We start from the raw sequence: 72,089 nt of genomic DNA, 5'->3' as shown, positions 1-72,089 counted from the left end.
ATCTGTTAATGAAGGTTAAGAAAACCCATTTGAAAAGATTGTGAGAACTAAACAAGATGTGTATTCCAATTTAGCACAGTCTCTGGCGTGTGGGGTAAACGTAATATTTGTCAGTAGTTACATTACCCTGTGAATTAATGTGTTGAAAAGCAAAATTCCTGTGTTGGGCTCTTTTAGGAAAAGATAAGCATCACCCATTCAATTTCTTTAAGTAACATGGAGTTGTTTGTTTTTTAGGAGTAAACGTAGAAACAAAGACAAGGTCTCAAAAGAGTCCAGGGACCATCAGAGAACAGAAACCGTAGTCGACCTGGCTTTGCAGTGACCAGATCACCATACCTGAATGTGGTTCAGGCTCCAGGGCTCTGGGAAGACAACAGTTAAATGTGCTTCCGTCTTGTAACAACTTAATCACATCGTCTGATGAGTCTTTTTATGAAGATTCTCTACCTCTCTACTTCTGCTCCCACCTCCACTGAGCTGACTCATCTCACGTGGCCAGTCAAACCCTGAGAGAGGCTGGTTCAATAAGCTGTTCTTCGGGTAGAGCAGTCACCCCTTCACCTCTCCTGCTACAATCGCTGTAGACGGGCTATCTTTGGATCAGATGCCCATCTAGTCAGCAGTTACCAGATAATGGAGTAGAATTTGGAGAGAAAGTGATACGGAACCTGAAGTGAGTTCACTCACCAGTTGCACAGCAAGTCAATTTCTGACACTGGGGGTAGTGGAAGAAAGTAGGAATTTTATTCTTTCACAGTGCTGAGCAAGGAGAGAAGGCAGCTAATGCTGAAATCCCAAACTCCCCAAAAAGCTAAAAGGAAGGGTTTTTATTTGGGGTTTTAGGGAGGGGAGGGGGAGCATATGGCCTTGCTGGTCGGAGCTTTCCCATCAGCCTGTCTTTGGCCTTGAGATTACTTGCAGGGAGGAGGGAGCTCATGGCCTTGCTGGTCAGCGGCTTTCCCACCAGCCTGTATCTCTTTGTGGGGAGGGGAGAATGAGTCCAGGTGCTTGTCCTTGATGGTGTCTGTCTCCATGGAGGATAGTGGATTCTGGAGCCAGGAAGCCAGGGAGCAAGCAGGGAATGAGTGTTTTGGTTTTAACCCCATATATGCTGGGTTTAATGTAGGGAAACTGATATGAGGGTCGGTACCAACTGTAGTCATAACATGAAGTAATTTGCAGAAGGAATCCTGTAGATGGGGACTGCGCATAGAAATTGGGGTGGAAGAATTAGCAGATTTCTGTGAGGCTTGGCCTATCCAGGAGACAGCAATTAAAAAACATTAGCCAAGAAAATGATAATAAAAGTGATCATTTAAAACAATTACTCAGGCATCAATATGCTGAATGCATCGAAGAGAAGGATGCTTAGTAAGGCAGGACAGCAAGGAATTTGTTACATTTATCCCTGTGTGATGTATGAAGACCTGGTCCAGGACTACAAGAGTGGATATGGGGAGGACAAGTTGCCCTGAAATATCTAAACAACACTAATATGACTTGATAACTGACCAATTGAGTGGTAAAGGCCTTTTAGCAGAGTGGTTAAAAACATATACTTGGTGCTTTGAGAGTCTAAACAATAATGTTTAATGTTCATATTTTGCCATATACTAACTGTGTGACCCTAAGAGTTGAGTATCTACTCCAACCTTCAGTTTCTTCAGCTGTAAAATAGGGTTATTCGAACAGTAGCTGCCTAGTGTTAGTGTGTGCACAGTAGATGAGACCATACCTGTGAAAGGCTGAGCACGGAGCATCGTTTAGTACGTGCCCAACTCATGTTACCTATTTTCATTAACTCTATAAGAAGAAAGGAGTCTGAGGGCTCCAAGAGATTTAGGAGGGAAATTGATCTTAATGCGGCAGAGACTGAGTTCTGCTTTGGCTCTGTTGCATGGTTTTTGGTACAAAAGAAGCTCTAGCTGGAACGGCCACGAGGGCACTGAACACATGGAAGGTTATTAACTTGGAAGAAGACAAGAGGCAGAACGAGAGAATGGCATTGAGGAGGCAAAGATGATGATGTTGGAAGAGTACAGGTAAGCAACCTAGAGAAAAGAACAGGGAGCTCAGAGAAGAGGGCTGCCCCTTCCCTCAGCTAGAGGTTGAAGAGGAGACACACCAGGAAAGAGAACAGAGAAGGTTCTGCATGAAAGGGTCCCAAGAGTCATTTTTAGGAATGTGTAATTTGAATAATTTGAACTATGTTTAAAATTGTGCATTTGTTGTTGGCCTTTTATCTCACTGCAAGCATATAATACTCTGTAATTAACTGGAAAGTTCAATAAAAATGATTTTAATTTATATAAAGTGTTCTATGAACATTTTCTTTCAAAATAAATCTTGCAGAAGCAATGTTCTTTAAGCACTACATTGTGTATAAGAATATTTAGGGCATTATAATACAATGACACATATTTTGAATTTTCTTACTTCTGTCTGTTTTGTCATTCAGTATCACAACAGAAAATGGAATTCTTTCTCATTGGAAACTATCAGTAATTCTGTAATATTTACTAAAGAGCACTGCCTTCCACTTTCCTCAAGCCATAAACTTGGTAGAATTTCCCTCCTTTTTTCTCGGTGATGTACCCAACACACACACACTCAGAATCACCAAGACTCATTGCTTCTATAGCTTAACTATCTGTCAGAATTGTCCACCTTTCTCCATTCCCACTGCCACTGCCCTAATCTAAGCCAAGCTGCTGTCTCCCCTCGTCAGCATCGCTGCCATGGCCTATAAGCCAGTATTGCCGCTCCCATTCTTGCTCTTCCCCAGTCCTTCTCTAGCCTGCTATGTAGAGACATCTTGCAAAAACACAAATACGACTGCAAACTTCCATTACTTAAAATCCAACAATTGCTTCCCCTAGGCCTTAGATGAGATCAAATCTCTTTGACACAGCTTATATGGCCCTTCACATCTGGCTCCCAGCTACTTCTAAAGCTTCATTCCTCACCACTCTCTGATTGCCACTCTATGCCACAGTCACACTGGACTCTTACCAGTTTGTGGCTCATCCCTAATCATCTCCCTCCCCTCCTGGCCTCAGATATACCTAAGACAACTCTAACTATTCCATGTAGGCATTCTTCAAGTATAAGCTTAAATTTCCCTTTCTCCAGTAAGCCCTGATCCCCAAATTAGGGTGGGTCTGCAATGTTATCTGTTCTATTGTACTTTTGCCTCTCATGACACCCATCACACTCATAATTACTTATCATCTGTCTTTCTCATTAAGCTGCTTACTTATTGAAGGCTGGGACCACGCCAGTTTTGTTTGCAGCCAAAGCAACAGTAACAAATAGCAGAATCTATTGTATAGATAGAACACAATAAATATTTGTTGGCTAAGTTGAATTTTAGAAGAATGCTATCAAAACCAAATGGTAGTAAACACTTATATTATTGCTGAGTGATTCTTTCAGTTATTTGTCTGAGAGCCCATTTGTATCATACAATATGACATATTACAAAATATAAACTAAAGGATTTTTATATGTGCATACTTCAAATCAGATAAATATTTATATTCTTTAAAGTGGAGATATATCTTCTTCAGATTGTCGTTTTATGTGTACATTGGCTTCATAACCATTGAAATTATTTTAGAAATACACAAGACTGTTTTCTACAAACACATCCTCTTTGTTACTAATTTCTTGGCAAAATAGAAACTTGGTAGAATTTCCTCTGGATTCTTTCCCAAAAACTTCTCTATAACCCAAATACTGTCTTTGCACTAAATTAATATGATTTTTCCACTGTAGAAGTAATTTCTTAAGAGGAAGAATAAACCGTGTGACTTGGTGCTTGTATATTTCCACTGATGCTGGTAAAACAGAGAGGGTGGAGGATGTGAGAAATGAAAATGATACCTTATTGTCAAATATGAGCCAAATGGTATGGTAATGACAAATACGACTGTTTGAAGCTCAGAGATACAGGGATTTCCTAGGAAATACACACCCCAGATATTCAAAGGTCGTTTCAATTCAGTCCTAAAATAATGGAGCCTAAATTATTAAATAGAATCTGTCTCAGACACCCAGAATTAGACCAGAAGCCAATTAAGTGTTTAACGCTATTAGGTATCATGAACTAATTCTCCCAAACTCCAGAGATATGTTTCATTCTAACGAAGTCCTAAAAATAAGAAGCCAGAGACAGTCTTAGAATATTTTAGTTCATCTCGGGTTATTAATTGGCTCGATTCCTGCCCTTGTGTGGGGGTAAGGGCAGTGGGACACAGGCCATCACAGGGCAAAAAGCCACCTTAAAATTAAAATTATGTTTTTTACATGGCAATCAATGGGAGATGTTTCTTTCTAGAACACTTGCTTCAAAAATTAAAGCTCAGTATATTTTCATGGTTGGTGTTAAAAAATATAAATGAGACACCATTTGACTCCAGTTAATGACCACTGCCACCATGGGCCAGGAGCACGAGTCCAACAAGGCCCAAACTTCCTGGCCACCCAGGTCTTCAAGTCATGCAAGTCTTTCAGGTTGAGACTAGAATGCAATTTTCAAGCTTAATTCAAGTGTAAATGTAAACATCCAGGATAGTGGCAGAAGCAAGTCCACAACAGAGAATAGAGGACCTAGGTAATCTTTATCTCATAGTTTTGGACTCATGTAGGGGAAGAGATCAAAGTCTTACGTTTGCTCATTGGGGATAAGATAGACAAATGGAAAAGTGATTATTCCTGCTTATCCTTCCAGACACACTTCTCTGATGTACACAGATGTCACTTTTTCCTGTTATCAGCTTGACGCCTCAGCTGCCAAGCTTTCTCCCATTTCCTTGTTGTGACTCAAGGACCAGGGGGTTTTGATGTCTTAAGTTAACTCTGCTATAATGTTAGCTCTGCCGCCTGCTGAGGATGCAGGCCTCATTCATCCCTTCATCTCACTTTCCAGTTTCTTTCCACTATTTCCATTCCACTTTATTCTATCGAGAAATTACATCCTCTTTTCTCAAGAACAGAAGTCTTCTCCACTTGGTCCAACTGGCAACTTCACATGAATACTGAACATCGGCTTCACAACCACCTCAGTGATTTTACAAATATATAAAACTGTTACCTTCTTCTAAAATGGGGAGTCTGCTGTCCCTGTTGGACCAAAAATTCAAGGTAAAATATCCCCCCTACATTGGAGAAACTGTCCTCACTGAGGGTCCCAATGATCCTCTAAAATCAAAATGGAAAGCTTCTGGGCTTTCATCTTTGAAATGTTTCATCTTTGACTATGCTTCCAAATCATAGAAACATAATTTGACACTGATGACAAATACCTTCCTCCTGGAACTCTCTCCTCGTTTTGTCTCCAGGACCACACACATTCCTGGTTCTCCTCTACCCTCAGCAAATAGTGACCCATTTATTCTCATGTAACTGAGAATACATGTGAAGGTGCTTCCTTTTCTGTCTAGCCCGTAAATGGTTCTGAAGCATTACACTGGCTTATCCTATCTTTTTATCCTACACACTGTCCCTACCCATATGCTGTCAGTTACCTAGAATAGCTAAAGACTTCTCCATCTCTATTTTCAGCCCAGACCTCCTTCTCGAGCTCAGTGCTTACATACCCAACTGCCTATTCAATATTTCTGCTCAACTGTGCTGCAGGAAATTCAACATCAACATATTTAAAACAGAAGCGCTCTCCCTTCTGCACTCCCCATCTTATGAATGGCACCACTTTCCACCATAAAGTCATTAAAGGTTGAAGTATGGTAGCTATCAGGGTCTTCTCTTTTCTTTTAACCAAATATCGTTGATTCTACCTCCTTAAATGTTCTTAGAACTTCTCTTTCTTTCCTTCCTGGTATTTCATATGGGCATGTCTTCATGGTCTCTTGACCATGTACTCTACTCCCTCTAATCAAATCATCAGTAAAATACCCTTTTAAAACACAGATTTGAATATATTATCAACAGCTTAATGCCATTTTGGGGCTCCTCTTAGCCCAGTGGTTCTCAAACTTTAGCATGTACCAATCACCTAGAAGGCTTGTTGAAACACAGATTGCTAGGCCCAACCACCAGAATTTGTGAATTGGTAGGTTTGGAGTGTACCTGAGAATGGGCCTCTCCAGTGAGTTCCCAGGTGGTTGTGTTGCGGCTAGACTGAAACTACACTTTGAGAATCACTGTGTAGCTTATGGTATACACTTCAAACTCCACAGCATGGTGTACAGGGCTTAGTCAACCCATCCCTCCAGCCACACCTCCTTATGACCATCACCTAAATCTGATAAAGGGGCTCCAGATGTGTGAAAGTGCCTCACTGCTTCTGGCCTCTTTGCTTTTGCTTAGCTATTCCCTCTTCTTTTTCTTTTCCCTTTGCCGGTCTATTTAATATCCACTCATCTTTCAAGATCCAACTCGTGTCACCATCTCATTGAGATATTTCCCAAACCTGTCTCCGGTGCCCCACTACACACACACACACACACACACTCGTTGGTAGAACTGGCTACTCCATCCTACCCTTGTCGCAGAACGTGTATCACCTTGTCATACTTAATTGCCTGTCTTCCCCTTTGAACCCTAAGGTTTTATGGGCAGAAACTTTCTTGCTGGTATGTACACCTTTAGTATGTAGCAGAACATATATAATATTGTAGAAATGCAATCTTTGATTGTTGAATGAAAACAGGTGAATATATGAGTAAAACAATTTTAAAAGCCTGTGCATTGTCCCACATATATTACTCTGTAAGCTTGTGTAAGGAAAACTTATGAATTGAAAAAAAAATCCAAGGGTATTTCACTTTCTTAGTATAAGATGAAATGTGGAGAAGAGGAGCAGAGAAAGTTAAACCCTCTTCTTTCTTCTACTCAGTGAATATAGACACCAAGAATAATTTGGCTAATGGAATATTAGGCCATACAACTGACTACATGGCAGTTCCATAAGAATAAAGAGATTCCAATAATTTTATTGTATTCTTGGCTATAGTGAGTAAGACCAGCGTTAATTTATGATGCATGCACCATGCTTGAATAAAAAGGATCTAGGCCATCTTTACAATAAGGAGAATCAATTCACTTTAAATAGAGCGTGGAGTGGGTAGAAAGATTGGTTCTGACTGTAAAGTATTGAATGGCTAACCAAAATGAAATCTTTATATGCCTACTGGGTCAGAAATATAAATCTCTGCATGTTTTATAACACATTATCCAAATGTTTTGAATAGTTCATTTATTTATACTTTCATTATTTTAAAATATAACTCAAAATATAATAGCCATACTATAGTGTAAAATGTTGTGCTGCTAAGTACAGTAGAGAATTCAAAGAGGTCAATATCACCCCCACCCTCCATCTCAACAGAAGCCCTATTGATATTTGGATAGGACAATTCTTTATTGTGTGAGATCATCCAGTGCATACCAGGATGTGTAGGATTCTTGTTACTTCTTTACTAAACAAGTAGTAGCATCCCCTAGTTAATGTAATCAAAGGCCTCTACACATTCCCAAACACTTCCTAGGGGTAGTCACAGTTGAGATTTACTGGACTAGAGGTACCCTGACAAGGAGAGCCTTTGTGAAAAATTGTGACACTCTAGCTCTCTGTCTATCCTACTCCATTTGGAAGAGAATAAGAGAGAAATGAAGAAGAAATATTTTAAACCTTCAAAGTTTCTTTGTTATGGTTAACACTCACGTTACTCATGTAATTTACTAATTAACAAGCTTATATGTGAACGGTAATGGTAACATCTAGTAATTAGTTACCAGAGGAATAAGTATTCTTGCACTGATGTCAGCTATTATAAATTGGACTATTATTATTATCTGAGCTGGACTATCTTGTTAGACAACAGGCACATAACAGAATGCTTAATTTTCTATCAATGCATTAGATATTCATGTACCATGGTTTATGAAGAACTAGCTTAAATTTATTTATTGCAGTCAAAGTAGAAAAGGTGAATACTTACAGGCCATACCATCTGGCTTTGGTTCTTAATTGTATAATAGAACATTTGATTTTTGTCAGTTTACTTATATGTGATGAGAACTTAACGCTTAATTCCTGAAAATGTAAAACATGTTGATAAATCAGAATGTTGATTTGCTAATTTACAGTGGGGCCTAGACTTTCTTTGGGACTAGAATGTTTGTGTCCTCTCTGCTGGGCAGTTCAATGAGCCCGAGTTATATTAGAAGGTTGTGCGTCCATCTGTTCTAATTCCATTCTTGTCTTTGCCCAGCCTGCTGTAACTGCATCTTGACCTGGCTCCCTGCATCCCGTTGGCTCATCTCCAATCTGTGCTCAACTAGCTGTTTTTGTGATGAGTATCTTTAAAAAAATCAGATGGTGATTTGGTGACTTGACTCTCTTGATGAAATGCCTCCAATGGCATCTCTTAAGATAAAAGATCATAAGATATTTTTCAGAAAATAAAAGCTCAGAGACTTAGTAGCAAGCAGACAAGGACTCTAAAAACTTCCAAAGAAGTTCTTCAAACTGAATAGAAATGATAACAAATGGAAACCGGAAGTCACACAGAGAGATAATGAATACTGAAAATGGTAAGTATGTGAGTAAATACAAAAGCCTGACTGTTTTTTTCTCTATTTCTTTAAGAGACACTGAATTTTTCAAGCAAAAATATTATTACATTGTGGGTTTTATAACATTTAAAAGCAAATTATAGGATAAAAGAGTAAAAGGAATTGTATTTTTTTAATTCTTTTATTCTATATAATGTGGTACATGTTAACTCCAATTAAACTGTATTTTATTTCCTAGAGCAACCAATTAAAAAAAAGTACAAAGGGGCATAACTAAAAAACTTACATAGAAATTAAAATGAAATAATAAAACAATATTTGAGTAATGAAAAAGAAGGCAGAAAAAAGGGAAAAAATCAAAGAAACAAATGGAACAAAGAGAAACCAAATAGCAAGAACATAGACATAAATGAAATCATACCAATAGTTAAATTAAATACAAATGGGATAAATAATTAAAAGACAAAAATTGTCAGACTGGATAAAAAAGTAAGAGTCAAGCATATTACAGTCTATCAGATATAAAGTCATAGATAGATTGAAAGTAAAACGACAAAGATTATAAACCATCCAAACAGTAAGTATAAGAAAGACAGTGTGGCCATAGAAATATCAAACAACACAACTTCAAGAGAGAAGTATTACCAAAAATAATGATAAATTGGACCATTCATCATAAATACATAATCCTAAAGGTGATTCCCTTAACAATAGGACTTCAAAATACATAAAACAAAATGTGACCAAATTAAAGGGAGAAATAAACAATCCAAATAAACAAGAACAATCGTATATATAAAAACTCCTCTCTCTCATTAACTAATAGAACAAGTAGCCCCCCAGCCTCTGAAAAAATCAATAAGGCTATAGGAGTTACACAGTACTATCAAATGCATAGACATAGTTGACACCTATAGAATACAGTATCTGTTTACTGTAGAATAAATATTCTTTCAAGTGAACACGAAAAGTTCATCAGATGCATCAATATTCTGTGTAAAAAATATGACAATAAATTTCAAAAGGTAGAGATATTGGGTAGAATGTGCTCTGACCAAAATAAATAAGCAATCAATAACAATACATATCTGACAAATCAAATGCTGAAAGATTAAACAACACACTCATAAAAAGAAGAAATTAAAAAATTAGAAAATATTTTGAACTGAAAATAATAAAAACAAACATCAAAATTTATGGGATGTAGCTAAAGCCGAGGAAAATGTATGTAGCGTTAAATATCTATATTGAAAAAGTAGATTTAAAAATCAATGATCTAGTTTCTACCTTAAGAAGCTAATAAAAATAGAGAAAATTATGAAGAAAAAATAGCAAAAAAATGGAGCAGATATCAATGACATATAAAACTAGTAACAGAGAAAATTAACTATAGTAGGGAGAATGGCCCCCCAAAAGATGTCCTTTCCTTAATCCCTGACACCTGTAAATGTGTCACCGTAAGTAGCAAAAGGAACTTTGCAGATGTGATTAAGGTTATGGACGTCGAAACAGGGAGATTATCCTGGGTTACCCAGGTGGGCTCAACTTTATCACACAAGTTATTAAAAGTAGAGAACTTTCTCCAGATGGAGTCAGACAGATGTGTCAGAGGGGAAGTCAGAGAGACTGGAAGCCTGAGAAGGACTGGACAGATCATTGCTGATGTGAAACAAAGAGGGCAAGGTGCAGAGAACGCAGGCCCCCTTAGGGGCTGAGAGCGGTTCCCAGCAACAGCCGGCAAGGCAACAGAGGACCTCAGCTGTATGACCACAAGAACCCAATTCTGCCAACAACCTGAAGGAGCTTGGGAGCGGATTCTTCCCCCCGGCCTCCAGAAAGGAGCATGGTCCTGCCAACTCCTAGATTTTGTCCGTGTGAGACCAAGTTGAGAACCAGCTGAGCCACGCTGTGCCCAGAACCCTGACACACGGAAACTGTGAGAAAATAAACGAGTGTTGTTTAAGCCACTCTGTTTGTGATCATTTGTACAGCAGCACAGAAGACTAATACAGTTAACAAATATAAAAGTTGGTTTTTTTATTAGATTGATACAGTTGACAAACACCCAGCAAGACCTATCAAGATACAAAACAGAAAACACAAATTGCCAATAACAAAAATAAAAGAAGGGACAGTACTACAAATCTTATAAACATTAAAAGGATCAATAAGGTAATTTTATGTAAAACATTATGCCAAAATTTTAAACGTTAGGTAGAAAGGATAAATTTCTTGAATATAAAAAAATTATAGATGAATATATATGAATAAAGTATATATGAAAAATGAATAAAATGTATAAAAATATATTCATTTAAAAATACATATGAATATAAAATAATATATAATAATATATTATATATAAAATAATATATTCTACATATAATATATTATGTATTAAATATACAATGTATATATATAAATTTTATATATATTAATATACAATAAAATAAATATATATAAATATATTAATATACCTTTAAAATAATTAATATATAAATATTTTATATATAATATATTATATATATCCCTATATTCAGCAAAGAAATTGAATTTGTAGTGAGAAATATTCCAGTGAAGAAACTCTAAGCCCAGATAGTCTCACTGGTGAAGTATATTGAACATTTGAGAATGAAATATTAACAATCTTAAACTCCTTCCAAAAATAGAGAAGGAAGCAACATTCTCTAACTCATTTTGTGAGATAAGCATCCACCTAAAATGACAGACTGACAAAAGCAAATTCAAGAACAAAAAATTATTTACCTATAATTTTGTACATAGGTGGAAAAGAATTTTTAAAAAATATTAGTAAATGAAGCCCAGAAATATGAATAAATAATGTACACAATGACCATGTGGGATTTCTCCCAGGAAGACAAGGCAGTTTAACATTAAAAAATCAATAAGAAATTCACCACATTAACAGAGATTTAAGAAAAGAAAAGCCATGTTATCTTCATAGATGCAGGAAAAGCATTTTTTTAAAAAAAAACCTCAAAATTCATTCATAATAAAACTCACAAACAATTAGGAATAGACAAGAACTCCCTCAAACTGATAATGAGCGTCCTTGAATAACCTGCCTCTAACATCATACTTATTTGTTTAATAATTGAACGCTCTTTCCCTAAGATTGGGAACAAGGCAAGGATATCTACTCTCACCACTTCGATTTGACATTGTACTGTTTTTTTAGGCTCCAGCCTGTTTTTATTCGGAAACGACATGACTATGTAAAATACATCCCAAATAATCAAAGAAAAAGATATCAACACTAAGTGAATTTAGTAAGGTTATAGCATAAAAGTCAATATACAAAAACTAATAACATTTCTATATGCTAACATCAAATAGTTAGAAGTGAAATTATGCAAACAATACCATTTACAATAGCATTAAAAAACACAAATACTAGAAATAAATTTAACAAAGGACAAGTAAGATCTCTGCATAAAAACTATAAAACATTGCTTAGACAAATTTAAAACTATTTAAATGAATAGAAAGATCTACTATGTTCATAAATCAGAAGAGTCAATATTACTAAGATGTCATTTCTTTCCAAATGGATCTACAGATGTACTGCAACCCAAACAAAATTCTGATGAGCTTTTGGCTGAAATCTATAAGTTGACTATATGGAAGTCAAAGGATTTAAAATAGAAAAAAGCAAACAAAAAAAATCCTAAAAATAATGAAGTTGGAGATTTTTTCACTAGCTGACTTAAATACTTGGTACAAAACTACAGTGATAAAGACAGTACAATAGACAGACAAATAGATCAAATAGATCAATGGAATAGAAAAGAGGCCAGAGGTTGACTCACACATGTATGGTCAATTGTTATTCAACAAAGACACCAAGGTAATTCAACGAAATAAAGGAAGGGTCTTTTGTAAACAAGTGGTGTGAAGAACTAGATATCTACATGGGCAGGGACTTCCCCCAATGTTATGCCCTACCCCAAAATGACATCCAGATGACTACTGATATGACAAGCGATTTAAAAGCTAAAACTGTAAGGATTCCAGAAGCAAACCCAATATTTTCATAACCCTGAGGTAGGCAAAGATTTCTTAGTAAGGAGATCAAAAACACTAAAGATAAATGAAAAATATATATAATATGGATTTCACCAAATTAAGAACTTTTGCTTATTAAAAGACACTGTTACAAAGATAAAAATCAAAGCACAGACTGGGACAAAATATTCTCAGCACACGTGTCCTACAAAGTCCTTGCATCTAGAATGCAATAAGGTGCATTTACAAGTGAATAATAAAATAAAACACAATATAAAAACAGGTAAAAAAATTGAACAGACACTTCACAAAAATAAGAAACATAAATGTTTGATGGCACATGAAAAGATGTTGAATATCTTAAATCATTAGAAAAATAGAAATTAAATACAGTGATAAACCACTTTCCACACCATGAACACCAAATATTGGCAAAGACATGAAGCAAGTGGAGCTCTACAGCATCCCAGTGGGAGTGTAATATGATTCAACCATTCCGGAACAATACCAATTTCTTATAATGTTAAACATATACCTAACATATAACACAAATATTCCAATTCTAAGCATTTATACCAAAAGACTTGTAAAAGAATCTTCACAGTAGCTTTATTCATAATACTCAAAAACTGGAAACAATCTAAAAATCCTCAACAGGAGAATGGAGAAACAAATTATGGTGCATTTATTCAATAGGAAGTTACTCAGTAACAGGAAAGAATTAACTAGCGATACATGCAATAACACGCTTGAATCGCACAGATATTATACCAAAAAGTCAGACAAAATAAAGATTGCATATTTTATGGTTCCATTTATATGCAGTTCAAGAGCAAAAATAATTTACACCTGTAGAAATCATAAGTGTGGATGCCTATAGGAGCAAGGAATGACTAGAAGTCAGGGAAAAATTTTTCTGGAGTGATGGAAATGCTCTATATCCTGGTTGAGATGGTAGTTACATGGGTGTAGACATCTGTCAAAACTCCTTGAATACATACTTAAGATCTGTACATCATAAAAAATTTACCTCACTAAAAATAAATGTATTCCTTTTGAAAATCCTAAAAGGGAGAGGGAGGAGTTATCCGATGAAATGTGGTAGAATTGAGAGATAATGTTTAAAGTCTATTTGAAAATAAAGATCATAAACTTACACTGCAGCCCAAAGGGAAGAGTGAATCATTTCTTGATTCACCATATTTCTTATAGGTATAAGTTTCACTGTGCTTAATTAGTATATTAAATCTCAGCTGACTCTGCAAATAAAATATAGTAACCTATTCAAATGTTTAAATTCTTTCGATGGACATCCCATGACTTATAAATTCATATATAAATGAATAGTGTAGAGTATTCCCTTGAATTAATTTACTAGTCTATAAGAGTTTGGGATAAGAGATTACCATAACCCTCAAAACCTAAATGCCAAGGTCTATCGATGTTTTGTGAGTGTTTCTCCTATAACAAACATATTTCTGAAGTTTAAATCTACTACTGGTATTAGTGTTGTACGTCCATATAAATCTGGGCAAATGACCATGTCATGTACTAATCTATAACATGTAATCCATGTTTTAAGATGATATTGTGCAGCCCTGTTTGCAAAGCATTTCTCTGAGATGTTTTACAACATTCTGCTAGTGAAGCATGGATCACGAAGAATGAGCTGAACCGAGTTATTTATTTCAGTGCAGAAGAACTCGAGAGTTTCCATTTCTTCATATGGTAGGTTAGAAAAGCTAGAGGAATGTATGAAATAAGACCTGCCTCTTGATCTGTAAGAGAAACCTGTTAGGTGTTGATTTCTTTGACACATATAATAGAGTGAAAAGCAGCTGCACCTGAACTAGTTCACCATGCAAAAAGGACTATTTCAACATAGAAACGGGTAGCATCCGGCGTAGGGAGCCAAAAATCAAGTCCCAATGTTCAGAGCCAATGCGGTTGAAGCATCCGCAGTTGCCATGATTCATTCTGATCAAAGTCTTTGTTTCTTTCTCCTAATTTCTTTTTCTCTTAGCCTGAAACAGTAGTAGAGAACATATCTTCTCTACAAGTGTGTGCTAAATGAACAAGCACCTGAGGTAAAGGGGACGGTGGAGAGCGAAGAGGGAAAGCGGTGCCGCGGAGTGACTGGAGGAACGACGGTACCACAAACAGAAACCGCTGGAGAGGGTAACAAATCCTAGAAGAGTATCTTCTCAGAATCAAGCGGTAAGTACTGAAATTAGAGCCCTAACCCATGCCCTCAGGGATAATACTCAGTAGGATGTCCTTTCCTAGCGTAGTCAGGCTGAGGATATTAGGGAGAATTTTCATCTGTGTCATCAGATGTTCTAGAATCAGAGCCAGAAAATCAACTTAGCTGGCAGATCTTCCTCCCAGCTCCGTTTAGACAATGCTCCTGATGCAGAGGGCACTGATGCTGGGAAAATGAAATGGACACGCATGATCAACCAATGAGGGGAGGAAATAGGCGGGCAGGCTTGAGTTCTAGATTAAGGATATGTCTTATGTGTGCCCTGTGTTGTTGAAGCATCATCCAGACTGAGCATTCAGCTGTGAGGATGCTACTCGGACTGGAGGAGAGATGTGAGGGCAACATTGTCCCATAAATAAAAATAACATTTCCTGAAAATTCTGCTTTACGAAGTTTCTACTTATTAAAAAATCTAAACTAAATGTTTTCAAATGAACCAACTGCATCCTCCTCACTAACTTCCATCTCATCATATTACTGTTCTATTTGCTAAAGAAAGAAATCTTCCATTGTAAATTATCCAGGAACTCTGGAGTTCGCATGGTGTTTCATGATTACTTTTAGTCCACGAGAAAATAGGAGACTGTGAATAATAGAAAATAATAGAATGCAAAAGATTTGTAGGCTTCACCCCCCGGAATAAAACAAATATAACCTCTTTCTCTAAGTGTGAATGTAATGCCCCATCAATCAAGAAAATATTAAGAGGAAAAACAAGGAAAGCCGTTTTACTAGTGAACAGCAGTGTTCAAAACGGGGGCTTCGCTTGCAGACCTCTGGGGACCTGTCAGTATTACCCACTCATAAATGCATTCATCAGAAACCATGGCGGTGCTCACTTCACATTCCTTCACGACTCTGTTCGATATATAGTTAATCTCATTTTTATTGCATAGTATTATATGGTGGTAGAACTTTGGGAGAGCTATATAAAAATAAATTCTTTCCAGAATCCTCCGGAGACAAAGCTTTTCTTTTCCTGCTCAGAAATTTGTATTTGGGCAAATTTCAGTTTGATATTTGCAGCCTGTCAAAGACAATGATTTCATCCTTTGAACTTTAGGCTCACTTTCTCCTTTAAGTCACAGGGGTATTAATTTTCTTTTGGAAAAGAGCAAGCAAATTGAGGAGAGTTCTCATGGTCTCTCCAATGTGATAACTACTCTCCAGCAGAGGTGCCAGCTTCTGTCTTCCTCAAGCAAATAACTCACATGCTCTGGGTTTGATTTTTCTCATTTGAAAAGCAATATCATTGGAATCAAATGGCATTTCTCAAGGTAGGTCTGTGGATGCTCATCCTATGTGGTGTGGAAAAACCAACCGCATTGTCAGAGTTTTTAAAAAGATGTAGCTATTTATAAGACTTATATTACAGAGGTCAAAGGAGAGTGCTTTTCACAGTCCACACTCGAGTTCCTTACCACATCAGGACCAGGACTTCTTGTGTACCTGAGTCCAGCCTTAAACCTCCACCCGTGGCTGGCAGAGACGAGAGCACTCAACTCTCCGCAGCAGAGGGTAAGGTGGACTTTGTAGTCATAAGTCAGCAAATTATAAAAGGCTGTTTACAAAAGGTTCTGCTAAGACACACGTGAAAGAGGCCACAGTATTTATATAGTAAAATATTAATCAGTAAAGTTTTGTTATCAGTAAAGAGGTCACGGGGTGTTTCTAGGGGATAACAATCTCTTTGTTAGCTGAGATTTTAATGTTTTGAATATGTGACATGAAGTTCTGTTGATTTTGGAAGCTGCTTATCTCTTTAGTGATTCAAGTGTAAAGGGTCCAGGTTCAAAGAATTACGGTAAACAATGCCTCCTACCCTGGGAGAGTGTACATTAGCAAACTGAAGGTTCTCTGTAAACTGTTTAACTCTGTGCTTCCCAAACGCGTTTAACCATGCACCCCCATACATGTATTTGCATCCCATGGAAATAACCTCCTTAGAACAGTCTTTGGGAAACACTGACCTCAAATGATTTCCAAACTCTGATATATATACTGAAAAGAGGCTAAACCTGAGCAGATTTTGATTTGGAGCCTTCCCAACTAGTGCAAAACTAACTGAATAAAATTTCAATGGTTCCTTATTGTTTTCACATTTCTTCCCTTAAACGTGTTTTAATTGATCTTCACAGCTCCGTGAAATAGGTTTTATTTTAAAATTGAGTTTTACCATTTCAACTCAACATCAGGAAACCACAACACTCAGGGACTTCTGCAAATGATTTTGGTGGAAAATCATCTGACACAGTCATAAGGGCTCGGTTTGCAAGATCTTCTCTGGTTAGAGTCATGCCACCCTTCCATGTCCTCAAGATGTAAATTCCTTGAAAAATTGCTGTCCAAAATTCCACATGCTTCCCACATAGGCCTGTGCAGTAAATACCCTTTTGCTCCAAATGACCCCTGCTTCCCTCCCTCTCACAGATGTAGAGAAGTGCTGTATTATGGAAAGAATACTGGTTAGAATTAGACACTCCTGGGTTCCAGTCCTCACTCTCTAAATCATCAACCTGATGACCTTGCAAGCTACTTTTTGTCATTTCATTTACTCCTCTTGAAAAGAGGATGATGACGTCTGTGTCTCCCAGGGACAACAGCGTCTTGATAAAGAATAGAGACATTCAGTAGAACTGATTTTCCCTTCACCCTCCCCATTCTCATTTTCTTACACAATTACCGGAATTGCAAACAACTAAAAACGAAGATTACACTGATCTTTCTTGTTAGGAAGCTGTTAACTTGAGGAAACGCTGATGAATATCCCCAGCAGAAGAGCCATCATGTCAGCACCACCATCACCAGCAGTCCTTTCTACAGAATGCAAACTTCACTACTGGACAAGCAAGGTATTTTCCAAGATTCTGCAGGGGTTTTTGGCCCTAATGGTGTGGAGGGCTTTGCAGTGGACTCTCACTTCTCAGGCAGAGGGGCCTTAAGATTGTAGTTAAAAAGGAGTTGGTAAATGAACCGAGAGAAGGCCAAAAATTCGCACTACTTCTCCAGTGAAACCTGGTGCAATTGCATGGTGGTATTTTGAAAAATAAAGGATATTCATCCATTCATTCATAAAATATTTATTGACTGCTTACCAGGAATCAGAGGAATAAAGGAAATTGTGGTTTGTCCATCTTCATCTCTCAATTGCTGCCAGTGGAGGGGGTCATCCTCCTGTGTTCCATGGGGCAGTGGGGTGGCCAGTACCAACGTGAGCGGTGGCTTCTGGTGGCACCAAAACAGCAGAGGAACACGTGGACTGGAATGGATGTGAGACAACCTCCCTTTTTACTGAGTAAGCCAATGGGTTAATTACTCTCCCCAAAAGAGGGGCTTACTAACCCATCTGGATTATAAAGGATGAGTCTGGGGTGATGAATATTTTTATGAGAGATCCCAGGAAGACTTATACACTGTGCATTATTTAGCAAAGGATGGCCACATTTTAAAAATCTTATTGGATACATATTACATCTAGAAAATAAACTATTTCATAGGCAAATTATGTGACCTAGCGCTGAATATTGGGTGTCAGAAAAGTGGAACTATCCATACTATTTATCTCCAGCTCATTTGTCACCAAAGCCAATTCTGAAGAAAAAGATTTATCTTCTTTCTTTTGATGTTGCACAGAAAGAACCTTTGCTAAATTATGGGTGGCTTGGTGTGTAGGCAGTGCAGTCGTGAGTGTTTGAGTTAAAATATGATTTGTTTTGCAAAGACTTTTGAACATTTAAAAGGAATGTTCATGAATTTCCAAATGCTGTGTTTGCTGTAGCAAGACACTCAGAGTAATCATTACCTCCAGATGTGATTTCCATCTCCCCCACTGCCGCTCCACGTGCGCTCTTCTTTAATATTTGACAGACGTTCTGCATTTTCAGCCTCCCTGACAATAATTATGGAGTTGATGAGCAGCAACCATTAAGCTTAGGTGCATTTAGTTCCTACTTAGTTTCAATTATTTGATCATCAACACTTTAAGAGGTAACACAAAGTCAAGCATTATGACAATATAAAACCAAGAATTTAAATGCAAAAGGGAAAATAAATTATTTTGAGTGAAGTAGAAGATGAAACACATCTTTTTATGGAGGCTCTTTTTTAATATAACGTCACCTTAGAACAAATTGTTTGAAAATAATTTATGAAATTACCATTAGAACACATATATAAGCTATAGCAAAACTTTTGTGAGATTTTTAAATCTTGTGAATCTTTTTCTTTCTTAAATACTAGAACATTTTAATAGAGAATGCATATGATGTACACACACAAAGATTTTTCTTCCAAAAGCATTAGCTCTACCATTCAAGTGTTAAATGAGATGTCAGACCTAAATTATTTCTCATAACTTCCTAAGTTAATAATTTCGAATTTGATGGATTAAAAAATACTAGCTGTTGTTTTTCATATTAAGAGTTTCCATTAAGATAGTTCTACCAAAAAAAAAAAGCACTGAAAATTAAGGAAATAATCCTTAGTAGGATCAGCTATGTCTAGCTCCCAAAAATGTCAGCTCTAGAAAAGTCTGACTCCATTATATAGCTCCAGGTTACGTATAATTCAGATGTTAATCAGATAGAGTCAGAAAACATACATACATATTTTATTCTTTAGATAATAGGACTACAAAGACATAGCTTCAGAAAAAAGAGGATGGAAAATAGAAAATAATATCTTGCTAGTTTAAAATTGTTGAGAAATTTCATGAGAACAAATGTGATCTTGAATTGTATATTCCTATTAATGTAAAATATGTATTTTTTGAAGTTTGGCATTAGAAGACAGGTCAGAACACAAAACGAAGAGAAGCCTCATTCTTTGCCACATTAGCATTGTACAAGGAACACCTGAACTTGGCAATGATTCTGTAATTAAACAAAATAAGAAAATGTATTTTCTGGTCAAGACATTGCAACATATATGAGACATCTGGAGCTTCTGTACCAAAATTCCCATTATTTACCAGGCATCTTTCCAGTCATCACACAGTGGAATTTTCATCTTCTGAGCCCCTTCTCAGTGGCTACAGGGAAATGACCGAATAAAAATAATGAGAGAAGCTAAAGTGAGATCAGATCTGAGCAATCATTATTGACCCATTTTCTAATGGGAGCGAACATATTATGCATGATAACTCTATCTCTAATCCATAGTGATGATCTGTTTATATCAAGCATCTTTACCATCTTTTATTATATTTATATGTATTTATAACTTTTACAGAATTTAATTATGGTTGACTGTACTCCCTTCTGGTTATGAAGAGTTCCATTTTTTTTTATTAGTCCCATTGTCTTTCACTTGTGATCTCATATTTATGAGTAATTCCTTCATGGACAATAGTCATAATTCAAATAATTGTAAGTTACACTCTTATATCCTAGAGTTATAACGCTATGAGTTGGGGGATTCACTCTTGGAAACATACTTTACACCAAAAGATACCAAAACTTATTACCAACACAAATAGAGAGAAAATAGTTTAGAAATATAGGGTTTATAAATACTTTTTAAGTATGTAAAATCAACCATAGTACAATGAAATCCAGGCTCAGGATCTTTTTTTTTCCTCTTTTAAATCTCCCTACAGTAAATATTACATTTTCCCCTACCCCAACATATATTCAAATTTATAACCATCTATCTTAATATTTCTATTCCTGATCTACAAAAAAACTGCAGAAAACCTCTGAATGTAAAACTGCAGAATTAGATTCTCCAGTGTCCTTCGTGTTGGGAAGAGTAATTGTGTCCTCAGGAGTCACTGAGAGGTTGAACATAGACATTACGTAGGAGAGGGAGACAGTTACACGAATCGCCCTCAAAATAAAGATCCAGAAGTCAAACTGCCATAAGTCTCTAAATATGGTTTAAAAATATGCTTAATGGTCCATTGGGTCCTGTTCCTGAACTCCTCAAATGGTACCAATGGCCAGGACTTCAAAACTGGTTAAAATGTTAATTTTCTCCAAGATAGATGCATCGAGTCCAAGGGGAGCTCCACTCAATAGGTATGAGTTAGGAGTCTCTGTGTTTCTCACTGTGTTCCATAGGATTACCTCACCCAGCTATTCTAAGAGCATGGCCTTGAAAGGAACCATCACCAACTGGCCTGAAGGACAGCCTGATCTCTTCGGGCACACTAGCACCTAGGAAAAAGGAACCAAGAGGCAAGATTAGAACCATATACCCTGCTCTAGCCTGTTGGCATTCTCCTGAGACTTTGATATGCACAGATCAGGGCTGTATCCCTCATCCCTCATCTTGTAAATGAGCACACTGAGATTCACTGTGTGGAAGGGACCTTCTATTTGGGACCAAGCATTTAATCCTAGTCTAAGATTGAAATCACGCCCAACCCCTCTTTGGAAAATATGTGTTAGAGTTAGGGAGAGATGTGTACTCAATAATAAACTCAGTTCCCCTCAAATTTCTCTCTAGTCTAGCAGAAAAGTAGAAGTGAGGGTTGCAATGATTTTGTCACTTACACATTTTAGTTTTTCCTAACATTTTAATGAAGTTTTGGGGCCGGCACCATGGCCGAGTGGTTAAGTTCACACGCTCCACTGCAGGCGGCCCAGTGTTTCACGGGTTGGAATCCTGGGCGCGGACATGGCACTGCTCATCGAGCCATGCTGAGGCGGCATCCCACATGCTACAACTAGGAGGACCCACAACTAAGAATATACAACTATGTGCCGGGGGGCTTTGGAGAGAAAAAGGAAAAAAAATAAAATCTTAAAAAGAAAGAAAGAAATATGTTTTAAACTTTTCCTTTTTATGACAGAAAACAAGCAGCTATGTTGTTTAAATATAAACTTACACAAAACGTCTTTATTTAAAGCTGATTATTTAATAATCCAAACGGAGGGAGAGGGCACTAAAAACATATACCTGTGGGATATATATTTTGTTTCTTTCAATTTCAGAATGGAAGCTCTTACTTTCCATGAAGTACCAGAGACCATGTAGCAGTATCTTATACTTTAAATCTCTTAACCAGGCTTTTAGAGAAATAGTGGATCTGAATGCTGTGTCTTATCAGTAAAATACATTTCATGGTAAATTCAAAAAGAAAGCATTGAGTGGAACAGATGTATGCTTTTTAAAGACCATTTATTACACCAATCCTATTAAAAATAATAATGCAGCTTCTCTCTCTTTACAATATTTTGATCCTTCCTTTTGCTGCACATAATACCATAAGTTAATACTTTACATGAAAATCCATTTCCAGCACAATCTTATTGGGCTGCTGTACTACAGTAAATTCTCATCTCTGGAAGAGGGGAAATTGCCACGGGGGATAACAGTGGCTACCTTTTAAATATAGGTTGCTGTTTTCTTTTGCATTTAGTAGAGGAAAAGAAGGAATAAAGGGGGCACCTTTCAAAAGATTTATTGGGATACTAAAGGAAAGACCGAAAATAAGGATAATCCCCTCAAATAGGAAATCAAACCACGCAAGCCTGGGATGGGTAAAGTAGATGCCATTTTATTCAATTGAAGAAACGGATTCTAAACATGAATATCGCACATAATGAAAGATGACATTATAGTCTTAAAGAACCTTTCAATCTAAGGCAGACGGTTTATAAAAATAAGAGGATATACATTCATGCAATACAATATTTGTCAAAATTTTTACACATAATTTTAGAGCTTCCTCCTACACACACGTTCCTAGGGCGCAGATCGGTGAGGATCACGTTAATGGAAGAAAGGCCGTTACAAACAATGGGAAGAGTGGTTTTCTCCCTCCTTTCTGTCTTCTTCATCCCAACTCTTCTAAAAGGGGAAAACGGAGAGACAAAACCATTTCTAGAAAACAGGGCCCAGGGGGAAATCTCACACAGCATGCCTCCCTCTTTGTCTCAGTCATTCATTCAGTGAATACTTATTGATTGTACACTCTGCACCAGGCAAGCTGCTAGAGCTGGAGACAGAATAATGAGAATAATACAGTCCCTCCCTCCAAGGAATTATCATCTAGGGGAAGAGAAGTCCACAGGCCATTACATTACCTCACGCTAAACTCTCCCGTCTGAATGCTGTATTCTGTGAGAGCAAGTCAAGGTGCTGAGAGCCCCTGGAATGAGAAAAGATGCAAAAAGTCTGTGTGTGGAAGGGGAGATGGGGTCGGCATAAATGCTATAACTTTATGTTTTTTTAGATCAGGAAATGGAGCGAGATATTCTACAACCACCTGCCTCTCTGGGCCTTCTCCTCACTCCTGCATTTCTCACATTTATCCCCCATATTCCTCCAAACAGACCCCAAGACAGTTGCCCTAATTTTTTATGTCCTACAAATAGTTCTCCAAAAGTAAGCAGATAAAATCATTCTGGGAAAAATCCAATTGAATACAGCATGCCTGTAAGCCTGTGTCTCCCAGGGGCTCCTAGCCTCCTAAAACCAGTACCATGGGCTAGGGGAGCACAAGTTTTGTCTGAGACATTAGGATAAATAGATATGAGATACCAAGGCAAGATACAAGATCAAGAAATAAATTTTCAAAGGAAATTGGCAAATAAAATATGTTTAAAACTGTGTTTTACTTATATCCAAAATAAGAACATAAAAGAGTCAAGAGAGAATTTTGGGGGAAGATTTGTAAGAAAGATTGGTATGGTAGGAGTGATTCTGTAGGAACCATCTACCCCAAAGGGAGGGAGAGAAGACTCTTTCCTCTTCAACTCATATCAAGGGAGGAGGTTCAAAGGACTCACTCCCCGCAGTGAGGGCAACCCAGTAAACTAGAGTCTGCCTTCCATCCGGGAGGCATAGTAGGCAGGAGAGATGGGGGGGGGGGGAGCCGCTTTGATGGTACAGACAGTGAGAGTCACTGCTGTATTGAGATTGGTCTGTCTTCTCAGGATTTGTATGGGTAAAGTGCACTAGCGTTTCTTGGTAACCAGATGTGGGCCCTACAAAAGGGACAGCCAGCCAAAATTGCTGCAGAGGACCACCCCCAGAGAAAACCATCCTGGAAGCCACTCAAACTCCAACAGAGAGAATCTGGGTGGAGGACAGCTCTGAAACACTAGAACGCAGAGGGAGCCAAGAGGAAAGAGCCACATTCACAGCAGGGGATGTACCATCATAGGTACCCAGTGGGGGCCTCTAGAAACCAAGAAAAGCATCCTTCAGAGAGTCAACTTTAAACAGTGCCAAGCTCACAGTGTGAAATGCTAGTTTGTGTCACTATCAATCAAGAAAAACTTTCTTCCCCCTTCCTCATCTTCTTTCCTCAGCCTTCAGAGTCAGAAACCAAATAGAGCAAAAGAAGAAGGAGAGAAACAAATAAGACACTTGGAACAGAGATGCTGGGGAAAAACCGTGCAAAACTTGGGGCAAAGGAAGACTGCATGTCCTTTCAGTGTCACACTGGAGCACTGGCGATCGGGTTTCCCCAAGGGGAGTCATTATTTTACTTACTGTCTCTACTGATTAGGGCCCAGACTCTGGAATTTGACATTAAGTCATAGGTTTCTGTCCAGAAGAAAATAAAACCCCAAAGCGGACAGTTCTAGGACAACAACCTGTTAGGAATTTAGGCAACTTAATCCAGCGTTCTTTTCCTGAGTGCCTGTACCCATCCCTCAACTGCTCTTCGACTGGCTTGATCACTCTGCTGATCTCTTCATTAACGAGTTACATAAGTTTTTGACATGTCGTCACTTTATAATTGCATGAGAGTCGTGTCTCAAACTTCCTAAAAAATACTTAGCTAGAGATACAACCTTTTTCTGTCTCTCATTGCCAGCCACGAGTTTGTAGCAGAACTCCAGCCATAAAACAGGAGAAGATTTAACTATAATTCACCTCCAAAATTTTCGTTACTACATGCGACTGCCCCTTCTAATTTCTGCATTTAAGCCATATTAACAATACAAAATGAGTTTAAAAGTTTCAATAACCTGATGGCTATCATAATTGTCATGTACCTGTCAAAATTACCTTTCCAGGGATAGAGGAATATTTCGTTCAATAATTTTTTTTTAAAGTAAAGCAACAATAAGAAATAAAAATGATGTTGTCTGGGCCAGCCCCATGGTTGAATGGTTAAGTTCGTGTACTCCACTTTGGCGGCCCAGGGTTTCGTCAGTTTGGATCCTGGGCACAGACCTACACCGCTCATTAAGCCATGCTGAGGTGGCGTCCCGCATAACAGATCTAGAAGTACCTACAACCAGAGTATACAGCTATGTACTGGGGGGCTTTGGGGAGAAGAAGAAGGAAAAAGAGAGATTGGCAACAGATGATAGCTCAGGCCAAAACTTAAAAAAAAAATGATATTGTCTTTGATAAAAATCCCATGAATTCTATTTGTTCTGCTTACATTAACTTGTAGTCTTCTAAAACTACCGAAAGATGATAGAAAGTTTGACATGGTCCGCTAGGTACAAACCATAATATACATTTCTTTGTTCTTCTCTCTACCTATATGTCTTTTTATATATTTTTTATTATTTTTTTCATATTTTAATTCACAAGCACTATATATGCTGGAAAATATGTTGCATTGAATCAAATATTCACAAGAATATCAAAAGCAAGCTCCAAAAGTAATAATTTTCATCAGGACAATTTCATTTGAATTCCACTTCATCCAAATGATACCAATAATGTATTTTTCTTGAGCAATTATAAAAGCAGATGGGATCTTATTATAGATTTTTGCATAGCAACCGTAAGATTAACTATAACCAAAGTTGAGATGACCTATAAAACCTGGCACCGCTTGTGCTTTACAAGATATTAACATTTTAACATCCCAAACACAGAAATTCAAATAAAACAAAATGCAGAATTACAAAGAAATAAATGAATCTTGTTAAAACACACTTTCATTAAATATAACCTTTGAACATCCTACAAAATATTAAGGTAATTCAATAAAAGCAGTAATTGATACTTAATGCAATAAAAGTAGGAATGCATAATTACATGTTATGCAAGGTTTACAGTTCACACAGGAGCAAGTATAATTCCTGAAATCAAGTCTGAAATTTAGAGTCTGTCTGGATTCGGGATCTACATAGAGTCAAGTTCTAATCCACTTCTTACTGGCTGTGGAACTTGGGGGAAAAAACACTTAGATTATTTTAGCCTCCATTTCATCATAATGCCTGCTGCAAAGTATTTTGAGTGCTAAATATAACAAAACAATGTATGTGAAGTGCTGTGTACACTTCCAGATCCTGTGTTCATGTAAATTATTATTAAAGTTTCTGTTTATACGCATTTTCTTTTCTTGGGGAAGAAGTCTCACTGTAATATAGAACATTTTCCCAAAGATTAATAGATTATAGAGAGAAGACATAACGTACCATCTTTGAAACCTCCAATCTGATTAACTGAGAGTCTGAACTCAAGAAATGAGGACGGAATGGAGAACTTTAGAGGGAGACCTCTGGGCTGCAACTGCTCCTGTACACAGCTTCTGCTCATTTCGGGCCAGTGGAGTGAGAACAGAGATCACTCTCGAAACATGCGGGAAAGAGCCCAGGGCAGCAGCTCTTATCAACCACATCCATTGGCTGCCAGATAGAGCTCCCAGCAAGACTCCTGGATCCGAAGCCAGGCAAGCATTCAGAGTTCTGAACTACAAGGAAAGGCCTTCTCTTGTTTTTTACTGCCCTGAATCTACTGAAAACCAATGGCAGAAGAAGCAGAAATGTAAGAGCTGAAGAGCCACCACCCCATAGGACTTACAGAGGGTGACAGAGTAGCTTCTGTCAATATTTAGCCCTACAGTGAATGCTTGTTGTGTTAAACTAGAGTGTCCTGCACTTTCTTGCCCAGTTCTGAGAAAGGTAAATGCAAAGTAACGTATCAGGTGACGAGCACATTGCAGATTTATAACTACTGCTTAGAACTTTGAAAACCAGTGTATGTTGCTACTTACTCAAAGGTATCATAGTGTTCAAGGTGCCACCTCCATATACAGCTAGCTTTTCAGCTTTGGAGAATGACTACACAAATCATTTAAAGAGCAGATAATCAACAATTTAAGGAAAAATGTACACATAGTATCTAGCAGTTTCTATGTTTTTGCTATCAAACAAGGTCATATGAAAGCCTTAAATTCCAGCCTGCAGCTGCTGTGCTCATAAAGTCACCAGTGAGTCAAGTTCTATCTAAATATATGCACATGCATTTCTATTACAATTACATTTACTCGGACCACATCAATTCACTCAAGAGTTAAAGGGCATTTCTTCACACCCCTACAGAAAAATAAAAAATTACCCAGAGTAAATTACGCTTTCAACAAATTCCCAAATGTATTCAATATGCCCCAGGGTAACATTCAGCTTTCAGTCATTTAAAAGGACAGCGTCTGGACTCTGACTTGCCTGTGTCCTGCCATCACAACTGGGAAAACAAAGGCTTTCACTGTGCAATAACATTAGTGCAGGATTTTTCTCTCTCGTCATCTTGGTGATCAATATTGAAAGGAAAAGATATGTTTGACCCAACATTTGTTTATAGTTGTATCTGCAGACCTAAGGCAAACACAATCATTTTTCCTTAATATTTTTTCAAAATAGTGATACCACGTAGTCATAAGGCTATCTTCTTTTGTTTTTGTGTTGAGATCGCAATTCAGGATGAAAAATACAGAGCCTAGCAAATTCTTGATTACTTTAGTTTACCCTAGGGAAATCTTGAAGACAACCATAAAGAAAATAGCTACAGAATGGAGGAATTGAGATCCACTCTGCAGGCGTCTATGGTTAAAGCAACTACAAAACAAAGTAGCAAGAGCAACGAAGTGGGTCAGAGTGCCAGCCCTGCCAATAAGTGGCCCGACTCTCTTGTGTCACTTAGTGCTTGGGGCCTCCATGAACTGACCTGGAATCTGAGGAGGTTAAGGAAAGTCATTTCAAAATTCTTCCTAGTTCTAAAATCCTATATATTTGGGTAAAAAGGATGTTAAGTTACATTATAACTTAGAAAAGTAGCAACAACTATCTCCTCCAAAAATCACAACCTTTATGATTGATTTCCCATCAATCATAACTCAATCAATCATAACTGTCAGTAATTCACCTTCAAAAATAGAAAGGCTGTACATCTCAAAAAACAAAACCTTTCCTTGTGTACTAACATATACATGAGCACAATTTTAAAATCATGTTAATCCTATACAGTAATTTCACACATGCACAAATAATTTATTATTTACACTTATCTACACCAGACATAACCTTCCGATGCTGTTGGTGCATATGTTCATTTCTCCTAGATGTGAACCTGGAGTCAGATGTTGAATTGAATACATGTTGATATAATGAATAATAGATGCTGCCAGCCATATATTTCATGTAACAGAATATAGTCTCCAACATAGTGATCCACAACTAATTCAAAAACACTTTCTGTTCAGACAAGATACAAATACCTGCTCTTGTTCACAAGACCTACCATCTGATTATGAGTTATAAACTTAGAACTTTTAATGTCTAAGCTGCCTGCATTTAAATGTAAAGCACAATCAGAATAACTAAGTGCAACAACCATATTAATTTGCAGTCCTGGTAGGAACTATAAATTCAAAGGCAAGTAATCAATTCACCAAGGAAATAATGTTGATCTTAGCCTTATATCATATTCACCCTGGAATTATTCCACTGCCATTTATCAGAAAGAGAAATATAGCATATGAGACAGCAGAAACCATCAACCATTCTTAAATGGAAGCAATCTTTGCATACGATTTTCTAGAAATAATGTACTGAACAGGTTCTGAACAGTAAGGAAACACTGAGTCACCACACTTTGTGTTTCCCAGTTCAGGGAATGGAATGAAAGTTTCCTCTTGGGTTTCTGTTCCCCCAATTTATGACAAGGAAAAAAAAAGGTTAGTAGGACACTCCAAGTTACTACAAGAGAGAGTATTTCCTTTGTCCATGAAATGGTTTTGGGGACTTATCTGGTGACTACATCACTCTCTCCTCTATTGCTAAGACCATTGATGACCTGAAGCTTCTGTTTCATCATTTTCTAATTTAGACAGATACTGTGCCTAGTGCATGTGGGTAGGTGTGCTGCTGGAGGAAGTCAGGAGCATTGAGAAATCACAGAACCCACTGCGATAATCTATCACAAGGGTCTCACAGCCTTTCCATAAGAAGGAGGAGAGGAATCATCCTCATCTGCTCTTTAAGAACATGCCCTGTGCAGATTTCTTTGAAGGATGGCTCTCAAGATGTTCTGCATTTTTTTCAACATGCATCATCTTCAGTAGGAGTCTAGAAGCGTTATCCCTCGAAAAGTACTTATGGACTTTGAAAGATGTGAATTGATCTTTAAGAAAATCAAGATAACACTCCAAAGGAATTTAATGGTCAGTAAATCGGACTTTTGGGCAAGTCTAAGGTATAGACTATTGACTGAAAAGGAGTGAAGACCAAGAAATTATGAAGACACACTTTTGAACACTCGACTTATTTTAAGAAGATGAAGGTGAAAACCGGGTAACTTGGTATTTATACTTAGCTCTGTTATAAAGAAGACATAAAAGTGGTGGGACACTTCTGTAGCCAGCACAAAATTGGAGTCACTTTACCTTGAACTCATCAGGAGTAGGTCAAACAACCTCACAAAATGACGGTTGAGAATGGGATATGGGTGCATTGGATTGGATTTTTAGTAAGTCAACTACTCACCTGTTTTCACTTCACCCAATTCAGTTAATATGAGAGGAGAGAGAGAATCTTGACTTAACATTTTCCATTCAGTGGCTCAGTGAACCAGAAACTAGAAAGAGGTGCTCATTTTAAATTTATGGTTTATGAAAGATTAAGGAAGCCTGGATCAAAACTCACAGCCAACTGAAGAAATATCATTCCTCAGAATACATCTGAGAGGGAGACCCCAAAGAGACTGGTCCTTCACATAACTATCAGTACTATTGGTCCTTATCCAATCCTTTACTTGAAAAGGCTTCCTAGAAGCAATTAGGGAATGAAATCAATCTCCTTTGGCTTAAGACTCAGGCTGTTTTTTGTCTTTTCCCTGTGCCAGTTGCTTCTTGTCATCATTTATGGATGAAATTGGTACAAAAGTTAGAGTTGAGGCTAGAAGTTAAGGTTTCAGTTCAGATTCAGGATAGCATTAAGGAATTTGCCTTAAACTTACATTGATTCTGGTATGTACCAGTGCCTAGAGGATATTTCCATGTGGGTGTCCTTCCACTAGTCAGCATTCTCAAAACCTAATGATCATCCTAAAACACAGATCTTCTTCCCAACTGAACACAAGAGTTTTACCATTATGCTGTCTTCCAACCCAGAAACACTGGACTTTCCCTCTCCCCCTCTATAACTTGTGTATCTCTAAGCCCTGTTAATAATTTGCCAAGAATGCCTCTTAGTCATATCCCCACCACCAATCTTCATTATTTTTAAGGTCTTCCTTACCTCATCCCCAGGACAACCGAGTACAGACTCTCACTATCACAATGTGTGTTACATCAAAAGCTGCTAAATAAGCTTTTCTCTTCTTGTCCAATTTATACTACTCATGACCAACAGACAAAAGGTCTCATTGACATCACTGTTTTGCTTTTGAATCTATACTACCTCCTTGCTGGTTTTGAATCAAAGTTAAATCTCACTTGGTTTTGAAGGCCCTTTACAACGTGCATCTCCCTTATCCCAGATACAAGTGCTCTCACACATCCTTGAGCTCTGAACAGATCCTTGGCTCAAGGAGAGCAGTCTCATCATGGCACAACCATGTACGTGTTGATACTTGTGTGTCCACCCTTGCCACTCCCAACCCCGGAAGGCTCAATCTTCCCTACTCTTCCTAACTACACCCAATTCATCCCTCTAGCCTCCACTTAAGTCACTTTGCATCCATCACTTCTCCTGTGACTATACTAACTTCTCAGAGTCTCTCTCTTTACTAGGATCCTCCTGCAACTTAAAATCAATGGCTCGCCACTTAGCACTTGATAAGCTGTGTTCCTACTCTAATTGTTGCCTGTATGTGGACTTGCTCACAACAGCTAGTTCAATATGCGGAAGCTGTTAAATATATGCTTAAATCATTAACCTTCTAATACCACTAGTGTTCTAGTATACACTAATATGGAAGCACAAAGTAGAGATAGAAAGGAGATGAATGAGTGTTTACAAAAGTGAAGCTGTTTTGGAACTGAAACAAAGAAGATTGCCATTTTCCAATTATGCCTTGGCTGAGTACCTAGTGTGTGTAGGAAAAGCACTGCTAGATGGTTGTCTTTAAATGGTGTATCTTATTTAATCCTAACAACATCCTTGCTAGGCAGACAATTGATTATATTCATTTGATAGCAAAGAAACTGACTTAGGAAAGGTTATCTGACTTGCCCAAGACTGTCCACATGGTAGACGGTAGAAACAAGGTGCATCTCTGGGTTTGTCTCACCCTAAATCTAGTGTTATTTTCCCTGTCCAATAAAAGAGAGTTTAAAGATATAAAAACAAACTAGACTTAAAATAGAGAAGATATACAAAAATTAGAGCATGAAATACTCTCCTGTTATTCTTTTTGTGTGTGAAAGGAAGCCAGCCAGGATCTTTCCCAGGCACAGACTTTCACCTTGTCACCTCCCACTTCAAGATTTATGCCTAGACAAAAGGAAATGTGGTTCTCCAGCTGCCAGCCAATGAATATTCCTCTGGGACAGCAGCATCAGCTGCTTGGAGACCTACTTATATATTAAGATGGCATCTCTGATAATTTTAAATCAGTACCCCTTCCAAAGATGCACATGGACGAGACAGTTTTCTCTTTCTTATTGAGGATTCCTTATAATTTTTGATAGAAGAAGTCTACATATGAATTAAGAATACCCCATTCCTCACCTTCTGTATGGTTTATCCTGTGCAGAGTGGTTATGGGGATGGGAAAGCAATGTCACAGAGATGCTAGGGGACTAGCTAAATGGAATTTGAGAGGGGAGGACATGAAAGAATCTGTGACCTTTGAGTGTAGGCTGAGGAGTCTGGAATTTGTTTGATAGGCAACCAGGAGGCACTGAATTTATTGTGCAGGAGGGTGACGTTATCCTAAGGGGATGCCACAAAGTCTGCTAAGTAGTCATGAATAAAAATAAGTCATTTGTCCTTACTGCAAGCTCATATAACAGTTGAACAGCAACGTTGATCAAAATTTTTGATTTAAAAAGCATTAGATTTAATGCAATTTGACTTTGGGCAAGATACTTAAATAAGATGCTGAAGCTCAAGTTTCTTCATCTTAAACACATACACACACGAGAAATGATAAAGCCTATCTCCCATTCTCTAGGGGTATCCTGGAAAAAGTGAAATAAGGTCTGTGAAAATAGATATAAAACAAATTCATAGGCAGTGAGACTCTATAGAAAGGCAAGTATTTTGTACTACATTTTTATTGTGGGTGAAATGGAAAAACACATCATCAAACCAGGACAACAAAATCTCAGAGTTTTAGAAAGATTGTGACTCACTATTCTTGACACAGAAAGACGTTCAGAGAAAGTTCATTACTTCTCACAACTAGGAGGCTCGTCTTTATATCCAGCCAGATTCCTTAATTCTATAGTTTTTAACCACTTTCTCATGTTCTCACTTCTCTGGAGTTCCAAATGGTTATCGTCTGCTATATGAGAATCTCTCCCATTCCTGACTAATTTTTCTTTGTTTGTTTGTTTGTTTTTGGAAGAAGATTAGCCCTGAGCTAACATCTGCTGCCAATCCTCCTCTTTTTTGCTGAGGAAGACCGGCCCTAAGCTAACATCTGTGCCCATCTTCCTCTACTTTATATGAGGGATGCCCGCCACAGCATGGCTTGATAAGCAGTGTGTACATCTGCCCCGGGATCTGAACCCATGAACCCTGGGCCACCAGAGCAGAGCACATGAACTTAACCACTACACCATCAGGCCAGCCCCCTGAATAATGTTTTAATGAACTTGTGCTTTATAGTCTAAATTATTCTAGTTTCTTTAGCTTTTTCTCCTAATACAACACTCTACTGCCTTTATAATTTGCCTAATCCAAAGTTAGGAAAAGAAAATTTCTGGTTCCCTAACCATTATTCAAAAAGAGAAAGTTTGATGATCTCTCTAAAGCATGTATACTTTGATTAAATGAAGATGAAGCATATGTTGTTTATTCTGATTAATAATGAACAGAATTGATATATTCCATAGTGATTTTATATAACCACCAAACATTTTAATATTCCATGTGGACTCTTTAAAGACTTCCCTGATGAAAGGAGGACAGCAGCACTGACAAGACAAGGAGCAGTCCGTTGAATCCAGCGGTATTTTCTGCCAAAGTTGCATGCACTGTCAGAGCAACAGCCTCAGTCATAAGATGCAGCACAGAATCCGTAACGAGCTTCATCTACTGTTCAACCAAATTTTTAATTTGCTTGTGCCTGAGGGATAATGTGTCTGATTCTCTTCTAGGTTTGCTCTCTGTTATTCTGTCCCTCTGCCTCCCAATTCTGCCCTTAGCTTTAAATTTTAAATTACTTTCCTACAATGTGTCCATTATTTTGTCCTAAATTTCTATCTTCTGTGTGCTTCACATTGTAGTTCTTGTTGCTGTCCACTTTTAATATCAGTAACTGCTCTGAATTTTAAAATAAAACTGTCACTAATCCTTGTCCAGAGTCAGGGTGTCTGAGCTCGGTTGATGGATCTCTCCCCAACCAGTGTGGATGGATACTTCCTTACTACTCCAAATAAGAGGCCAGGTCTCCACTCCACTTTCCTTGGATTTCTTGATGCCCTAAAATCTGCTGAGGTAACCAGAGAGGGACTGGCAGAAGTCTAACGGCGTGTGTGGTGGAATATTTATGAAAATAGCCCAGATTCTGGAGGCCTTAGTCCAGCTCTTGATTTTGCAGCTCTCGCCACCAGGTGGCATCTATTTCCCCACCCAGTGAATCTGGGCCGGCCTTCTGAGTTTCTTGGGGCAATAGAATGTGGCAGAACTGACAGGGTGACAGCTAGGAGTTTGGCCTCAAGAGGCCTTGTGCACTTCCAATCTCTTTGATTCCTGCCACCACCAGGAGGACAAACATGGGTGATTCCCCCGGAACGTGAGAAACGACATGGAAGAGCGCTGACTTATCCCGGCTGAGGGCATTCTAAACCAGCCAGCCCTCAGCTGACCTACCAGCTTGCTGCAAGTGCATGAGGGAGCCCAGCAGAATATCAAAGCCTGGTCAACCCACAGACTCATGAGAAATAGCAAATGGCTATCGTTTTCAAATCACAAAGTTTTGGAGCGGTTTGTTAGGTAGCACTGTTGCAGCAATAGCTAAAAATATAGCATGGTAGGCATCCTTCCTGCTGAGAAGTCAGCAAGTGCAGTGCTGGATGCTGACAAAGTGAAGTACTTAATGAACAGTAATAGGAAGAAAATTGGCATGGCTTCGGGGCTCAAACTGTGGGTGGTATTCACCTTGGCGAGGGCTAGGAAATCCAAGGGGCAGGTCTCAGTCCCACTAAGCTGCAGGGAACTTGAACAATGCCCCTCCCGACCTTCCTTCCCAGAACTCATCCAACCAGTTCTTGGACCCTTTCCCATCTTATAAACTTTCTCAAAAACGTCTCCCAGGATCTCGACGCCCTCCTAGTTAGTCCCTCCTTCCTATGACCTCTGTTTAGAAAATTGTTTTCTTTTCCTGAGAAAGCAGTTCCTTGTTCTACTTTCTCAGGTCTATTCTTTGCTGGGTCTTTCACAGCGGGAATCAATGGATCAGTGCTCCCAGATCCCAGATCACTGGGAACTCCAAAGGGCAGGGAGGGTTGACCTTCAGAGGTTGGGGCTCTATCCAGTGCAGCAAAGCAAGAAAAAAAAAAGAAGGAAGATTTTATAGTAAAAGATTTAACATTCATATCCTGCCATTTTGTATTAAAAGTCGTCCCCGAGAGATTACACCTAAGATGTTAAATCTAAGAGTTAAATCTAAGATGATGTCACCAAAGCCAGCCTTCTTAACCTTGCTTGGTGCACACATGCCGTTAAGATTTAATATTGCTCATCACATTCCTTCAGGATGAAGCTGAACCACACAAAACACATTGAATTTTCGCTGTGATCCTGTGACACTTGGATTATATTTCTATTGCAATCTTCTCTTCCTGTGTCATAAATAGAAACTGAAGTTCATTTATTCCTTTCTAGTCTGAAAACAGGTCAGTTTTGATTTATTTGCGTGTCCTTGGTGTTTGGCATGTGGCCTAGAACACATAGGTGCACACTGCATGTTTGTTGAATGAGTGTGTAATTAAAGGAGTCTTTAGATTCTGGCCATGACCCTTGTCAAGTTTATTCATACTCTAATTAGCCCATTTTATGTTTCTTGCTTGTCCTCTTCTACTCCTGCCCAGCATGATACTGCTATTTTCTCCATAATTTCTCAGATCTTGATTTTTCTTTGTTCTTCCTATGTTCTTCCTTTCAATTAGACTTAACTTACCTTCCTTTCTCTCTCTCTCTCTTTTTTTTTTTTTTGAGGAAGATTAGCCCTGAGCTAACATCTGCTGCCAATCGTCCTCTTTTGGCTGAGGAAGACTGGCCCTGAGTTCACATCCGTACCCGTCTTCCTCTACTTTATATGTGGGACGCCTACCACAGCATGGCTTGCCAAGCGGTGCCATGTCTGCACCTGGGATCCAAACCGGCGAATCCTGGGCCGCCACAGCTGAACGTGTGCACTTAACTGCTGCACCAACAGGCCGGCCCCTTCCCTTCTCTTTTTGATTGTCTCTACCAGGTCATGAACAAAGTCAGGCTCACTGAAAGCATTTCGTATAGCATCTTATATACCTATTGGGTCCAAGAAATACCGATTTGGGGCAATTTTAATAAATATTGTTTTTTAGAAACATTGATTAAATGGTACCTTGTCATAAGACTTTGCCTATCCTTTAGTTAGATTCACACTGCAAATCTTCAAAAGGAGAACATAATATGTACAATTTCTCAAATATATTAAATAAGAGAACTTTTGTTATGGAACAGCTCATGAAACTTGTCTTCTTCAGATGCATTCTGAGTTGCCCTGCTCTGGGCTGTTTATTTTATCAGTTGTCTTAAAGTTGTATTCAGGACTCATGTAACAATGACTTCTTTTCCATAAATGCATGCCCAGCATATTTCTCTCCACCTCTGCCATGTCCTTACAGAACACTGAACTCTCCGGTTTCAGAGGTTGGGGAATGAGTGTCACTAAAGACAACAGTTCAGATAGTTAAAAAATAAAGTTTGGGAACAACTTTTTACTCTTATTCAAGACTTTTTATTCTCTTTAAAATTTTACTAAAAAAAAAATCAGAGACTGTAAAAGAAGGTTGATCATTGAACTACCAGAAAACTCCCAAACCTTGTACAGAAATGGAGTGACTTTGCATCCTTTCTTCCACAGTTTATGATGGTTAGTTCTTGGCATTTTTTCTCTCTTTATCCTTCCTTGAACAATGCTGTGGGATTTTGTGTGCCTGTTTTTTTGATTGAATGAATTAATGAATATTAATCTTATACTAATATCACGGATAAAGTAGAGATGCGTATTCACCCATACTTGCTGACGCAGCTATATAAATGTAAAAACTCTCACAGTGAAAGCAAAAAACAAATATCTCAGATTGTCTGAGATATATCATATCTGCGACAGCAAGTGTTATAGGCTGAATTGCATCCCCCAAAATTCATATGTTGAAGCTCATAACCATCAGCACATCTCAGAATGTGAATATTTGGAGATAAGGCCTTTAAAGAGAAAATTAAGGTCAAATGATGTCATAAGGTCAAATGACTAGTATCGTTATAAGAAAAAGTGACACCGGGTATGGACATGCACAGAGATAAGGCCACTCGAGGACCCAGAGAGAAGGTGGCCATCCTCAAGCCTGGGAGAAAGGGCTCAGGAGAAACCAAACCTTGACGCCTTGATCTTGGACTTCTAGCCTCTGGAATTGTGAGAAAATAAAGGTCTTGTTTAACTCGCCTAGTCTGTGGTATTTTGTAATGGAGCCCTAGCAAACTAATGCAGCAAGTAACCAACCAATTGCCCAAACATGCAGGTAATCACTTGGACTTGTTGCCTTGTCCTTAGATGCTTATAGGAATTAAGAACTAGAATGAGACCACAGCTTTTAAGGCTAGACTCTCTGACTAACTGCATAACCCTGAGCAAGCTATTTAAAATCCCTAAGACTCATCAGTACGAGGGCTGATGGCAACACTGCTTCTCAGTGCTGTTGTGAAGATGAAATGAGATAATAAATGTAAAAATGTTTATTAAGCACAGTTCCCGGAAGCATATAACAAGGACTCAGTACAAGTTACCCATCATCATTATTATTGTTATTATATTAGTATGACTTAATAAAACCAGAAAATTCAATTCCCCTATGCAGATTCCTATCTTTGAAAAGCTTTTAAAATACAAAGTGGCAGAAAGTCCCAGCCTCAGACTATTTGTTCCTTCTGTTATGAAATTGGAAGGACATTTATTAGAATCAATTTATAAAAGTTTGCAACCCTTCTGAGTTGGTGGGGGAGGTTTGGGCAATAGTGACATTTTCCAAGCCGTTTATTAAAGTTAGCCTATGATATTTGCAGTCATAAACCAATAAATAGAGTTAACAATTATTTGTAAGGTTCTCTGATCAAACAGCCTGGTAACATTTTATATATAGGCTCAGAATGCTCTCTTAAAATCTGCGACACCCTTCAGAAGAGAGCTCTGCAAGCTCACCTACACATTTCCTGTTTTGTCACCTACTTATCACTCTCACAGTGAAAGCAAAAGGGTCAATATCTGAACAACAGTCGGAACGTGAAATTTCAGAATTCTGGGAGCAAATGTGAGGCCATAGGAATACAAAATTGGAAACAGAGAGAAAGAAGCTGCTCTTAGCGAAGCTTTTCCCAGGCATCCTGGAATTCAGAGCAGGGCCTGTTTAGTGCTAGGTAAATTGGGTTTCAAATCAATGCCCTAATTTACATAAAAGAAATAAAGCAGAAAAACAAGAGCACATAAATTTAAAGGGTAAAATTGCACAGCATCTCATGTATTTAAATAAGACCACTTACTGGATTTATTTTGGAGACATTGATTTGCTCAATTTTCACCAATTGCTTAAGAATGTCTGTTTGCAATTATGTTTACTGCCATCCCTGCCCTGCCTTTGCTACATTCTGAAACCCGAATTTGAGAATTTGGGATTTGGATTCAGTCTGGGTTGAAATAGTCAATCACCATTTACTAGATGTGTGGCATTGGGCAAGTCATTTAACCCACTATCACTCAACGTACTCACCCATGAAATGGACAAAAATATCGTACTGTTACAACAAAAGTAACCTAACATTGTCTCATTCGTGTGAAGTATTGAGCACATTGACTATATGAAAAACATTTAGTAAACATTAGGGATTATTATTATCATCAAGATACTATCACACCCAATGTATCTTTGACCATATCGCTTCACTCTGTATACAGCTTACACACACAGGATCCTTTTCCTGAACGTATTTCACCCTGTCTATCCCCTTGATTGCAATATATGGTCTGATATTAGGAAGAAAATTTGGAATGAGCAGAGAGTTAGCCATTGATGATTAAGTAGCTAGGAACTAAAGGTTTTTTTTCCTTTTGGCAATTACTGACTATAGCTTTCAGCTGTTTACCCACCCATTGTTAACTGCTGTTTAGGAAATATGCTCTCTGACTCCTGCTAGGCTCCTATAGATAACATCTCCTTGGAGGCTGGGTCACCATGGTAATGGGGGTGTGAGCTGTTTTCCAGGAATTAGAACTCTTTGTCCTCTTCAGGCCAGTTGAGACCACCAACTCATAAACTGGGCCTTTGGAGCTATCCAATAGGCAACGTTTTGACATAAAGAGGCTAAAAACTCCACCGTCAGATCATGTTAATGCCGCCATTTTGTGAACATGGGTCCTATGAAGGGGCATGGAGTCAGACTACGCTTGCCCAGATCATCAGTTATCTCACCTCTCCTCATCTCCAATCACCTCTCTCCACATTTGAGAGCACCTTGGCTCCCCCCGCTCCCCCCCGGCCCATAAATATCCCTGAGTCCCTATTTTCAGGGAAGCGAATTTGAGGCTCCTGCTCTCGCTTTCTCGCATGGCTGCCTTGTGAGCAAACCCTCTGCTGCAATCTCATCGTCTCGGTGTTTGGCTTTCTGGGCAGTGGGCAAAAAGGAACCTGGTTCGGTAACAATTTCATATTGACATGTGGTCGTTGTGACTATCACCACCCATTGTCAGAAGTGCTTAAAGAATGAATTATTTTAGTTAACAAATTATTTGGTTAATCTAGAAGAAATACAGGTACCGCCTATATCTGAATGATTAGAATTTAGTTAAAACAAAAAGGACAACTCTAATTCCTGAATCCTGATTTGAGGATTTAGAAGATACTTCAGTATTTTAAAGTATTTGAGAGAGCATAGTAGGAAAAAAATCAATTCGTCGAATAATGTGCAAACAAAATGGAGCTTTGTGAAATTTAAGATTACTTGCAACTAAGGTCATTTGAATTTTTAATAAATTGTTTTTCGTCTCATCCTTCATTGTGTCTCTTTTCCTAAGGAAAATGCTTTTTTTCCATTGGTGCATGCTAAAACAGAGGTAAAACATCTGCCATCAGCTTTTTTGTCCCTGACACATTTTTCAGTCCTCCTACTAATGAATGTGGTATGGCACAATCTGCCTTGTCAGAATCCACAGGGACTGACAGCAGCTATTTCTGAAGACTATCATTAATTTTCAAGAAACTCATCACGAATGTGTAGAAAGAGTGGCATTTTGCAAATAACGTATTGTCTTCTTTAATATAGAAATGACCTCTCTATACCCGTGGGTCCCAGTTCTTCAGATAGCCTTCTTTCCGTCCTTGAGAGCTGGGCATTTCATCAAGTTAACCAAGAAACTGATGTATTCCATGTTTGAACTCACCAAAAATTTTTTATCTGCTGGCTTTGTTTATAGTTTTAAATGTTTGGAAGATAATTTTATTCCCTTTTTTCCTTAGACATGGACTGATGCTTCACAGTTCCTGTGCATTTGCAGGCAATTACTTTTACACAGCACCTCCATTTCCAAAAGCCCAGTAGGAAAATTCACTAGAGTCTAATAATTTAAAGAGTTATAATCGGTTATTTCAGATTGTATAATTTCATAAGATGTTTAAGTTTTTCAAATAGCTTGAGTGGTGCTATTAGATTCAATAAACAAAACCCTCCATACACTGAAAGTTGATTCTGATGTCCCTGTTTTGGCTTCAGTGCCTGCCATTAACGGTCTGAACGTTTGCCTCACGCCAATAACGCATGAACTGCTTTATGACGACTTACCAGACTTCAATGATTTCTGAGTCCCGACTTCATTTTGGTTTTATTACAGAAAAATACTTCCCTCTTGCTATAACATCCTTATTTTATTATTTTTTTTCTTTAAGTCACACCCTGTGGATGTTCTAATCAACTTTAAAATTCTTAAAAGTTACTTTCCAGAGTTAATAGCTTCAGGGGCAAGTACTCTTCAAAACCATTTAGTCTAAAGCAGCCAGCGGCAGCAGTTAACAAAAGGACAAAAGGGGCAACCTCAGAGACCTGGAGAAGCCAGAGACCACAGTCAGGGATACTTAGCCAAGGCAGCTGCCCTGCTACTCATGTTAGGAGAGCACAGGCTTGACCATGACGTGGAGAGAAAAGCCTAACACCCAGCCTCCTGCTCCTGGAAATTCCGTCAGATGCTTCAGAATCCTGGGAATTTGTGGTAAAATTTTAATAAAAGAAGAACTTCGTCAATCTAGTAGTTGCTAGGCCAATAAGATGAGTCATTCTGAACTGCATGGAAAGCAATTTAAGAAAGCCTTGCTGGTATCTCAGTAACAAAAGCAGTTTTCCTTGGGGCGGGGGGAGGGGTTCCGATCTCCATAAGTAGACTAATTTCATCAGGAAAGTTGAGAAGCTGAAAGTACTCTGATAAAAAACAACAACAAAATCCTACTGATTTGGAATCAGAGGCCGTCTTTCTGTGACAGGTTGTGTGTGGGGAGGGGAGGGCAAGGAGGAGTTGCCTAGGATACAGAACGTACAATGCAAAGGAAAGTAAGACTACCTTCTGTAAAGGGATGGAGAACAGAAAAAAAAAAAAGGACTCACTATTTTAGCATAACCACCCTTATAATGCTGAGGGAAACTGATAGAAATGTAGGATTGTCTTGGAGGCAGCTGGCTTTGAGTTTACACTCCTGAGGGGAGGTTGCCTCAAACTACCTTCGCCAAATGAGAGGATCAGGGGCACTCTCTAGAACAGCAGGAACGGGGAAAACAAGACTGACAGAATAGAATGAGTGCTAAGGGAGGAGAAGGGACAGGATCGCTGCCCTTTGCAAAGCCGGTGGAGCAAGCTGAATCCAGTGACGGAGACCTGAGCCCTGACCCACCCCAGGGGAACTCTCCATGCACAGAAATGACTGCGATGAGGAAGAAGCTCTCTGCACACCCTTCTGGCTTTTCTGTGTATTGATTGGTTAAAAGGAAGACAGACTTTTTAGGTAATAAACTAGCCCTACTCTCTCTTCAGTCCTAAGGGCACAATAGGGACATTCCTTGTAGAATCACGGCAAATGACCCCAGACTCACGATGAGAAACTAAGCAGCTTAGAGTTGAGAATGCCGAACTTCCCTCACACTCCCTGGTGCCCAGTGCCCTGGTGCCTCAGATCTCATCCTGGTTATCTGACCTCGGCCTAGTCTTTCCCTTTCCGCAGAATCACACGCTAACACCAGCCACATACTCTTATACATGTGGATTGAGTGGGTGTGTTTTGTGCTTTGCATGATATACATTAGGATGCTGCAAGGTCCAGAAGGCCGTATTCATACAGCAGGAAATTAGTGCTGACCACCAGCTGGGAGCTCAGTGGAGGCTCATAGCCAGAGTCCCCAGTTCTCCTCCATGTGGACTTGTCTGTATGGCTGCTAGGGCTTCCTCACAGCATTGCCACTGGGTTCCAAAAAGGCGGAAATAGGAAGGCCCCAGTCCTCTTAAAGCCTGGCCTCAGAAGACCTAGAATACCTCTTCTGCCATATTCTATTGGTCAGAGCAGTCACGGGGCCAGCCCAGAATTACAGGGAGAAGAATTACACTCCACCTTTGGATGGAGGAGCGGCACGTGTACAGAGACAGAGGGAATTGATGGCAGCCCTCTTTGGAGACCAGCACACAGACAGTTTCATTCCACTCCTGAACAGATTAAGAAAAAGCAAAAGAAAGCTTTCAAATTGCTCTATACTATAATAGTTCTGCAAATTCCAAATAAACACAACACAACTCTTTGCGTAACGTTCTTCTTTTATGCAAGTAGTCTTTCTAATTTAGTTCTTAGAACTAATAACATTGTACCGTTTCTTTGATTTAATTGTATTATTTTGAGACAAATAAAGCACTTAAAACATTACTAAGTAAAATGCTAGTTACTATTTTTTTAGTGTTACTATTCCCATCAATAATTTGTTAAACAGAAATAATTTAAGGATTTATGCCAAAAGTAAACTTAGAATCAAAAATGAATCTTTAAAGACAAAAGAAGTTGCCCGAAAAGCTGGCTTTAAAAGAGAAATATATATTATGAAATCCACTAAATGATTATCAAGAACAACAGCAAAACATTTAACATTTTAGTCACACTTTGAGACTGAAAAAAAAAATCCCTTTGAGCTAACATAATGCAACATAAATAGAAAAAAAAATGATGACAAAGAAAGAAATACCAAGGAAAAGCCTAACAGAAAAACAGTGAGTCCAAAATTGGTAAAATATGGCATTTCAGACAGAATCTTAGTGTCAAAAATAATTGAAGAATGTTTATCCATTAGAAGATCACTGTTTTATTTACCCCAAATGAAATATGGATATAACATATGTCAACTCCCAAATCTGTTGAATTAAATATGCCCAGAAATCTACTTAAGAAATTAAAAAGATTCTGAACTATTTGTCTTATTTATTAGTATTACAGTCTGACTCCGCACATCTCCAGTTGGAAGAAAACTAGAAACCCACGTACGAAGGTGCCAGACTGAGAAACACATGGCACTTTCCAATAAGCAAAGCCTGGGTATTTGCAGGCGGTGAAAATCTATTTGGGGGCCTCCCTATAGCATGATGAGAAAAAGCATCATGTATTTACTTTCAGGAGTTGCAGTGAGAAGAAATTTTAGGTTTATTTACAGCATAGACAAAAAAGTATTACCTTTATTCATGAAATGTGGGGATCTATGGAGACTGGGGGGAATTCTTTTAATCCATTTCCTTGGAAAAGGTTGGCAGCTCAGAGAAAAAACTTTGTGGGGTTTTTAAATATTTAATATCCCACTGCTGCTTTGCAACTTGAGAAAATACTTGTGGTTTTTTATTGGCAAATATTTCAGAGCTTATCTCAACTTGTATCGAATTAAAAAAAATGTTTAATGTTTCTAAACTGTAAAGCTAGATAAAAAAAGCAACAGCTTAGGGCAACAAGGTAATTCTTAGCAAAATTAGAAAACTAAATATTAAAATTTCGAAATCATAGATTTTCCAACGGTAGATAAAAGTGTTCTTATTATTGGGATTTTTAATTCATTACCTTTTAATTACCATTTGTTGGTTGTCCACTATACATGAACTATTTAAATGAAAAGAGTTTGGGTGAGTCAAATAATTATGTGGCCTCTGTTCTTAAGCGTGAATAATTTAGTAGATAGACACAGCTATTAGACAAAAGATAAAGTGATGGGCCTGGTTGTCTTGGGGGCACCCAGTATTATGAGGATGGAGACAGAACTAATTATAAAAGGTGATTGTAGAGATGTTTTTTAAAAACTGCTAGAAAGTCTCTCTTAATGGACTTACTTCAGATCTTGAACCACATATACTATTAACCTCATAAAGTTAGGTCACTAATAAAATTATGGGTATTGCCTGGATGAAGCAGCATATTATTTATTTATTTCTGATCCTTTATACATGTATATGCATGTTAAATTATTTATTATGTAACCCTCATCTACTGTCAGAAAGAGCTGTCAAGACAACTGGTGATAAAAGGCACAATATAAGGAAAATTTCTAAGTTATGATGCATTTTTTTACTTAAATAGGCAGTTCCAGAATTCAACAATAGCAGTGGTTAGTAGTAGGGGTTTTGCAGCCAGAGCATCTGGGCTCCAATCCTTCTTCTTTTATTTAACAGCTGTGTCCAAAAGGTCTTTGGAAACTTAAACTCACCATGGCTCAAATTCCTCATCTTTAAAGTAGAGAGATACCATACTTTATCTGAGATGTCTTTGATTGTAAGACACACCATTATTTTATGTACTACTACAAAAGCAATATCACCCAACATCTGGAGTTAAAAAGAAGACCTTATGTAAAGTGGATATACTGAAGGGTTATGACCTCAATGTGAAGAACGGGAGAAAAAGACAACACACAGAAAGGTACCAGAAAACTAACATGCCTCCACCTTGGCACAGAGTGCAGAGAGGGGAAAAAATATGTCGCTACAATATGAAAAGAAGCCATATCCAACAAGTTCAGTAGGCTGAAAGAACACCATTGGTATGGTCTGAAAAACCTCAAAAGAGAATTTAATTGAAAGTGGCCTTAGGTTGGTCCTACTCCAGATGACTGGCAGGAGCAAACACAAATTGTCTCTGGAAGAATTTGATGGAAATCCAAGCTGAAGCCACTCCAAGACAGTATTGATTAAAAGACCAATTTCAGAGATGTTATAAGGCAGGGAAAAAAAAGGGTGTGGGGGATTGACTGCAAGCATGGCCCCAATTCTTCCCTTCCCTGAATCCACATCCTTTGCTACATGACTTTGCAGCTCTTCCCATCAAGTCTATTTCCCCAACACTTGAATCTCTGCTTGCCTCTGTTTGGGCCAACACAATATGACAGACATAATGCTGTATCTGTTGCAAACCTAGGCGTAAGAGGCCTTGCACGCTTTCACTTGGTCCTTGAACTCTGCCATTTCCAGGAAAATAACCCACTGCTAAACTGCTGGGAAGCTGAGAGACCATTAGGCAGCAGAAGCAATTCATCCTAACCCAGGGCTTGCTAGATCACACAGCTCCCAGCCTACCCGCCAGCTGAACACAGATGCCTGAGGAAGCTTATGTGAGACCGCCTGAGCCCACCCAGATGATCAAAACCACCCTGTAGGCTCGCCAGCAAGAATATTTACTATTTTAAGTGATTATGTCTTGGCGAGTTTTGTTATACAGCAATAGCTAACTGAACAAGATATATCTTTTTTTTCAATCTACCCAAGTTATATTGATTAATTTCAAAGAAAAGAAATGGTAACTTTACAGTAGAGAAACCTGGTTGACACCACTTTTTTTAACTTTTAATTGAGATTATGATAGTTTACAACCTGTGAAATTTCAGATGTACATTATTGTTTGTCAGTCGTGTTGTAGGTGTACCACTTCACCCTTTGTGCCCACCCCCCACCACCCCTGTCCCCTAATAACCACTGATCTGTTCTCTTTGTCTACATGTTTAACTTCCTTCCACATGAGTGGAGTCGTACAGAGATTGTCTTTCTCTATCTGGCTTATTTCACTTAGCATAATACTCTCAAGGTCCATCCATGTTGTTGTAAATGGGATGATTTTATCATTTTTTATGGCTGAGTAGTATTCCATTGTATATAGATACCATATCTTCTTTATCCAGTCATCAGTTGATGGTCACTTAGGTTGCTTCCACGTCTTGGCTATTGTAAATAATGCTGCAATGAACATAGGGGTGCATGGGACTTTTGGAATTGCTGATTTCAGGTTCTTTGGATAGATACCCAGTAGTGGGATGGCTGGGTCATATGGTATTTCTATTCTTAATTTTTTGAGAAATCTTGATACTGTTTTCCATAGTGGCATTCCATAGTGGGAATGCACCAGTTTGCATTCCCACTAGCAGTGTATGAGGGTTCCCTTTTCTCCACAACCTCTCCACCATTTGTTACTTTTTGTTTTGGTTATTTTTGCCATTCTAATGGGTGTAACATGATATTTTAGTATAGTTTTGTTTTGCATTTCCCTGATAATCAGTGGTGATGAACATCTTTTCATGTGCCTATTGGCCATCCATATATCTTCTTTGGAGAAATGTCTGTTCATGTCCCCGGCCCATTTTTTGATTGTGTTGTTTGATTTTTTTGTTTTTGTGTTGTGTGAGTTCTTTAGATATTATGGAGATTAACTCTTCGTCAGATATATGACTTGCAAATATTTTTTCCCACTTGGTGGATTGTTTTTTTGTTTCAATCCTGTTTTCCCTTGCCTTGAAGAAGCTCTTTAGTCTGATGAAGTCCCATTTGTTTATTCTTTCTATAATTTCCCTTGTCTGAGAAGACATGGTGTCTGAAAAAATCCTTTAAATACTGATGTCAAAGAGTGTACTGCCTGTATTTTCTTCTAGAAGCCTTATGGTTTCAGGTCTTACCTTTAGGTCTTTGATCCATTTTGAGTTTATTTTGGTGAATGGTGAAAAAGAATGGTCAATTTTCATTCTTTTACATGTGGCTTTCCAGTTTTCCCAGCACCGTTTGTTGAAGAGACTTTCTTTTCTCTGTTGTATGCCCTCAGCTCCTTTGTCGAAGATTAGCTGTCCATAGATGTGTGGTTTTATTTCTGGGCTTTCAGTTCTGTTCCATTGATCTGTGCACCTGTTTTATACCAGTACAATGCTGTTTTGATTACTGTAGCTTTGTGGTAGGTTTTGAAGTCAGGGATTGTGATGCCTCCAGCTTTGTTCTTCTTTCTCAGGATTGCTTTAGCAATTCAGGGTCTTTTGTTGCCCCATATGAATTTTAGGATTCTTTGTTCTATTTCTGTAAAGAATGTCATTGGGATTCTGATTGGGATTGTGTTGAATCTGTAGATTGCTTTAGGTAGTATGGACATTTTAACTATGTTTATTCTTCCAATCCATGTACATGGAATGTCTTTCTATCTCTTTATGTTGTCATCCATTTCTTTTAGGAAAGTCTTATAGTTTTTGTTGCATAGGTCTTTCACTTCCTTTGTTAAATTCACTCCAAGGTATTTTATTCTTTTTGTTGAGATTATGAATGGTATTGTGTTCTTGAGTTCTTTTTCTGTTAGTTTGTTATTACAGTATAGAAATGCTTCTAATTTACGTAAGTTAATGTATGATGCAAGCAGGCAACTTTGCTGTAGTTGTTGATTATTTCTAATAGTTTTCCAATGGATTCTTTGGAGTTTTCTATATATAAGATAATGTCCTCTGCAAACAGCGAGAGTTTCACTTCTTCACTCCCTATTTGGATTCCTTTTATTCCTTTCTCTTGCCTAATTGCTCTGGCCAAAACCTCCAGTACTATTTTAAATAAGAGTGGTGATAGAGGGCATCCTTGTCTCATTCCTGTTCTCATGGGGATGGCACTCAGTGTTTGCCCATTGAGTATGATGTTGGCTGTGTGTTTGTCATATATGGCCTTTATTATGTTGAGATAACTTCCTTCTATCCCCATTTTGTTAAGAGTTTTTATCATAAATGGCTATTGGATCTTGTCAAATGCTTTCTCTGCATCTATTGAGATGATAATGTGGTTTTTATTCCTCAATTTGTTGATGTGGTGTATTACGTTGATTGATTTGTGGATGTTGAACCATCCCTGTGTCCCTGGTATGTATCCCACTTGATCATGATGTATGATCCTTTTGATGTATTCCTGAATTTCGGTTGCCAAAATTTTGTTGATAATTTTTATATCTATGTTCATCAGTGATATTGGCCTGTAGTTCTCCTTTTTTGTGCTGTCCTTGTCAGACTTTGGTATCGGAGTGATGTTGGCCTCGTCGAATGTGTTAGGAAGTGTTCCATCTGCCCTAATTTTTTAGAATAGCTTGAAAAGTATATGTATTAAATCCCCTCTGAAAGTTTGGTAGAATTCCCCAGGAAAGCAGTCTGGTCCTGGGATTTTATTCTTTGGGATGCTTTTGATTGCTGTTTCAATCTCTTTCCTTGTGATTGGTCTGTTCAGATTGTCTGTTTCTTCTTGACTTAGCTTTGGGAGGTTGTAAGAGTCTAAGAATTTATCCATTTTCTCTAGGTTATCCATTTTGTTGGCATATAGTTTTTCATAGTATTCTCTTCTAATCCGTTGTATTTCTGTGGAGTCTGTTGTTATTTCTCCTCTTTCATTTCTGATTTTGTTTATTTGAGCTTTCTCTCTTTTTTTCTTTGTAAGTCTGGCTATGGGTTTGTCAATTTTATTTATCTTCTCAAAGAACCAGCTCTTTGTTTCGTTGATCCTTTCTACTGCCTTTTTTGTTTCAATAGCATTTATTTCTGCTCTGATTTTTATTATTCCTCTCCTTCTGCTGACTTTGGGCTTTGTTTGTTCTTCTTTCTCTAATTCAGTTAGGTGTAATTTGAGATTGCTTATTTGGGATTTTTCTTGTTTGTTAAGATGTGCCTGTATTGTGAAGAATTTCCCTCTTAATACAGCTTTTGCTGTATCCCATATGAGTTGGTATGGCATGTTATCATTTTCATTTGTCTCCAGATATTTTTTGACTTCTTCTTTAATTTCTTCAATGATCCATTTCTTGTTCAATAGCATATTGTTTAATCTCCACATCTTTGTCCCTTTCTCAGCTTTTTTCTTGTAATTAATTTCTAGCTTTGTAGCATTATGATAGGAGAAGGTGCTTATTATTATTTCAATTTTATAAAATTTGTAGAGGCTTGCCTTGTTTCCCAACATAGGGTCTATGCTTGGGAATGTTCCACGCATACATGAGAGGAATGTGTATTCTGCTGTTTTTTGATAGAGTGTTCTATATATGTCTATTAAGTCCAATTGTTTTAGCTTTTCATTTAATTCCACTGTTCCCTTGTTGATTTTCCGTCTGGATGATCTGTCCAATGATATGAGTGTAGTGTTGAGGTCCCCTGCTATTATTGTGCTATTTTTGATATCTTCTTTTAGGTTTGCTAATAGTTGTTTTATGAACTTTGGTGCTCCTGTGTTGGGTGCATATTTATAAGCGTCATTTCTTCTTGATGGAGTGTCCCTTTGATCATTATATATTGCCCCTCTTTGTCTCTGAACAAGATATATCTTAAATCAATGAAATACAGTACTAGCACACACCTTATGGGGCTATGGTAAAGAATTAATTGATTTAATACCTATAAGGCACTTAGAATAATGCTTCATACATGGTAAGTCTAAAGAAATGCTATCTAAGTTTTTATTGAGGTGCTACCATATTCAACAGACTCTTTTGTTTCCAACTTTATTCATATATAAAATGGGAGTTATGATTTGCAGAATGATTGTGAAGATCAAATGCAAGTAGAAATATTTTATGACTGTACGATACAAAATAAAATGTTATTATAACTACAATTACACTCAAACAAATAGCTAAAATACAAGGATTTATATGTCCAAAGAGGTATGAATGTGCTAAGTCAATATGAAAAAGAAACAATGACTTCTGTCTGGGAGGCTCAGAGATGGCTTTAGAGAGGAGGCGGCATTTGGATCAAACACAGAATAAGAAGGATTTGGTAAAGTGTTATTATAAAGCAGAGAATAGAAGGCATTCTAGATTAAAGAAACTACACATGCCAAGATCCAAAGATATGAAAGCGACTGTTATATGGCAGCTTTGCCCGACTGTCGGATGTGACTAGAGTATACAACAGAAGAAGAAAAATGGGCAGATAATGAGCCAGGAAGATAAGTTGAAAATCTAGTCATGAATCTGGTTAAACAAAAATGGTTTTCTTCTTTAAGAGATAGAAGTCACCAGAGGTTTCTAAGAAGGACAGTAATACGACAAAATCTGGATTTTAGAAATTCTGGTAGCAATGTAGAGGAAAGACTGGAAGGAGGGAAGGAAACACAATCATCTAGGCAAAAAATGATCAGGGCTCTGTCTAAGGTCTGTTGAAAATAAGGAACTAGAGACACCTTTGACAGACACATTGGAGGACAACTAAAATTCTTAACTGCCCTCCCATGCGGCGAGTCCTGAGCTAATTGCTCTCACACACATTAAAGCATGTGATTCTTTCGAATGCCTTATAAAGCTTGAACAAGCACACTGTCCGTGACAACACAGCTGGCGATGAAAACTTAAGGCTGCCTGACTCCAAAGCCCACAACTATTTATTCTTATGTCTTAATCACTAATTTACAGAACGAGGAAAACAAAAACCAAATATACTAAAACCCCAATGTATTTGTGATAATTATTTATTGTTTACCTCTAGATATTAAAGGAAACCTCTACGAGGCATAAATAATTTAAGTTGAATTAATTCATCACATTATCATAGAAACGAGTCTTTAAGAATAGATCATGGTCAAGTAAGACTTTATTGGGTGAAGTTAAACAAAAAATCTCTAGTCAATTGGGATGTCACATTGAGGATTCCGAAATAGCACAAAAATTTGATGAGTAGGCTAAAGTCAGGGGAGGGAAATTTCTGAAAGGAAAATTCTGTCGATATGACAAGGTGCCTGGATGCCAGACTACAGAATAACTATTGAGAAATGCTCGGCCCTAAAAAAGAGAAAGAGTACACAATCGATCCTCAAAATATGTGAAGAGATGCCGCCAATTGAATGGGCTAGAGTTGTAAGGACTCCAGTGACTCCATTGCTGCAAAATTTGGAACTAGGAACAACTGGTAGAAATTAGAGGAGGTGCAGCTCTTGACTCACCAGAGGAAAATATTTCCTGTTATCTAGAGCTATCCAACTAGGAAATGAGTTTATTCATGGAGTTCTCATCCCTAACTCTGGATGTACTCAAGTACTGTTCATTCACAAATGTTAATCAAGCAACTAAAATTTGCCAAGCCCCTTGCAAGAGATTCAGGAACAACAGCGAACAGATGATCTACCAGAAATAGTTTAAGTGATTCTCAATTGTTTATTGTATTTAATAGCCCCTTATATGATGCTGACTATATTCTAGGCACTGCTTGAAATTCTTAAATATTAATTTACTTAATATTCAAAACAACCTTAAAATGGGGAAACTGAGCCAAATGAGGTAAGTTGCCCAAAAGCACACAGGTAGTAAGTGTCAGCAATGAGATTCAAATCCAGATGGTCTGGCTCCAGGGCCTGGCTCTTGGCCGCTATGACTGCTGCCTGAACCTGCCTCCCTGGGTGGAGCTGGGCTACCTACAGATAAGGTGCTCCCATTGCTTCGTTTCCAGAAGACTCTGAGCCACCCATAAGGGGGAAAAGATGCTGAAGCCAGTTTTGTTTTTTTTCCCCCAAATCAATGTGTTCCCAGTGATTAGACTTGATTAGGTTTTGTTTTGGTTTTCTTTGGGCACACACATCCACAAAACACATGCCCACCACTATTCCAGAATGTTTTTCTGTTTTACTCACCCCTTAGATATAAGGAAGTCTGAGTGTCAGAGAAACTTTGTAAATGGATTTTTTTGTGTAGAATTTATTTTAAAGAATCTATACAAATTTAAGAATTATTTTTTCTGGGGATGAGATGGGGAGGATGAGCATAGGGGTAGAAAGGGGATTTTTATGCTTTAGAATTTTGTACTATTTGCTTTTATATGAGCATGCTTTATATTCTTAATTAAAAACTTATAGACTTGTGTGAGTAAAAGTTTATTATGAAACAATAGTAAGAATGTCTCATCTTCTGCTCCTCTAGAAATGAAAGCAAGAATTTGGAATTGTGGAAAATATTCATAAAACTTCCTCTAATTCACATAATTAGGGAATGTTGGCACTGGTAACATGGAAATCACCTATCATCTCAACACCCTATTTTACAGATGAGGAAACTGAGGCCAAAGAAGTTTGTGAAACTCGGACAGGGTCAGAGAGTAAACTGATTACATTGAAATGCACATCAAAGTCATTAAAACTGGAAAGAACTATACAAATGCAAGCTTTGATGTGACTGGTGCCAGAGTCAGGCCCAGTTCTAAGCTCTTCTCAGGGGCGGGTCAGCACTTCTCGTACTTTCTCACAATGTGTGTTCAAAGTTGCTTGCCCTTGTGACTCAAATATTAGTCTAAGGGGACACGGAATCCTGAGGAAATTCATTTAATATTTCTGAGTCTCCCTTTCCACATCTGTGAAATGGGGATAATAAAAGTGCCTGCATTGGACTGTAGTTCGGAAGATTAAACGAGAAAAATCATGCAAAGCAAGTAGGCTGGAACATAGCTAGCACACAGAACATGTTATTGATATTTATTATTACTATTATTAGTTGCCAAATCACTTAACATTAGCTGCAGTTACCTTCCCACTGCAAAATTGTTTTTCCTTCTCAAAGTCATTCTATTTTTTAAAGTATCCTGGTGACCTGCACATGACAGAATTGAGAATGTGATGGACTTTGAAATGAGATGGATCTGAACACGAATGTCAGTGCTGCCAGTTACTAACTGAAGGATCTTGAGCAAACTAAATTTCTAACGTTCACTTTTCTCCGTGAAAAATATAGTGATACCTGCCTTGTGGAGTTGGGAGGTTTCGGGGAGAAAGCATGGGAAAACAGTAGTCTACTCCCGGCAGCTATTAAAACATTCAGTAAATTACAGCAATCATAATTATTTATCATATTATTATATGTTCTGCTATGTGGTGCATGCAAACTGCATAATGTGAGGAAAGAGCCCAGAGGTCCAGCAAGATTATTGCATCTGGGCAATAGCTAGCTTAATTTTTATTTCCCTAGGTTTGCTTTTCTATTCAAGTATTTGACTATGGCCACCTGTTTTTAAGTGCAGACCTAGGGGAAAAAAGAAACTAAAGAGATAAATCAAGAATTCAGTACCCCCCCCACCAATGGGAAAAAAGTAGGTGTAGACCCATCTGGGGCATCCAGCCTATTCGTTGATCAATTCCAATCCATGTGCTAGAGTCAAGATGAGGAAGTGGGAAATGACCAGGTGTCTCTTATCTCCTATTTTGTATAAGATAGAAGTGTGAAAACACTGGATTTTGACCTTAAGGAGAGTTCCTGAGGCAAGCCAAGATAGTTCTTCTGAAAGGAATCATCAAGAAGATGAGGGAGATAGTGGAAGCCCAAAGATGGAGACAAAAGGGGTATGAGAGTGCACACTGAGGAGATGGAGAAAGAACCTGTGAGGGGCTGAGGTGGCACCGGCTAAGGATATGTGGACTTTGATGTTTTCCTGACATGTGTCATCAAGGATGACACTACCTATTTAAAGAGAAAGGATTGAGTGGACACAAAAAGGTAAAAGCAAGGGATCAAGAGAAGAATTTCAACTCAACACTTCATTTGACTTCGAGCAGTGGTTCTCAAAATGTGTCTCCAGACCACAATTTCAGCTTACCTGGGAACTTGATAGAAATGCAAATTATCAGCCCCACTCCAGGCTATTGGATCAGAAACTTTGGGGGAGGGGAGAGATGCAATAATCCGTGTTTAAACAAGCCCTCCTGCTGCCTGTTGTATATAAATTTTAGAGGAAAGTTCTCATCATCCTTCTCACTTTTTATTCCATTTTACGATGTCTTCTTCCTTTTTTTTTTTTTTTAAAGAGTGGCACCGAAGCTAACGTCTGTTGCCAATCTTCATTGTTTCTTCTTCTTCTTCCCAAAGCCCCCTAGTAAATAGTTGTGTACTCTTGTTGTAGGTCCTTCTGGTTTTGCTATGTGGGATGCTGCCTCAGCATGGCTTGATGAGCAGTGCTAGGTCCGTGCTCAGGATCCGAACTGACGAAATCCTGGGCCCCAAAGTGGAGTGCATGAACTTAACCACTCAGCCACCGAGTGGCCAAGCCCCACAATGTCTTCTTCTTACATCCCTGTCTGAACCAAAAAGAAGGAAAGAGAGAGCGGTACAAAGGCTAGGAGACTGGGACAGACCTATTTAAATAATTTGCAAATCTACCATTTGCAAATTATTTATAGTAAATATACTAATTTATAGTAAAGGCGAAGGTTAACAATTTTTAATCACAGCCAAACATTTTCATGCCATGTATGACTTTCATGAAAGAATAGACATATTAGTCCAATGGAATAAATAGTAAGATTAGAACAATACAATTTGTTAAGTAGAGAGGAAATGGCACTTGATGGGTTGAACAATGAACTGGGAGTGAGGTGTCCCAGACAGAACATTCCCCATCACCATGGCTCCTGCCAGATCATTTCTGCCCACATCACTGAAGGACATTATTTGCTAAAGCCCGGTTGATCCTATGCAAACAAGACAATGCTATATAAAGACCACTGAAGTTTTACCATAGCCCTGATTACAGCAGAAGACTAGTATTATCAGAAAAAATTTGTAGTGGAAGTAAATAAAAGCAGGCAAATAAAAGACTTGGAATTTATTTTGGAAGAAAAGCTGTACACTACTGGAAGGGCCCTGGAGTGAATTTTCTGCGCATCTTGCCTCGTGCATTTCCTACTTGACAGATCTCGCATCATACCTTTCAGTGGGATGAAGCTGCTCTTTGTTCACCTTAACCAGGAGTATGCTCTTTCCCATTTCCCAATGCTAAGAAGATCTACATTAAACTTTATCAATTGAAAATGGGCATTTTTATCTTATTTCATGCATTAGTGAGCCTCCCATTTCATATAGCTACTAAAACCCTTGCTAAGGTGCTAATGAGAAACGGCAGCATGGGCACCAAAAACTTCAAACCAGGCTACATTTACCGTGTATTCCACAAAGCCCTACAAAATCATCAGATTCAAGGAGATCTGAAAATGTAGAGTAATACTGTTGTATTCTGATCTTATAGGACATTGTCTTTCGTTCACTGTTGTGGCACTTTTAAAAATTAATCTATAAAATTTCCATGGCAGCTTCAAAATATGAAAGTGTAGGTAATGGAATGAAATGGCTTAAAACAAAAAAAAATGCTATTGAGATTATGCCAGTGGCACAACTAAAATTTAGAGCAAAGAACCGAGAATCAAAGAAAAATGTTGGGGAAAATACTTTTTAAAAGTTGCTATGACCACCTCATAAAGAGGAAGTAGAGTGGCAGTGGTCGGATGTTCCATCACACGTCAGGCAGTCCTGGTACACGAGTCCATGTGTAGCTAGGAGAGGGGATAGAGTTTTTCTCTGGGTAGGAATAAGGAATCTTTGCAGGACCCCCTCTGTCTAGAAGTGACATGTTAACTTCTTGGTTAAGATCAGGGTTACGCGGTACAGGAGCTCCCACTATCTCTAGGGTAAGCTGGAGCCAAGAGCGGACAGGTAGGAAGCTGGTCACCAAGGGAACCAAGTGGTCAGTGCTGGGGTTGGGGAGATTTGGTGTTGAGTGGAAGAGGAATATAGGGGCTGTGAGGGAGGAGTCTGGAGAGGAAAGATTGAACAGAGTGAAGCCATCTGGCCACCAACAGTGCTAGAACAGAAAGAGTTAGGTTGCTTTGCTTGTAGACTCTCCCGACCCCCTACCTGAATGGGAACCACAGGAACCACAGCATCAAATGAAAGTGGTTTATTTGATAGGAAGTAGAATCAGCAAACCCCAGAGCCGCCGAGGCCTGTGTAGCTCCCAGATCCCACAGCAACGCCTGTGTTTGCTGCACGTGTGTTGACACTAGGGCAGTAAGTACGCAATTTGAAAGAGGATAGGTGGGGAGGCAGGTGAAAGGTCATGATACATTAGCATTGAAACTTCTTCCAGACTCTCATTTTTCTCACAGTTTCCTTTGATGCCAGGAAGACACTCAACTATAGAGTTTTCAGAGAAAAACCTTTGCTTGCTCAGAAGATTCCCACCCCCTTTGTTTCACAGACTCACTCCAGCTGTTTAATCCAAGAAAAACAGAACACACGTGACTGAGGGCCCAATCTGCCACATATGTTAAATTTACTTTGCTGAGTGAATTAACCTCTTTGGCTCAGCTGCCCGACTTTAAAAATAGAAATAATAATATCGAGCTCACAGCTCTGCAAATCTCTTTAAGCAGTAGACATACGTATTCAACCTTCTCTTAGACATCGCCACTTAAAGAGACTCAGGCAGCTCAAACCATATGTATTCCTCAGGGACCTCACCATCCCTCCCCAAACCTGCTGTCCTCCTCCATAGTTCGGCTACCACCACCCACCAGTTCTCCAAGCCAGAAGCTAGAAGTCTCTCTGGATTTCTTCTTGTCACTCGATTTAGACCTTCTGCTTAGCTGATATTTCTCAAAACGACTGCCTCCTATTCCTGCTGACCTTGCCTTCATTCAGATTCTCATCACCACTTACCCGGGTTAATGCAACCACCATCACTTCCTAATCGGCTGCCCTCGCTCCAGTCTTGCATTCTCCATTCCCTCTGCCCAGAAGGACAATTTTATCTTTTTATCCTCATTGGAGAGGAAGATTGGAAAGGGACGAGCAGAGAGGCAAGTGGAGATGCTTCGATAGTGGAGGCGGGGATTGAAAAGAATTAAAGTCGGTGTGGGAATTTATTCTTTCAGTTTAAATCCATTCTTTCATTCTAATGAATATCTCAAAAAGAATGTCAATACATGCCAGTAAAAGCAAAAGCAAACAACACTTTCTTCATTCTTCCCCCAATATCTATCTCTGTACCTGTTAGGAATCATCAAGAAGAACAGAGGAGTCATTCTTTTTTGTTTGATTTTTTTAAAACCCAGATATATTGCTGGTTGTGCATAAAACTCCTACCTCACAGTTGTATGCCAGACACAGAAAACTTTAAAAACAACGAAAGCACTTTCTGTTTTGCAGAGGCAGTGAAATGCAGTCTTACTCTCTTCATTTTGTATCCAGCTGGCAGACACAGTGATCGCATAAACAAGCATGTGACAATTCTGTTATGCATGCACTTATCTCAGTAAAGAAAGTTATGAACACTCTAAATCCACCTGGCTCTGAATGGAAGGCTCGCTTCTCACACCTAAAGTGCTGGAGATCTTCTGAGAACCTGCATGCTAGAATAAGGACACAGGACAAACAGGGGCCTTATTTGGCCTAATTCTCCAGGAAGAAAGTGACTAATAATAGACGGTTTCTCAGTTCAGCAAGGAATGAGTGGATCCTGTACAGATGAGTATCTGAAATACTGCAGACCTGTTTCCAAAAATAGAATCATAAACCTCTGGAGCTGGAAAAGACATTAGAAAAGCAACCTCCTGGTTGAGCAGAAGAGCATAGGAAGCTCAGAAAGCTGCAGTGACTTGCACTCAGCCGGCAGAGCTGGCCCTCAGCTAAGAGAGAGGCAAATCTGAGCCCAGAACTCTGGTCTCCTGATGTCCAGGACACCAGTTCTTTGCTTATTTCACATGTAGCAAATACTCAGAAATCAAGTTGTCTAAGTCATGCTAGGTACTGTGTTATCTTAGCTTCCCCAATGGGAGCCACTCGGGGGAGATTCCAAGCACAGCAGATAAAACATAAAGAAGATGACATCCCCCACTGCCATGTGCATCTTACCTCTAATGAAACGCTGTGCCCAGTGTTAGAGGCAGAAATGTCTCAGTTCACTGGTCCAAAACAGCGCCATGACCATATGACTGATGTTTCTCAAGTTCGATCATCAGCACACTGAAGAAATGAGGTTGTCTGTCCCCCACAGGGGCGTAGATGCTACTGTCAGATAGCAGCTGTTCTCCAGGCCACAGATGACTGACACTGAGTCGCTCCCTTGGGTAGTCATCTTATGACTCATCCAACAATCGTCTATTGAGCACAGACACCCAGGCAAACCTGATCCTAGTCTCGGCCTGTGGGGGAGTTCATCGCGGCAAACCTTTTTATGCTTTTCCTGCTGCTGTTCTCCAAGCTCTACTCAAGGGTTAAAAAATACCACACTGCTATAACAAAAACTAGTTATATACCTGAAAAGACTGGGAAAACTAGCAAGTTACTTTTTCTGGACAGTTACTTAATTACACCGAAGCGTGTGAAAATAAATTCTCCCCCAAAACAACATATATTTTCTTAGTCACCTGAACATGAAAGCTTTAAAAGAAAATTAAGTTAAAAGAGAACAAGTGCTTTTAGGTCACAGCACACGCATGGTTGGCGCTGGATAATGGGAAATCAAAGTGAAATACAACATTAGGAGTTTCTTCTCTACTCTAAATCAGAGCCCTGGCTTACAGGTGACCCAGCCACAGTGTTTCACATCTCTTGTTTCTTCCACGTTTCATGTTTTAAATTAATTAAATAGACAATCTATTACTCTGAGCCTTATTTCTTAACATTGAATTTCTCAGACCTCTGAGATCCGGTTCCCTTTTCGTTGATCCACTGACCCAGGAAAGTGGCCAAACCCCAGGGTCCCTGCTTGGTTCTTCATGTTTTTGGCTTCATGCAACACTTCTGAATGAGCCATTATTCCTATAATCACTTTCTTTCTCTCACTGTTTTCTCTTCTTAGTCTGTGATCAATCCAGGCCACCCACTCCAGACGCCTCTCTCTTCTCACATTCACTTTTTACTTTAGAATGTACACTCCATATCCTTCCAGAAGCATTTAAACTGTCTTACAAGGTAAACATAATATGAAATGGAGCAACTAGGAATAAAACAGCTTTAAACATACGCATGAACCAAAAAGCAAGTAGATATTGTCCTTTGGTTGAAGGAAGTGGCCTGAACTGAGCCCCACTTTTTCTGCCAGTTGTAACACAAAGGGGAGCATGTTGAACTGCATTCTTTTCATTATCTGACAAACAAAAGTACACACGTTTGTCTCTGTAGGCTGTGCTACTTCCTGGGACGAAACTCAAGCAGGATTTAAGACATGAATCCTTGCGGAAGACACACCAAATAACACATCACTTCAATTCTGTGGTTGTAAAATTGTGATTACAAAACTTCCGTTCAGACCATCCTTTGTGAGCACAGCAAGGATAAAGCTGAAGTAGAATTTCGTGAAAGCTTTTGGGAGGGAAGGTGTGACGAGGTAGGCGAGAGGCCCCCAGTCTCAGGGTCGACGCCAAGACAGGGCATAAGTTTCAATAGAGAAATAATATACATGTCTGCTAGATTCTCTCAAGTACCAGCTTCCTTAGGTCATGCTGGCTGAGGCTAGATTATTGTCAGTCCATGATTAAACTCTCGCAAAAACTGCGGTGTAAATATTCTGAGTTGTCAGGTACAATGAAAACTCCTTGCTTTAGTTATTAGTCAAGACTTGTCATTTTTGTCAACAACCACATTTGTTGTCATCACAAACAAGTAGTCCTACTACAGTAGGGATGACAGACTGAGAACAACGTTTTTTCTTATAATTGGCCTTGGACAGGTTCTCAGTAAAGACTGTATCTTCTGTATCTTCTAATGTGAGGAAAAGAATTTCCTTCTGAAGTTTTATTGTTAAGTCTAAAGGATTTGTTTGTTTTCTTTTATTTTGTGAGTGGTTAATCTCATCCATGGAGGAAGCTCAGTGTAACACCTCTTGGAGATTAAATGTTAATTTAGCTTATTAATTAAATTAATTTAACCCCAAATCCCCATTATTGTGAGTTGAAAAATCTATCCTAACTACCCAAAACCAATCTATTAGTTGGATTAATCTTGATTATTTAAATATTAGTGAGAGTCCAACATATTATTTCAATTTATATTTAATTGATGCTGAGGTCTTCCTTTGTGGAATAACTAGCTAACAGTCTGTATCTTAAGCTCCTTTCTGATTAAAGACAGTAAAATGATCAGTATAGAACTATGAGAAGCCTTCTGTCTTGTCTACCATATAGTAGAACACCCACTAGCTCTCGTAACCGTTGTCCAAATGGAATAGATATCAGCTACAATGGGACAAAAGGAATAGTACTGAGACATATAACTTGTCTGCATTTTGCCTTAAGATTGTATCTGTTAGATTTCCACCTCCGGCCGTAATGTAGTAATTTGAACTAACTTGCCTGCCCACCAAAAACAACTGAAAAATTAGACAAAATCTATAAAATAACTCTTTTTAGATATTGGACAACATACAAGACAGTGATCCCTGTGATCCCTGAGAGAAGCAAAACAAATGAGATGAGCCCCACCATCACTCCGGGTTTCTGCCTGGCAGGACTTTCTGGACCGCGGGGCAGGGAGGGAGGGAGATCCCAGACAAGGCACAGGAGGGGCTCGCCGGTTCATGGTAAACGTGAGTTCTAATCTCTGTACTCACTACTTTATCCCAGCAGTTAAATTTTTAACTTTTAACGGGATCTAGAGGGACGCTAAATTCTTCAGGTGATGTACTCTGGTAAAAGAATTTGAACTTAATAAGATTTTCAAATACAAGTAGGTTTAAAATTGAAAATAGAAACAACAGATAATTTTTAAAAATAAAACAAGTGACCAGTTCAACAGTTACAGAAACAATATTTTAAAATTCCTTCACTAAATCTTTTATTTTAACAAGCTAGACATCAAGAACTTAGGAAAATAGAAATAGGAAGTAATTATGGAGCATGGTAAAGAAAATCTAAAACCACTAGTCAATAACATACCAAATAATGGAGTTATTTCATTGTTCTCAGTGTCAATGAAGACTAGAGTTCTTCTCACCGAAAGCAGTAATGACACAAATGCTCCTATTATCTTTGTTACTTATTATTCTAGGATCAATAAACTGTTTACTTATTAATCTAGGATTGCTTAAAAAATATATATGTACATATAAAATAACCATTAAGAATGTTGCAGATAATTAAAAAGGAAATATAGACATGACTTTTTAATGGATTTATAGTATTCAATTTTGAAGGACCATCATTTGTGTTATTAATAGGTGATTTATTAGACATTTCTAGAACATAAAAAGTTAATGATAAATAAAATAAATGCAGCAACTTTAACAAGGATTATTTGAGTAGTATGGTACTTTACTCCTTACAAAGTTTTCTAAAATAAGCATAAATTACTTTCGCTATTATGATATGATTACATTTTATTTAAGAAAAAATGAAAAGCCACACCTACGTATGTGTCCCTATGCTTGTGCAAACAGAATATGTAGAAGACTACACATCGAGCTGTTAATATTGGTTATCTTTTGTGTTGGTGGCATGCGAGTGACCCGGGGGCTGAAATATGTATATTATTTGACTTGTTATAAGTATATGTATTACTTTTGTGACTTCAAAAGTCCAATAAAATAAATACATTCTCAGAACTACTGTAAATAAAAGAAAGATAATGATACACAGGGATAACTCGTTGCCAAAATGATATATTGGTATCTTTAAAGTATTACTAGCACAGATAACTTTAATAAATATAAAACACATCACTATAAAATGGCAAAATCCTATTAAAATGAATGCAGAAGATATAAGCAAGGCAAGGAATTTGAGGAAGAGACATATATCCCAACAAGCGTATAAAAATTGGTCTATTGCACATATTGCAAAAAATATAAAGCAAAAGAATTTGTCAACTTTTTGTCAAACTGACAAAAGTTCCAAAGGAGATACAAGTTGCTGAAATTATGGAGAATAACTCTCTTATAAACTACTATGAAAAGATAAATTGGGATCTTTTTCTTGAAAATAATTTGGCAATATACACAGAGAACCTTTAACATTTCTCACTATTAAAATGAGTAATTCCACACAAAGAAACCGACCCTAAAGAAATTATAAGAGATCAAAAGAAAAATGTGTGTTAAAAATAATTATCGTGGCACTGTTTATAAGGAAAATAATCTAAAATCCAACAATAGGAGGCTGGAATAGTAAGTATAATGTATTGATAATGTAAAATATTACAATATATGAGTGGCTTAAACTAATTTTCATTTCCACGGTCACTTGAAATCTTGACCCACAGAATGGCTTGCTACAAATCCTTTTTGGGGGTGGCGACCAGCTGATCAAATTTCTGCTTTTCTAGGCAAAGGCAATCATGCTTTTTTGCAGTTTATCTAATCTCTGCTTAACCTGGAAGTCTTTCTCAAACAGAAGACTGATTTCAGTTCCTCTGCTCTTCTGTGGTCTCCAGTCTTGTGTGTATCCAGTCAGGCTTGGCTTCCTAGCCTTTCTCCAGACTTCTCCCAGGGCTGTGGCATCCTCTGCAGGTGGGGACCGACACTGAGTCACCAGGAAGGGTCAGTAGTGTCTTCCTTTTGGACCAAAGCCCATGTAAGATTTAAACATCAGAATAAGATGCAAAACCATACAAATAAAATTTTTTGGCTGCTTAGAATAGAGGATACTGCAGAGTGCTATTCACAAAAAGAAATCAAGAAATTATTGTGTTGATATAGCACCATGCCTAAAATGTATTCCCTAAAAATGTTTTGGGTTTTACAGTCCAGACAAACATGGCTTTCAGATCTGGCAAGTGGACCAACATTGCGTTTGTCGTGATTCACAGATTAAATGCTATTACTAAACAACACTTACTCAGGTTTTGCAGTAGTTCCATTGCAGGTGTAAACTGTGCAGTATTTACTAGAACAATGAGCTCTATGGGACAAAGTCTTCTTGTCTAAGAAGCCGGTGACCCTAAGACTCAGTGATCAGCTCAGGCTACACTGGCAGCCTCCGATGAGATATGTAGCATCAGACAAAGGATTCAATTCTCTGACATTTAAAAATATTATTGTTGACTATTATTTCCTCCATGTGTAAAATCCACTTTTGTTCAGTAAACATTTATTAAGAATTTACCTTGGTTAGCCCTGTATTGGAGACTAGATAATAACATTGTCATCATTCATGGCTTGTTCACCATCTTGTTGAAAGTAACTGCTTACACATTTTTGATACTGATATAGACACTGACAATACAAAAATATCTTAGAGAGAAGTAGGGAGGTAACAGGAAATGATTAAGTTCAACCAGCTTATCTTTTCTTTGCTCTTTGTTTAAATCTATTAAGTTAACATGTCTGCAGTGTCTGAAATCATTCTAGCATTTGATTAAGTCTGTATCTTTGCATAGAGGCTAAGAAAACACCAAATGTAGTTTAACAAAAAGCAGATCATAAGGGAATTACCTTTCTTTCTTTAAAACATCAAGTGAGCCGAGTTGTCTTAATCAGACTCCTTCCCTTCTGGCCTGTTATCATCTTTACAAACTCCTCTCCTCCTTTACTTTAGTGAGCGTGTTTTTCCTTCGTTCCCATCTCCAACCCATTCCCCACCTTGGTCACCCACTGACATATATGTGATTCATGTCCTGATTGCATATGCATCTCCTGAAATATATAGGAGTATTCGTGTGTGTGACACTAAACTTATATGAGTTAAACTGTACTATAAATTTCAACAGTTTTTTTTTTAATCTCAACAGTATACTTTAAAATGTATCCATGCAGTGTCTAAGTTGTGCTTATTTCTTCTGATACAGCCACGTCAAGTTCCATCATGTGCATACACTACGTTTTTCTTATCCACATCCCTAGTGAGTATGTCTGTGTTGCCTCCAACTTTCGCTCCTATGATCACTGCTGTAATGAACATCTTCCTATAAGTCCCTCATGGACCAGCGCAATTTTTTTCCTGACAGATATACCCTGAAATAGGATTTGTAGGAGAGGGTATATTAATTTTCTAATTACTGCCAGATTGGTCTTTAGAATGAGGGCAACAATTTTTCATCTTACCACTGAGCACAAAATGTCCCATTTTCTTAAACATCTCATATTATCCAACTTCTAATTTTTGCAAATCTAATGAGACAGAGAGGAATTCATTGTTATGACAATTTCTCTGAAGTGTAAGGTTAAAACTAACTAGGACATTTCTTTACACACTTAGTCATCTGGGTTTCCCTTTCAACAATGCTCAAGTGTGAGGTCGTGCATGAGTCCCACACACTAAGAGCACACCTGCCGAGACCTACCTCCTACCTTCCACTCTCAGAGGAAGCCCAGTGTGTTCAGAATTGCATAGGCCTTCCCTGGCCCTCTCCACTCCTTGGTGTGTCTCCCCTAAACCTCACCTCTCAGTACGCCCCTCATCTTCTAACTCTAATTGAACCCTAGATCCTTTCAGAAGATACTACAACCCCTGCAGCTCTCACAGGTGAAGGCTCTATCCCTCCCCCGTCCTTGGATCCCAATGTTTGGAAGCGTAGATGTTTTATTTGGCCTTTGCTGCTGGTTCCAGGCCATTGTCTCCCTCTGTTCTCTAAAGTCCTGCATCTCTGAGTCCCGTGTTATCACCCACAACTGCTCGCGGCTGCTGTCCTCCGCCCATGTCTGTTCTTCCTCTCCCTCCCAGAGATGATGTATGCACACCTTCTCCTCGCAAACCTCTACCCCATTTTCTCTCACAATGGCTCTTGCTCTCTCTTTGGCTGAGAAAATGAATTATTCAGAACTGCCTCACCCTTTCCACAGCTACCCAGCACCTATGAGCACACACTTGGTCTTCCCAACAGTTAAGTGGATGAAGCCCCCAAGCTTGTGTGGAAGGCCAAGCCTTTCAATGTGCACTAGATGCCATTTCTTCTGACCTACTCAAGGACGATGCTCTAGCAATTCTCTTCTATCACCTGCATTAGCCATCTTCCGTAAAAGTGCACTCACACTATTATTTTTCCTATCCTAAATTAAAAAAAGCAAAACAGAAACCACCCCCTGCATCACTTCTCTCTCCAGCTACTGTCTTCTCTATTCCCAGTTAGCAAAACTCCTCGGAAGCGTTGTCTGTATTTGCTATCTCTGATTCATCTCCCCTCATTTCCTCGTAAACTATTTCAGGCAGATTTGTCCTACCACCACCCTAGGGCTTCTCTTGTAAAGGTTATAATGGTCCCTATGTTGCCGATTTTTATTCCTCATCTTATTTGAATTACCAGCAATATTTTGCACAGTTGAGCACTTCTTCCTAAAACGACTTCCTTCAATTTGATTCCAGGACACCACTCTCTTGTTTCTCTCTTATCTCAATATTCCTTTTCAGTTTTTAGCTGGGAGTCTTTCCTAACATCTCTGAAACACTGCAGTTACTTAATCTCTCTGAGCCTCATTTGTCATCCACTGGCATAGTTACTATGAGGATGTAATGAAGTAATATATATCAAGAACCAAGCATTAAGCATGGATCACAGACATTCAGTGAATGATAGCTATCACCGTTAGTAGTAGCAAACATGGTATCACGGGACAATACAGATTCCCAGGTAAGGAATAATACAGAAGATGCCTACAGTGATTCCCAGGCAGCTTTCCCTAGGAGTGCATAAAAATAAAAGGCCACAACTTTAACCTTTAAAAGAAATATATGGCAATAAAATCAAGACTAATCTTGTTTCTTGATATGGAAATTCCTTTTTATAGCACTTAAACATAGTCAGGAAATTGAAATGTGAAATGTTACCTTAAATAGGAGATTATAAGAATGCATATTTTAAAAAACATCAATATTTGATTACACCAATATATAAGCCTAAAATTATTAAGGGCAGTGATACACTTTTTTAAGCTGAGCATGTCCATTATGAAACTTTGAGGGTTCAGTCTAGGGAAAAATTATGTTATTAAGAAAATGTCATTAGTCACAATGAGCTAGCGTGTGCTACAGTTATAAACAACTCCAAAATTTCAATGGTTCACAATATAGGTCTGTGGGGGTTTTCCTCACCTATGTCACGTTATCACACATGTGGCATTGTCTCCTATGGTTTTCACTCTAGGACCCAGGCTGATGGGGCAGCCACTATCTGGAACCGCGCCCATCACTCTAATGAGGGAAAGGTAGCAAGGCACACGCTGGTCTAAAAGCTGCCCCCTGGAGCGACATGCATCGCTTCCCTCGTGTGTCAAAAGCAAAAGCAGGTCACTGGACTACACATAACTGCAACTGGTTTGTTTTGTTTTTGTTTTTTGGGCTTTTTTAGGGGCTCATGACTCAGCAAAGTGTAAGACCAGCTGGACTTGTTGATTCCCATTTCCTCTTTAAGACAACTTCCCCCTGTGGTGGGTCTGTTCTCCAGCCCTGGATCATATATACCGTTGTTTCCTAGGAGCAGAGGGCAGCAAAGCCTGGGGGACTGCCCAGGCCTCACACCTGCTCTGTGTGGGGTGCAGGGACTGGGCTGGGAGGAGGGTAAAACCCAGGGGGGCCCCGTTGCTTGTGTCTCTGACCTGGACCTCTACAGATTTTAGGCCTTCTTTGAGTCAGCTGTGGAGGCGGTGCCGGGCTGGAGAGTTCAGAGTTCAATATTCAGAGCTCAGTACCTAGTTCCTTTGACTCCTTGATGAGAAAGAACCCCTAAACCCTCAACAGTCCTTATAAAGCAGGCAGTAAGAACTTTCTCCAGAATTGCAAGATGTATCATACTTTGAGTAGCACATCTGAACTCAGATCTACAAAAGAAAAAGTTCCTTTAAGGTAGCAAGACTTGTTGATACAAGTAGCGTACAGGAGTTGGCATTTCTGTCTAGGTTTTACAACTGATGTCTTCTGTGGCCCGAGGCAAGTTGTTTAATAACACCACCCTTCGAGCAAATAAGGAGACATAATGACTGATTGTCAGTGGAACATTTCTGAGCAGAGTAAAGAGGTGGTTGAGATTAATAGTGAAGTCTCCCCGTCAGATGGAAGCCTGAACTGCTCGGTGACTGACACTAAAGAAGCAAAATGCTGACATGCAAAGTGCTTCGAATCCTACGTGACGGGCTGTCTATATTGTAAAGAGTTATTATATATGAGCATGTCATATTCCCTTCTCTGTTTCTCGCTGATGGAAAAAGAAAACCCACGTGTTCAGATCTAGCTCTGAATTTTCCCTGTAGTGTTACAAGCATTGTCAGGAACTAGCTACATAATATTATATTTACCGCATATCCCAATGCGGATGTCGGCATTACCTAGTAAAGAGTCCCAAGAGAAGGGAGCAGAAATAATTTCTATAAAGACAAAAGATTTCTTACACAAGGTTGTAAATAATGGCACGCTGGAAGCAGACATTGTGAGTAATAACTTGTGATGCCCTAAGTGATCACAACTCCAACAGCACCAGATCAAAATATTTGAACAATTATAAATTTTTTAAACAAAGCATTTCCAAACACAGGCATTACACAGCCTAGCACGTTATATATTATGCAATTTGTTTTCCTTATTTTGTGTTTCCTCTTTTCAAATTACATCAGTAATTTATAAGTATTTCTTCAATGCAACAATTCAAACATTACCCACAAATTGTGGTAACCTCTAAGTTTGACAAGCCTCATTTTATTTATACAATAATACACACACACACATCTTTTTTAAAGATTTTTTTTACGTGAATGAGATGAAGGCCTATTAAAATAGAATTTATTGTTTCCCTTAACAATGTGACTTGCAGAGATTTCCATGTAAACACATATAGATTTATCGTATCTTTTAATTGGCTGCATAGTATAGTTATACATTATTATTTAACACTTCCCCTGTTGACAGTTATTTAGGCTATTTCCAAAATTTTATTATTAAAGATATGGCGCAATCTTTTAAAAATATATCTTTAGGATAGAGTTTTAGTAGTGGACGTGCTGGGTCAATAGTATGCTTATTTAGACTTTGACGGATACTTGTAAGAGCGTCTTCCCAGTGGATTCCCCATTTTACAGTGCGACCAGAGAGTGTGAGGGTGTCTGCTTGCCCTTCTACCTCAATAGCTTGTGCCATCTAATGTGTGAAAACATCTCATTTGTTAATTTAGTTTTTCCCTATTAACAACATAGGTTAGCACATTTTCATTGCATTATACTTCAGTGAACTGAAATTCACGTTTGCAGACAATTTTCCAACAACGTAATTTGTATTTTTCCTCCTAATTTGCTGAAACAGTTTAGATATTCTGGATAATAGCCTGTTGTCTGTTAAATACGTTATAAATATTTTTCCAGTATAAGTTTTTGTTTTTTATTTTACTTTCTACTTAGTGCATTTTGTTATACAGAAGTTTAAATCTTTAGGTTTCCATATCTGCCATCTTGTGTCTTGCTTAGGAAGACTTTCTACTCCCTAAATTAATCTGATTATTGTTCTCTTCTTTCATGAAATCCTGTCTTTTAAAGCCAGGTTTATTGAAATATGACTTACAGGCAATAAAATTCATTTTTAGTCCACCAGTTTGGACAAAGGCATCAAGTCACGATACCGCTACAGTCAAGATACAGAACAGTTTCATCTCCCCAAAAAATTCCCTCATGTCCCTTTTGTCTACCTTTGGCTCAGTACCCAGACCCTGGCAAATACTGAGCTTTTTTCTGTTCCTGTAGCTTTGCATGAAGTCATAGAAATGAGATTATATTCTACGTAGTCTTTTGAGTCTAGCATCTTTCACTTAGCACGATGCACTGAGATTCATCTCATGTAGTTTGAAGGTATGGGTACATGGCTACTTTTTGTTGCTGAGTGGTATTCTATTGTATGGATGTACTACATCTTATCTTACCATTTATGGTAGCCCCCCGTTATCTGTGGGGTATATGTTCCAAGACCCCCAGTGGATGCCCAAAACCACGGACAGTACCAAACCCTACATACTATGTTTTTTCCTGTACGTATGTAGGGGAGCAGAATTTGCCACCCCAAAACATGTCTCTCTGGCTTCATTATATTTAAGAACAAAAGACTCAGAAAGAAACTTTGATCTTTCCCCTAACTGCATAAAAGAATTTAAGATAGAAGGCCTGTTCCAGGAGGGACCTATCACCATAGATAACCACAGTATAATAAATACTAGGTGGGGTGTACAGGGAGGAACCTAGCAAAACCCATCTTATCAAAGTCCTCTCCATGTCCCATTGTCTTTGCAAGGCATGGCAAACATTTGTTTACTTAACAATTGCCTCTCATCTCCATGTGAATTGCTTTCCTCCCCTTTGAAATCTCAAACCACTACCCCCTCGACATCCTCTTTTGTCTTTAGCTGAAGGTGATGTTTAAGGTGGTGGCTTGGACCATTTTGGTGAGTTACTTAGTTTTCCTGGGTTTCTCCCATGCATACGTGTTATTAAACTTCTGTTTGTTTTTCTATTAATCTGTCTCATGTCAATTTAATTCTTAGGCCAGCCAGAAGAACCCGGAAAGGCAGAGGAAAATTTCTTCCTCCCCTACACATATGTACCTATGGTAAAGTTTAATGCATAAATTAGGCACAGCAAGAGATTAATAACGACTTCTCCTTGGCACATCCAAATTTCCAGCATCACTACTCTTGTGCTTTGAGGCTATTAGCAAGTAAAATAAAGGTTACTTGAACATGAGCACTGTGATACTGTGACAGCTGATCTGACAATCAAGATGTCAACTAAGTGACTACTGGAAGGGTAACATATACAGTGTGGATATGCTGGACAAAAAGATGATTCAAATCCCGGGCAGGATGAAGCAGGAAAGCCAAGATTTCATCACACTGCTCAGAACATTGTGTAATTTAAAACTTATGAACTGTTTATTTCTGGAATTTATTTTCCTTTTTTTTTTTTGGTAAGGAAGATTGGCCCTGAGCTAACATCTGTGCCAATCTTCCTCTATTTTATGTGGGATGCCACCACAGTGTGGCCCAATGAGCGATGCTAGGTCTGTGCCCGGGATTCAAACCCACTGCAGCAGAGCACGTGACCTTAAATGCTACCACTAGGCTGGCCCTATTTCTGGAATTTTCATTTTAATGCTTTCAGAGCACAGTTGACTGTGGGTAACAAACCTCAGAAAGTGAAACCACAGATAAAGAGGGGCTATGGTAATAGTTGAAGGACATTTGGGTAGTTTTCAGTTTGGGTGATGACAAAACAACTAGAAATACTCACTATAAGGTTTTTGGATAAACAAATTTTATTTATCTTAGGTAAATATCTAGCAGTGGGAATGCTAAATTATCTGGTAAATGTATATTTAACTTTAGAAGAAATTGCTAAACTGCTTTCCAAAGCAACTGTACTATTTCGGATTCTCACCAGCAGCGTATGAAAGTTCCAGTTACTCTGCCTCCTCATCAGCACTTGGTATTAGTGGGGTTTTGAATTGTTTTGTTTCTCTAGGCATTCTAGCATGTGTTGTAATGTAACACTGTGGTTTTGATTTGCATTCCCCTGCTGATTCATGATGTTAAACATCTTTTCAGGTGTTTGCTATCATATGTCTTCTTGGGTGAAGTATCTCTTCCAATCATGTGCCCATTTTTTACTGGGTTGTTTTCCTATTGTGTTTTGAAACTTATGTAGTCTAGATACAAGCTCTTTATCAAATATGCATATTTTCTCCCAGTCTGTGGCTTGCCCCTGCACTCTCTAAACACGAGCTTTCAAAGAACAGAGATTCTTAGTTTTGATGAAGTCCAGATGATCAATTTGTTCTTTTATGAATTATGCTTTTAGTGTCTTATCTAGAAATCTTTGCTGAACCTAGGGTCATAAAGATGTTCTCTTCTATTTCACTCTGTAAGTTTTATAGTTGAGGTTTTGTATTTAGGTCTGTGATCTATTTTGAGTTGTGAGTTACATTAGTTTGCCAGGATTGCCATAACAAAGTACCAGGGACTGGACGGCTTAAACAGCAGAAATTTATGTTCTCACCGTTCTGGAGGCTGGAAGAGTGAAATCGAGGCCCTGGTGGGGTTGGTTCCTTCTGAGAGCTCTAGCCTTAGCTTGCAGACGGCTGCCTTCTCTGTCACATGGCCTCTCCTCCATGAGCATACCTCCCTGATGTCTCTGTGACCTAATCTGCTCTTCTAAGGACACCCCTCAGATTAGATTAGGTCTGACCTAAGGATCATTTTAACTCAGTTACCTCTTTAAAGGCCCTACCTCCAAATACACTCACATTCTGAAGTAGTGGGGGGAAGGGGGAGGACATCAACATATGAATTGGGGGCCACAATTCAGTCCATAACATGAATCAGAATTCATTTTCTCATATGTACATCTTGTTGTTCCATAACCATTTGTTGGAAAGACTATTCTTCCTCCTTTTTTTTTTTTTTATGGTAAACCTGTTTTTCCTTCTGTTCTACAAGTAAAATAGCACTGGCATCCTGATACTCCTTGGAGATATCTTTCTTTCCTTAAATTTCTGGCTAGTTAGTTACCCTAAGACCTCATCTGAGTCTCATTCTTGAACTTCATTAGGAGTTCAAGAAAAATGATAATTTTTAGATTTTCTGGCTTTTTCTTGGTGTTAGCATGGGAGACACTCTCTTTTTAGTTTTCTATCCTTTCAAAGTTCCATAATGCTATTTTAATCTTTCTATGCATGTTTTACTCATTAATTCAGATTTTCTATATGTCTCTCAGTAAAGGTTCATATTTTTTCATAAAATTTTATTAAGTTTATTTCTTGGCATTTTTGAACTTTAATCTTCATTATTTTGCTGCTCGTTTACTTTATTATGGATTTAAATTATCACTGGTATTTAGGAAAATAAATGGTTTACGTAAATTGATCTGGCAAACCTACTAAATTTATTAAATCTAAGTTGACCAGCTGATTCTCGTGAATTTTCTCGTCCATTTATTCCTGGTCGTAGCTCTTAGCATTATCGTATTCCCATAGCAATATTCTCCTATGTGTTTTTGGCTGTAGTTTCATCTTATTTTTCTCCATAGATTTGATTCTAACTGTTTTCTCTCTTTCAGAAATTTATAGCTTGTGTATGGCACTCTTGTTTTCCTGAGCTTATGCAGATTTCTTTCAAAATCCTTTTTCTTAATTTCATGAAATATGCTTGCGCAAGTGTGGCAACTTGAACTCAATCCTTGCTTCCTTTCAAATGCCCTCCAACATGATGTTTTTCATGAGTAAAACTTGTTTGCAAATCAGATATATTTTGGAAACGCATACATAAAGTTTCTGAAAACTAAGTCATATTTTAAATATTCTAGGCAAAGTTAGCTTTACATTGCATCCTGTAAACTTGGAAATTAGTTGTCAAGTACAAAATCATAACTACCAGAAAAAAATGCCTCTAGTATCCTTTCTATATTATTTTCATTAAGTTTTGGTATCAGGATAACTCTCAGCTCATTCATTGAGTTTGGAAATTTTTTCTTGTTTTCATTTCTGGAGCATTTTATCTAATATGGAAATTACATGGTCCTTGTAGATTGTTAGGCCTTTCCAGGATAATTAATTTGCACTAGTGCCAATCATAGGAATGGATTTCCATCAGTAGTTCAAGTTTTCAGTGGCATTGGTCTATTGCAGGGTTTTGGCTCTTTTTTTTTTTCCCCAAGTAATTTTCTTGGGATTA

The 72,089-nt window shown here is 38.3% G+C and overlaps 1 long non-coding RNA gene across 1 annotated transcript; it reads right to left on the bottom strand.

Annotated features, from left to right (window-relative positions):
* Nucleotides 1-22,334: 22,334 nt before the first annotated feature.
* LOC124230105 (uncharacterized) lies at nt 22,335-60,443 on the bottom strand. The gene is made up of 3 exons (XR_006886067.1): nt 60,401-60,443; nt 22,864-22,928; nt 22,335-22,627 (listed from the first exon to the last, which is right to left on the bottom strand). It is a non-coding gene; the product is annotated as an uncharacterized LOC124230105 (long non-coding RNA).
* Between the last annotated feature and the right edge of the window lie 11,646 nt (nt 60,444-72,089).

The sequence above is a fragment of the Equus quagga genome, chromosome 1 (assembly GCF_021613505.1).
Source record: "Equus quagga isolate Etosha38 chromosome 1, UCLA_HA_Equagga_1.0, whole genome shotgun sequence".
NCBI lineage: Eukaryota > Metazoa > Chordata > Mammalia > Perissodactyla > Equidae > Equus > Equus quagga.
The sequence above is the reverse complement of the archived record's forward strand: the minus strand, read 5'-3'. Positions and strand labels throughout refer to the sequence as shown.